General features: G+C 36.1%; 2 protein-coding genes and 1 long non-coding RNA gene across 3 annotated transcripts; all 3 read right to left on the bottom strand.

Moving 5' to 3' along the window:
• Positions 1 to 9,247: 9,247 nt before the first annotated feature.
• LOC135074290 (pickpocket protein 28-like) lies at positions 9,248 to 12,047 on the bottom strand. The gene is made up of 7 exons (XM_063968569.1): positions 12,025 to 12,047; positions 11,735 to 11,843; positions 10,352 to 10,444; positions 10,028 to 10,167; positions 9,742 to 9,872; positions 9,573 to 9,635; positions 9,248 to 9,480 (listed from the first exon to the last, which is right to left on the bottom strand). Exons 1-7 carry the CDS (start codon positions 12,045 to 12,047, stop codon positions 9,248 to 9,250), a joined length of 792 nt encoding a protein of 263 aa, XP_063824639.1.
• Positions 12,048 to 13,639: 1,592 nt separating this feature from the next.
• Positions 13,640 to 15,320, bottom strand: LOC135074289 (uncharacterized). The gene is made up of 3 exons (XR_010257800.1): positions 15,172 to 15,320; positions 14,650 to 14,779; positions 13,640 to 13,704 (listed from the first exon to the last, which is right to left on the bottom strand). It is a non-coding gene; the product is annotated as an uncharacterized LOC135074289 (long non-coding RNA).
• A 6,008-nt stretch (positions 15,321 to 21,328) lies between these two features.
• Positions 21,329 to 35,813, bottom strand: LOC135074292 (pickpocket protein 28-like). Its single transcript, XM_063968571.1, has 11 exons — positions 35,809 to 35,813; positions 34,805 to 34,934; positions 33,263 to 33,345; positions 32,610 to 32,730; positions 29,415 to 29,560; positions 28,841 to 28,949; positions 26,540 to 26,679; positions 26,299 to 26,402; positions 25,875 to 26,022; positions 25,576 to 25,752; positions 21,329 to 21,446 (listed from the first exon to the last, which is right to left on the bottom strand). Exons 1-11 carry the CDS (start codon positions 35,811 to 35,813, stop codon positions 21,329 to 21,331), a joined length of 1,281 nt encoding a protein of 426 aa, XP_063824641.1.
• Positions 35,814 to 72,089: the final 36,276 nt, after the last annotated feature.

The following is a 72,089-nucleotide window of genomic DNA, read 5'->3' on the forward strand; positions in this document are numbered from 1 at the left end:
GCCTAAAGGTCTCCGACCCTCAGATTGAACAAATTTTCATGTCTCGCATGCATTCGATTGAAAAAACAAGATCGGATTTTCTTGATACTATTGACGAACTTAATTTGTGTTATATGAAAAATGATGAGGAACTCAAACCTACATTTGCCGCACTCAACTCGTTTGATGATTTGTACTGTAACATCCTTTCGGTGCAAAGCTCCATCGCACAACTAAAGGCCAACACAGAGCGTCGCAAACAGGATTTCGTAAAAAAATTACCGCCTTTAGAACTAGTCTCTTTCGACGGAGCCCCTTCCAAGTGGCCCGTTTTCTACCAAAATTTTAAAACACTTATTCATGAGAACACTGGTTTGTCTCCAGGTGAAAAGGCTCAATACCTTATAGGAAAACTTTCCGGAAAAGCACTTACAATTTGCTCGGGTATTCCACCTACTGGTGAGAACTATTACATAATTTGGAACAACCTATTAGAAAAATACCAAGACATAAGAGTACAAGCCTCTATGTATTTGGAACAATTAATAAACTTCAAATCGCAATCTTTAGATGAATTTTTGGAACAGTATTGCTCAGCTGAAGCTGCCTTACGATGTTTACAGATTGAGGACCTTTCCGATTTCATTTTGACTCATATTGCTCTCAGTAAATTAGACAAAGACACTCTAAATTTATTTGAACAATCCATTAAGCACGTAAAAATGCCTACGTTTAATGATCTCAAGACTTTTATAAAAGTACAAAATAAAATCCATGCTTTACGCTTATGTTTTACGCAGAATAAGCCGTACGTTAATAATAAAACGAATTTCGCATCGCAGTCTAAAAACTCGAAACCGACACAGTCGTTTGTTTCTAATACAGCTTCTGGAGTAAAACCCAATCAACATTACTTCCAATCTCAACCGAATTCGCAAGGCTCATACACTCCATCCGCTGTACGCAAGAATTGTCAACTTTGTAAGACGGAACCTGAACATGCCCTGTTCAAATGCAGTTATTTTCGCTCGAAAAATGCGCCAACTCGCTACTCTCTAGTGAAAAAATGTAACTTTTGCCTCAATTGTTTAGGCTTTCATAATGTTAAATATTGCAAATCTCAAAATCGTTGCTCAGTTTGCCAACGTAAACATCACACTCTTATTCATATAGACAACTTTAACGTGAATAGACCTATGACGTCACAACAGCTGACTTGCAGCGCGACGCTTTCGCCGACCGACGCGTCCATGTCCGCGCCCGGTCCGGTCACGCCGCCGTTGCAATCGATGCCAACCAACAATGTATCTCTCTCTGCAGTCACGCCGTCGATCGCTGATGAATCTAGTACCACGGTCTTATTACCCACCGCGTCAGTGTATACTTATGACAATAATGACGTGTCAAAAATTACGCGTGTTTCTAGACACAGGTTCGATGAGCAACTTTATCACAAATAAATGTTGTGCGCGACTGAACTTAAAAGTCAATCCGCTACCTACCACTATTAAGGGCATAGGTCAGTCTGAAAGTGTGTCGCTAGGATATGTATCTTTCACAATTGCCTCACGCTTTGATCCCAGGTGTAAATACACAATTAACGCACGCGTCATTGATACAATAACCGATTATTTACCTAATGTAAAGGTTGACATAACCCAGTTATCGCATTTACAAGGTCTTCCTATGGCTGATGACAGCTTCGATATCCCTGCTGAAATCGATTGTTTGTTAGGCAATGAGATATTCCCGCTTCTTTTAGGTAGTAATAAAATAACTTCACCGCAATCCTCTGTCATCGCCATCGAAACCACGCTCGGATATCTCGCTATGGGACGCGCTCAGTGCTACTCAGCTCATTCACGCAATGATAATAAAGCATTCTTTTGCAATGTAGACTCGCACTCATTAGAATCACTCACGCAACGCTTTTGGGAGCTTGAAAGTGTACCTACTAAGAGACACATCAGCCCTGACGACGAAATATGTGAAAACATTTTCCAATCAACTCATTCTCGCGACGACTCTGGGACGTATACCGTTTCTTTGCCATTTAAACTCGACCCATCAGAACTCGGCGATTCTTACTTTACTGCTAGGCGTCGCTTCTATAACTTAGAGAAAAAGTTAGACTCAACTCCGGGCTTACGCACTAACTATAATGAAAATATTCAAGACTGTATCGATCGCGGTTTTCTGTCAAAAGTCGAAAACGCATCGAATTCAGAGGAAAATACTCCAAATTATTATATACCTCATCATGCAGTATACCGACCAGATAAACTCACTTCAAAAACTCGAGTCGTTTTAGATGCAAGTTGTAAAACAACCTCTGGAAAGTCGTTAAATGATGTTCTTTACACTGGCCCAAACTTACAAAGTAATATTTTTGATCTTTTAATTAACTTACGCATTTTCTCAGTCGCTTTATCTGCTGATATTGAAAAGATGTATTTCTGTGTGAAGCTTGATCAAAATCACCACCCCTTTCAACGCATATTATTTCGATTTGATCCTGAATCACCGATTGATACTTATCAATACAATAGGGTTTCTTTTGGCGTTTCTAGCTCGCCTTACCTCGCTATGCGTGTCGTTCGCCAACTCGCTGAGGACGAGCGCGCGAATTATCCTATCGCCGCGTCTGAAGCTCAATCCTGTATGTATATGGACGATTATGTCTCATCGATGGACGGGTTAGAAAAAGCTGAACAATCTTACCATCAAATGGTTAAGATGTTCATGGCCGGGGGGTTTAAAATGGTTAAGTGGATCTCGAACAACCCTGAGCTTATAAATAAGATTCCCGATTCGCATAAAAATCCACAGCTCGTCGATTTTGACACTGACTCAGAAATTACGACAAAAATCATAGGCATGCAGTGGCAACCTAATGATGACGTTTTTCTTTACAAAATTAACTCTACTAACTCTGACCAATGCACAAAACGCACGATTCTTTCCGCAACCGCTAGATTATTCGACCCTTTGGGTTTGCTAGGCCCTGTGACAGCGTTTCTCAAACTTTTAACTCAAGAATGCTGGCAGCGCGAACTTGAATGGGATCAGCCAGTTCCAGACTCAATAAAAAATAAATGGAATCGGTTTGATAGTGAGATTAACTATTTATCGCAATTAAAAATATCTCGTCATATAGGAATCACCGCGGGTTGTCACGTCACTATCATGGGCTTCGCGGACGCCAGCGAAGTATGCTACGGAGCTGTAGTTTATGTGCGCGTGAGCTCTGATGCAGATTCACCCGGTGAAGTCTTTCTTATCGCATCCAAATCGCGCGTCGCGCCTTTAAAGAAAATATCTCTTGCGCGGCTTGAACTGTGCGCAGCGCTGCTCTTAACAAATCTTTTATTATCGGTTCGCGATAGTATAGAGAATCGTTATCCTGTTAACTCAATTTACGCATTTTCAGACTCGACTGTCACTCTCACGTGGATACATTCTCCCGCGTACAAATTTCACACATTTGTTGCGAATAGAATTACTGAAATTAATTCGAAACTCAACGCAAAAATTTGGCATCATGTTAATGGAAATGAAAATCCTGCAGATGTAATATCGCGACCTGTAACTCCTAAAGCATTATTAAATCAATTAAATTGGTTTCACTCTCCTCAATGGACAGCTCAGCCAATCTCGCAATGGCCTATCGAGCCATTTCAAGTTTCATCTAACAGTGTTCGACTGGAAGAGAAAACTATCGCTCTTGTTTCAGAGACAAGCTCTCAATCGAACTCTCACCCTTTCGATCGATTAATTGATCGCATTTCCACGTACCCAAAATTATTACGCGCTACTGTGTACGTGTTACGCTTCGCAAAAATACTACGTTCAAACGGAGTGGTTACATCCTCTGATTTAGAACTCGCTGAACTCTATTTAGTACGCCATATACAGGCACTATTTTTTACTCAAGATATGCACGCAATTAAAAATAATAAACCCTTTAACAAATCGCTTCTCAAACTTAACCCTTTCATTGACTCTGATAATATACTTCGTGTCGGAGGTCGACTCACTCACTCTCAACTCAACTATGGACAAAGGCATCCAATCATTCTATCGCCTAAACATCGCTTCACTCAACTTTTAGTTGATTACTTTCATGTATGTAATTTACATACTGGTCCTTCACTTCTACTCAGTCTGCTTAGACAGAAATTTTGGATACTTTCCGCACGTAACTTAGTACGTCAAAGAGTGCATCAATGCAATATCTGTTTTCGTTTAAACCCTAAATCTACAAACCCTCTTATGGGCGACTTGCCATCATTTCGCGTTTCAGAAGCTAAAGCCTTTGTTTATACATCGGTCGATTATGCAGGTCCCTTCTTTATTACTCACATTCGCCGCAGAGGTGTTAAAAGCCAGAAGGCTTATATTTGTTTATTTTGCTGTCTTACAACTAAGGCTCTACACATAGAGTTAGTTTCAGACTTAAGCTCTGTTCTATTTCTCGCCGCTTTTCGTCGATTCATTTGTAGAAGAGGCCCCGTTTCCATGATATATAGCGACGGAGGTACTAACTTCATTGGCGCTAAACGCAAGCTTGACGAAATTTACGCTCTTTTAGAATCTGACTCTCACAAAAATTATTTAAGTTCACATTTGGCTGAACAACGCATTAAGTTTCTTCATAGTCCACCATATGGTCCGCACTTTAACGGCATCACAGAGATAAATGTTCGTTATGTAAAAACGCATCTTTATAAAGTTATTGGTCTTCAAGTGTTAACATACGAAGAGTTCAACACTGTACTTGTACAAATAGAAGGCTTATTGAATAGTAGACCATTGTGTGTTCTTAGCTCTGACCCATCTGATATATCCGCTCTCACTCCCAATCACTTTCTCAATATAACTCCACTGAAATTCTTACCAGTAGAGAATGTCTCTGATATTTCTGACAATCGGTTAACGCGTTATCAGTTAGTCAATAAATTAGTGCAAAGCTTTTGGCGTCGCTGGAGTCAGGAGTATTTAACTTCTCTACAACGCCGTGAAAAGTGGAATACGGTGACCAAACCGATAGATGTGGGCTCTGTTGTTGTTATAAAAGATGACAATGCACATCCTCTTTGTTGGCCATTGGGTGTGGTTGTGGAAGTATATCCCGGAAAGGACAAAATCATTCGCACCTTAAAGGTTCGCACTGCAACCGGCACTTATGTTCGGCCTGTAGTTAGAGTTTGTCCTCTTCCTTTACAGTAACTCAAATAATGCTCTTAACTTAATTTTTTTCTTTATTTTTAATTTAACTCAACTTTAACGCTTATTTAACTCAAATTTAACTCGTTTAGTTCTCTCTAACGCATGCTTTTTTGCGTTTTTAACTTTGTTTTTTTTACAAACGCTACTCAATCTAGAGGAAGACCTCTAGGCCGGGGGAGTTGTACGCGCCAGCATTAAAACCTCATGCAATTCAAACTCATGTCACACTATTCTATCACTCATTCTGACAGTCCTTTTTCCTATCCTCTCCCTCCCACCTTCAGTCTCGCTCTCGCATCGCAACGCGCCGCTTCGCCTACCTATCTGGGCGTTAATACTAAATAAGTATCCAAAATAAACCAATTCAAATAAACCCAAATCGCGCGCTAAACTCATCTCAATAAAAATTCAAGTGTTTGTGAAAGTGAAAGAAGAACCAAGCTTGGACCGTCCTGTGGAGTCTGCTCAATCGAAGGTATCCCATCCCGTTCCTATCCCAATCTCCTACAACGTGCATTAAATACAATATTATGCAAGACTTTAAATGCTAGGTTTGTATTGTCGGCCGTTTGGTGTAGTGGTTCGAAACGGACTACTATTCCGGAGGTAGCGGGTTCGATTCCCGAACAGTACAAACATTGGTGTGCATGAACATATTTGTTTGTATTGGACTGGGTGTTTTCTATGTATAATAAGTATGTATTTACAAAAAAAAAGTATTTAAGTATGTTTATATCCGTTGTCTAGTACCCATAGTACAAGCTTTGCTTAGTTTGGGACTAGAAGCGCAGTGTAAAATGTCTAAGGATATTTATTTATTATTTATTTTATTTATTAACTTTTATCTCAAGAATAAAATCACTTTGACATATTTCCATACCTACGAGAATTGGTGAAATATCAGCCCCAAAACAAACATCTTTTCTATGGCAGAATAAGAAACACCAAAATAATCCTTTATCAAAACAATGACACGTGTCGAAAGATGATTCAATGTTTAAAGTAGACACGCAGATATGAATTAATATGTAATAGAAAGAGAGGTCAATAAGTCAAAATGACTAGCATGCAACTACTCGCGTATAAATTGTAATCACGCACTTATTACAATACATACAAGATTAGTCCGTATGCGTACTGGCGATGTATATTTTGGAGTAAGATAATTGACCTAAGTCACTACAAAGTATACGCGAGCAGTACGCAGCATATGCGTACTGGTCGTGTATAGTTTGGAGGAGCTTAGTAAATAAAGTCATTTCCAAACTATACTCGATTAGTTTCACACCCTTGCGTTCTGGCTATGTATAGAACGGAAAGACGCATTTGTGACACAGCAACCCTATCTACAGTAATCTATACTAATATTATAAATGCGAAAGTAACTCTGTCTGTCTGTCTGTCTGCCTCTCTTTCACACCTAAACCACTGAACCGATTTTGATGAAATTTGGCATAGAGATAGTTTAAGTCCCGGGAAAAAGGTTGAAGGATAGTAAAATATTTTAATGAGTAAAAGTCCAGCTAGATTTGAAACACTTTATTTTTAAGATAATTATATTAATTGATGCCTATGTGTGTGAGGTTAAAGTTAAATATCGAATGGCAGATAAAGAGTGTAACGAAAAGACGTGTGTTATACAGGCTGGCCCGGCAGTTGACGTTCAAAGCTAAAATTTTGATTCCTTACATCAAGGTGTATCTAAATCACCCCCAAGTATGTTCTACGATTTTGCTTAGTTTAGGAGATTTATCCTTGACTATCACCTATGGTTGGTTTTTAATTATTTTCCCACTCTGGATGCTTCTCTAGCGCAAGTAAGTAAAAACAAACTACAAGTACTCGCCAGATATGAAATAATGAAAGTGTGACACACAATGTAAGTATGATCAAGTAGGTTCTTTCAAAATTCACAATTACAAATAAAACTAAATATTCTTACAAAATGTATTAAATTTCAACATTGGTCAAGAAAATTACTGCATCATCATTAACAGGCAGTTCACATAATTTACCAACCTATTGTTTTACAATTTCATTGCGATACTTAGCCCGGGGAGGATGTGGCGGGGTCAATTTGACCCCCACCCTTTTTATTTTTGTGTACAGTTATTTATCCCGCAGCCGTGTGCTGTTGAACGTCTCAGTAGCTGAAGTAATTGAACTCTACTCCCCTTTGCATGCTACTAGTGAGTCGGTCGTTGCCGGTAAAAGGAAATACTGTATGTATTTCCTTTTGCGTGCGCAAACGTAAAAAGGTGGAAATTTTGCCAAAAACACATTGTTCCAGTTAATTAACCTTTAGCTACTGAGGTGAATTTAATTTCACGTAAACACTGACGTGGGGGCCTGAGAGGCCCGTACATATGTGTGCTTATATTTAAAAATATATAATCTTTTTAGGGTTTTATGTTTAATAATTATTAATAGTGGTTATATTTAAATACAATAAAACGATTTTATGTAAATTATTTGTTAATAAGTACGTATTATTTCAATGTTTAGAAAACATGTAGCATTTTTGGCAAAAATCTCATGAAATCATGATTCACAATGTTATCATGAAAAATATTCATAAATTCAACAAATCAACTTAGAATCTTAATTTTCAATAGTCTTTTTAGCTAATGATAAATCAGTAATACTAATATGAAATAGGGGGAAAAAAATTACACACATCAAATAGTGCGAATTAAACACAGTCTGGATAAACTTGCTTTGCTCAGTGAAGGAAGCAATACATGTTTTTAAAATGTGGATTTCATTTGAATCTTCAAAATACATGTATGGCACTTGGTTTCATCGTTTAAATCTTGATAGACAGGTACAGGCTTATCGTTTCCTAGCTTACGTGTTAAAAACTACTGTTCTTCTATTTTTCGTTAAATGCTGGTTATTTTTACTTCCGAGATACCGCTTTCTCTCGGACGACGTACTGTGGGCTCCATATTATAGATTTTTTCAAATTATTTCAAGAAAAGACGACAACTAAATGAAAACTATAGACAAAAAAAGTTACGCCAATACTGAGGTGGGGGCCTGAGAGGCCCACAAGAAACTTTAAAATTAATTTACGCGTGCAATCACGTGCACCGTTGTTGACATCCTCGGCGCAATGAAACTCGAAGGTACTAAAAGATTCGGGTGTGTCGTGCACGTGGGAGAGGTGAAATTCAACAATTTGACTTTTGCAAGGCCTGAGAGGCCCCCACGTCAGTAGTTAAAGGTTAACAAGGAGCTGATAGTAATAATAGAAGATGATAATTACCCGAAAGTACTGATCAATATTATGATAATAATATGTAAATTGCTTATTTGTTACAAATTAACGCAAATTCCATTATTTTTTAGACTTTAAGAATAGCTCTAATAACTAAACTGATAAATAAATAAATGATAATGATTTCCAAATTGACCAGTTAGTAGCCACTTGCATCCAGCGCCTTCCTGCCACCAATAATGCCTAAAGTCTACCCTAAAGTCTTAAAATGCGAATATTTAACATTGCGATTTCATAACTTAATAAAAAACATTATTTTCATCGTTTATCAGAGCTCTATTTAAGTTTCAGTGGAAGTTCTGTGATCTCGTCATGTAACTTCTCGACGTGGAAAATGTCTGGTAGGTCTCCCGATTTCTCAGTCTTCAAATCCCGTCTTATGGTTTTGTAGACCCTTAAACGAAATAATAAGAGATTTAATATTATGGGTATAAAGCATACAGCAATGGCACCTACACGTACTTCAACTAATCTTGGCGGAGCTATGTATGCCTATACAGTTAATGTCAGTTAACATAATTTGAACCGGTTGTTACTTTACCTAAAAGTCAGAAAATAGAAGATCTCCACAATGCTTAAGAATGAGAATCCCAAGAATAAGCCCAAAAGGCCGCCACAGATGCCAAGAAAATCAGTTATTCCAAATAATTCTGACCGATGTATAGCCATAAACATTGGTTCCTTGAAAAATATCTGCACACTTGTACTTTTTTTATTCCTAAAAAAATATTAATATTAAGTAAGCTTGTATAGGTAATATTACCTTACTTTGCTTGCCTTAACAAAATTCAAAGTTATACCTACGTACCGTTTGATATCTCTCAAGCCAAGCAACGACATAAGCAACCTCTTTCTTTTGTCTATCCGTATAGACTGAAAATCATCCAACTTATAGTCTGTTTTATGTATGTCAGCGTCATATTGTATGTAGTTGCATGATGGTAGACATCTGCAGTTTCGCAGGTTTATACTGCCTCCCATTGAAAAAATATCTAAAAATAAATTAAACCAAAACAAAAATAACTTGTTATTTGCCTGTAATACTGGTATTTGCTGCATAGCTCAGATTTTTATTGAAACTAACCATTAACTCTCATAGAACAGGATATTTGTTTCCATGATGAACAGAGTTTCTCGTTAGTCTGAACTGAAAAAAAAACATAATTTTACCAAATATCGTAAGTAGTTTGAAAAATACAAAAACTTTTAATCAAGACAATTTTACAGTGATTTAAATATTAACTAATACAAACATGGCATATAAGTCATGACGCAACCACACCGTGCGTAGGTGAAGTTTGTCAAACATTCTTGCCTGCAATGGTTGTAGGAATATATTTTAAAATATTTCAGCGGCCTCTCTTCTGGAAAGTAGCATTGTCGCCTGGAACATGAAAAATAACATTACCATAACCCTAAAATTAATAAATTCAGAAACAAAGCGGTTAAAGTATATTATAATTGCCGATATTTTCTCCATACAAAACGGCAATGTCGTACTTTAACACCTTCAAGAACAATGGTATTCTTGACACGTACACGTTTAATGCAACTGCTTTCAAATCTTCGCTGGTAGAAACTGCAGAGAATTCAACAGCCATGGATGATACTTGCTCTGGTAGAGCTGCAAAGTAGTAGGACCGCGCCTGAGGCCAATCGGCTGGGTGATGCAAATAAATCTGTTCAAAAAAGTGAGCTTTTTAGTTCATTGGAAACTAAATGAGCTAATAATGACTGATATATTGAGTTAAATTCTGTAGTCATGTTAAGCTGTTGTTAGTTTCAAAATTGTCTAAGGGTCACATTATTTGTTATATGGTTTAAAAATTACATAATTTCTTGTATCTAAGTATTAATATTTACCTTATAACCAGTAAATATTACATTACAGTTTTTATCTTTTTTGGATTCCCAATCAACCAGTTGCAGGCTTAAGTAGGGAGTTTCACCACTTTCCTGAGGAAGAAAAATAGCATAGTCAATAGCACGTTACCTATCAGCATCACCTGGCATCATTGACGCTGGGTCATATTGACCCAAGGCATTTTTAAACGTAATTATTTTTGCGTCCATTTTTTGGTTCGAGCGTTCGTGTAGCTGAAGATAACATTACAGCCCCCCCTACCCGCCCCGTAGGCCCGCTTAATGTGACGCCACTTGCGCAGCGAGATACACTTGCGTCAAATTAAAACGGGTCATTATGACCCAGAGTCATCAGTGGCGCGGTGATTTTGTGGCTTACTTTTTTATTCGCTTATATATATAGTGTTTAATGTTAATATCATAATTTTCATATCATATTTGAAATTATTTTCACGTCATTGACCCTGGTTAAAATTGTACTTAGAAAAACTACATTCAAGATTTCACAGTACTACTTACGCTGTCGTCTCTATATTATGTGCTGTTTTGATAGACATATTATTATTACGATTTATGGTGTGGTGGCCACAAAGTTAGCCATTAATACACTCGGCATCAAATAAATCGCACCTCCCTCGACAAGCACTTATCAAACGTATGCATCCCCACTTCCCACCAACATTGGTACCATTTGGAAGCCTAGTTCTAAACTTCATTTCATTAAAGGAAAGTTTTTTGTCCCGAAAATGTGTCTTTAAAAGGATCCAGAGTCACTTCTTCAAAAAATAGGTACTTACGCTTGAGCCAACTTTTATGGCTATAAAACTGTTAAATTGGGATTAATTGCTATCCATCTGTTAAAAAGGACATGTAAGATCATTATTTGGTTTTATAACCACAAAAATTGGTTTACTTGGTCCCATAGGTGAGCCCCCAGTGCGGCCTTTTTTCAAGTCACATTTATGGTACCTGTTAATTGTTTATAAAACAATTAAATGTGTTTTTCTTTAAGTTTATTTATTAGGCTTTCAAATAACACCAATATTGTTGGGGCACCATGATTGTGTCAAAAGAAAATCTTTAAAGTTCGCGTCGCGGGAGGTGCGATTTATTTGATGTTGAGTGTACATAGTATGAGACTAGATGGCGCTCTCAATCATTCATTATTGTATTTTGTCAAAAGAAGATTGTGAAATATTTTTAATAGACCAAAAGGTTATGATTTGCAACTGCCTTACATAATATACGTAAATTGCGTTACACTGGCATTAACTCTCTAATAAATAAAAATCTTGTTGATAATTCTTGAATTTATCTGTCAGGTAAAGTTATCTGGGATTTTAGCAGAAAGGTTGAGATCTGATTTATACTAGTTTTTTTTACCTGGCCACGATGTGGGTAGGCGTTTACATCATCATTGGTGTAGCCTTCAGTTAATGTCCAATTCCTTGCCTCATGTTCATTAAATGAGTATTTGTATTCTTTTTGTATACTGAAAATTAAAAAGTTCATAATATTATTTTTTTTCAGTTTTCACTGGAAAGTCAAAAGACTCTTTTCACACATAAAGTTCAACGCCGAAATATTATTAATCTACATGGGTAAATAGTAGATTACCCACTATACAGACACTAGCTTTTGCTCAAGGCTTCACCCACGTGAAACATACAAACTTCCAACACCCGTTTTGCCCCATTAGGGGTGAAGTTTCGTAAAACCGTTCTTAACGGATATTTACAATCATATCAAATACTAAGGTACCTTAACTTACCCTTGTAATGTCTGTATCTGTATAAAACTATTGAAATCGATCGAACTATTTATTATAATAATATAATTCTATCATGAAAGGAGAAAGTAATAAAAAATAAAATAAAATAAACAACGTAGGATTACTTAAAAGTAAAAACATCAGATACTTACCTATCGTAATTCAAAATATCACTAGCTGCTAAACCATTTATGTTAAAACAAATTCCTTCCTCCGTCAACACTCTTGTTACTAGTGTCTTGCAATTACTTCCCCCGAGATTGCAGCCGTAGAAAATATCCTCTACATCCATCGACACCTAAAGTTTCACATTATTATCACAAAGGTACAGAGTATAAACATTATAAAAGAGGTAATTAATAAAACGAAATGATGTTCATTCTATTAATTTCTACTTTGCAGAACATAAAATTGTATAATACTTAAACTCAACAAGTGATCTCTCATTTATACTACTACATTTAAAAATTAATGAATAATTTATTTAGCAAGCAGTCAGTTATCATCATCATCATAATCATCATCATTTCAGCCATAGGACGTCCACTGCTAAACATAGGCCACCCCCAATGATTTTCACAATGGCCGGTTGGTGGCAGCCTGTATCCAGCGCCTTCTTGCTACCTTTATGAGGTCATCGGTCCACCTTGTCGGTGGACGTCCAACGCTGCGCTTTCCGGTACGTGGCCTCCACTCCAGAACCTTGCTGCCACATCGGCCATCAGTTATGCGTACTGCTCATTGCCACTTTAGCTTGCTATCCCGTTGGGCTATGTCAGCGACTTGTTTGTTTACGAATCTCCTCATTTCTGATTCGATCTCGTAAAGGAACGCGAACGCCCTCTCGTAATAGGTATACACTTTGCCGGCTTTCATACGTTTCATAATCTTGGCACCGACTCCAAAAATATCAAACATGATAATTATTACTAATTCGTCCTAATTATAAGAAAGTGAATTATTTTTCTACTTTTTAGTGGATGTTTTTGGAGTCGGTTTTATCTTTTTGTTAAAATTAATATAATAAAAAACTCACATTTAACAATCTATCCATCCAGTCATCAGGTAGTTCTTTAGTAAGCGCCCCGTTTGGCCTGTCACAAAACAAGTTCACGGCACGGGCTGTGGCCATGGTGTCGTTTTCAATGACTTTACGACTGAAAATTGATTCAATGATTCAAAGAATCTTCCACCTGAACGTAAAGTACTCTTAATACTGTAGATAGAAAATTTTACTCAAAGAAAACATTTCTTTATTTTTTAAAAGAAATAGAACTGCATTCAAAGATTTCCAAAAATTTTCGAAATTTTTTTCGAAATCTTTGAATGCAGTTCGTTTTCTTTTCAAAAATAAAGGAATGTTCTCTGTGAGTAACATTTTATATCTACAGTATTAAGGGTACTTTCCCTCCAAGTGGCATTACAAAATTCTACCCTGTACCTATAATTAGAAATTAATATAATATTTATATTTATAATTAGAGAAATATCTTACTTACTGTTCTATATCTATGAGTATCTCCGTGTAATTAAACTTCTTAAATTTTATTGCAGGACAAATTGTTATCGCTGGGAACGGTACCTGAAACGGAAATGTGTGTTCCAATACACAATCTCAATCAATTTCAATCTAAGTTTGATCTTTGTACACCTATACATTATTCAAAGATTGAACTTTGATATAGATCGTTTCATCCACGATGACACACCCCACAATTTCTTCCGCTAATGGTTGAGTGTTATCGGTACACGCATAATCATCCATAAGTGCACCCGCACACTACAATAATGACGCTCGGATTGCTCGGATCAAACTCCCCGCACCTCGCGCTTCCCTCGACCAAAAATTGGTGGGGCGCTTCTTCGTGGATGATACGAACTATACCTACCTTAATCTTAATCGTACCTAATCAGTGCTGGTAAGTAAAAAACATTTCTAAATTATTATAATACTAGCGGCTGCCCGCGACTTCGTACGCGTGGATCCCGTTTTACACCCTTAGGGGTGGATATTCGTTAAATCCGTTCTTAGTGAGCACCTACGTTCTAAAAGGAACCCCCATGCAAAAGGGACTCCTAGCACTTGTAGTTTCTGAGATTTCGTGATGAGTCAGTAAGTCAGTCAATCAGTCAGTGAGACCTTTCGCTTTTATAAATAAAAAGCTTTCCGCCCGCGGCTTCGCGCGCGTGGATGACTGAACCCTATGTTTTTCCAAAATAAAATTTAGCCTATGTTACTTGTGTATAATCTAGCTTTCGAATGGTGAAAGAATTTTTAAAAACGGTCCAGTAGTTTTTGAGCCTATTCATTACAACCAAACAAACAAACAAAGTTTTCCTCTTATAATATTAGTGTAGATTAGGTAGGTAATTATAATATTAGGTAGGTAAATCTCATAAGAAATGTATCATGTGATCAACAATCATCCCTAATTTATTGAAGTCACCATTTATGTTATTACAATATTATTTAGTTTATGTGCCGTGATAGATATTTATTATTAAAAGTGACTGCAAGTCTTTTTACCTTATCAACGAAGACATGTCTATCGGAAAAGCTGACAATAACGGGAGACGTATTCCACTTATTCCAGACCTTTGATATCAGGTAGAAGGACAGCGCAACACTCACAATGAACGTGACGAGCCAGAATATCCTGAGGATAAAAGATAATAATAATATACATAGGTATAACAAAAATAAAGACTAAATAAATAATGTATAAACTGTGAAATATCAAGTTTTGCCCTAAATGTTTGTAGCGAACATACCTACTGGTAACTAGAACTCGAAACGCGCACTTGTAAAGAATAACGCTATTCCAAAATCGGAGCCTTTTTCATCACAATTCAAATCAAACTTAGTTCATCATGAGTTGTTATATCTATCGCTTATTTTTATGAAAGATATTATTATTATTGATTCCTCCTACAAAGTCCCTTCTTCAAGTTTTGAATTTTACAAATTTAGCAAAGAACAACGTCTTAAGTATCAGAAGGGCGATACAAAACTCACTGTATAAGACTTATTTCTATAAATACTCCTTACTTTTCAATAATATGAAGGCCCTTTTCAGTAGTATATCTCAGTCCATGAAGGGTTGTGTTTTTGGAATAATCTTGAAGCAGTTCTTTTAGAAGTTTTTTCTGACGTTTCCTCCGTTTCCTTCTGAGACACACCTCCCCGACTACTGGTCGCTCGGCCCCTTCACTGGAATTATATTTGTGTTAAACCTTCGCCAAATGCCATTATTATAGATCGTTTCATTCACGAAGACGCGCCCCACCCATTTTTGGTCGAGAGATGCGCGGGGTGCGGGGAGTTTGATCCGAGCAATCCGAGCGTCATTATTGTAGTGTGCGTGTGCACGCATGGATGATTTAGCGTGTACCGATAACACTCAAACATTAGCGGAAGAATGGTGGGGCGCGTCTTCATGGATGAAACGGTCTATACACCGAATTATAAATGTTAGTTTTAGATCAGTTCATACAGAAAGTTCTATAACTATTTTTAAAATTTCTTCAACAGTTAAAAAGGAAGAATTAGGCACAAAAAATGTAGTTACACTTTACACATTTTTACACAAAATAAACTCAGTAATCGGGGATGAAATTATTACCTACGACATAAACTTACTTCATTCTGAAAACTGCGACTTCAGACTTACACTTTCACCACACGAATGGAATATTTTCACGACCATTGCCAATTACGATTAATTAGGTCAACTATCCATTTTGTTAATTGCACGTTTTTATTCCCGTTACAAACCTCCCCTGGGCTGCACAAGGATAATTAATTTGTAATTAATTAGAAATTAAACAGCTTATTTGTACTACGGGAGTACCTACTCATGTTTTTGCTGTAGAATGTTACAATTAATTGCAGGTTCCCACGAAAGACTTTTTAATAAGATGATGAAAAAATGCTGAATTCAAGCAGGCCATATCGCTGACACACCAAAAAGCTTGGGTAGCTAGAAGGGTACATACCTAACTCTTTTTGTGACACAGCAACCCTATCTACAGTGGTAGCTAGAAGGGTACATAGCTCTTTTTGTGACACAGCAAACCCTGTCTACCTACAGTAAATATTAAATAGAGAAAATATTTTTTGATGGTTTGTTTGTATTGAAATTTATTTTATTTATTGTATAGAAACCTAACATTCCATTAATTTTAATTAATTTCATCAAAGTAATTACAGGAAATAACTGATTTTGTGTCAGAATCACTTATTAACGTAATATACTGACATGACGTATTCATCATCATCAATTCATTCAGTCACTGCTGAACATAGGCCTCCCCCATTGATTTCCATGATGACGAAAGATGAAAATATTTTAATGAGTAAAAGTCCAGCTAGATTTAAAATACTTTATTTTTAAGATAATTAATATATTAATTGATGCTTGTGTGTGAGGTTAAAGTTAAATATAGAATGGCAGATACAGAGTGTAACGAAAAGACGTGTGTTATACAGGGTGGCCAGGCAGTTGACGTTCTAAGCTAAAATTTAGATTCCTTACATCCAGGTGTATTTAAATAACCTCCATGTATGTTTTACGATTTTTATTAGGTTAAAAAGCAATAAAGTCGACTTGCTAGCTACTCATTTAATGAATGATTTATGATGCATTTCTCTATTATTGTAAACATAACATGACGGCCACTAAAGTACGACCGGACTTTCATAAAGTGATTGTTACACGTGCAAGTTACATTTACTAAGTAAACAAAGGGCCTAGTGAGAGTACGGATTGTACAGCGCCCCTAGCGGAAACGTTCAAAAACTAAATTTTTCATACATTTTTCTAACGCGTTCACTAGTGAGGACGTTTGGTCTAAACTCACACTCAGCCCAGTAGTTATGTAAGTGTGACATACACAATGTAAGTATGATCAACTTAGGTTCTTTCAAAATTCACAATTACAAATAAAATTAAATAATCAACAAATTTCAACATTGGTCAAGAAAATTACTGCATCATCATTAACAACATAATTTACCAACCTATTGTTTTACAATTTCATGCGATACTTAACCCGGCGAGGATGTGGCGGGGTCAATTTGACCCCACCCTTCTTATTTTTGTGTACAGTTATTTATCCCGCAGCCGTGTGCTGTTAAGAATCTCAGTAGCTGGATTGATTGAATTTTACTCCCCTTTGCATGACATTAGCGAGTAAACCGTTGCCGGTGAGAGGAAAAAGACGTCGTGAGCAAACGTAAAAAGTCGAAATTTTGTCAAGAATACCATAGGTACAAGACTGATTAAGAATATTTATTTTAATTTGAAAGCATGCTTATGACAGCTTCTAATACTGCTACTTAAGTTTCTTGATAAATATATTTGAATTACCGCTTAGTAGGAAAACATCTACAAAATTACCCTCCATATCCCTGACTTATACTTTTTGTACCACATCCTCGCCGGGTTAAAACTCTGTTTTTTTACCATGACGAGGAAGCTCTTGGCCTATATCTAACGTTATGTAAAGTGTTTAGACTATTCTCATCCTAATGGCCATTTCATCATCATCATAATTTCGGCCATAGGACGTCCTTTGGTGAACATAGGCCTCCTCCAATGATTTCCATAAAGACTGGTTGGTGGCGGCCTGCACCCAGCGCCTTCCTGCTACCTTTATAAGATTGTCGGTACACCTTGTGGATGGACGTCCTACGCTGCACTTTCCGGTACGTAGCTTCCACTCCAGAACCTTGCTGCCCTATCGGCCATCAGTTCTACGTACTATGTACCCTTCCAATTACCACTTCAACTTGCTAACGGGCTATGCCACTTGCCACTTGCCACTTGCCGGGTGGTAATAGTACTTCAGTATCGCATTGCTTCTGCTACATGCCTCAATAATTTGGACTACAGTACTGTTCCACAAAGTTCCAACCTAGGTAACGAAACTGGCTAACAGGAACTCTTGTTCGAGTTGCAATCAGTTTAGTGATTATAGTGCCATCTAAGTTAATTATTCTGCAATAATTAACTGAGGCATCTCAAAATCCATGTATGTAGTTATATCCTCTCGGTTTCTTCTTTAAAACATCAGAACATTAGGTATGTGATTATCCTTAATATTTTCAAATGTTTAACCATTCTTCTTTCAATATCAGTGTGAAGGGGACAAGTGAATCAAACAGATTTTGAATTTCCACTAACATGTTTCGCCTTGTGATTTAGACGTCCACTAGCTTTCCGTCCGCGGCTCCGCTCGCATGGAATTTTGTCTGTCACAGAAAAACTTTATTGCCCGCGTCCCTGTTTCAAAAACCGGGATAAAAACTCGCACCCTTAATAATATAGGGGCACAACTCAAAATTTTTGGTTTTTTACTTTTTGTACTAGAGAGGCATATTTTCGTCAGTTCTACAAGATGGCTTTCACAGAAATCGAAAACAATGATCAGATTAAAGAGTTCTACATTTTGTGCCCCTTCCATACTTTCATCTATCTTCCCGCTAGAAGGGCTGAATCAGAGACATGCCGATATTTGTCGAATCCGGCCCCCGCGACTGTGGTCCAATTTGGAGTTGTGCCTTTGTGTGACAAACTTTTAAGTAAGTGTTAGTGAGCTAAGTCTAATTAATTCCATATATTTCTAATAATATGTTACATTTTCATTTTTATTACATTGATAAAGTCCCGTTAATCATAGAAAATTATAAAATATAACTTTAACTTTAGTTAGGCGGACCATGGATGGGTGTTTGTAGTTAAATTTATAACTCTCGTATAAAAGTAATTTGCTTCTTGGTATTAATTTTCATACCTATTGGTTGATTAGGAGCCTATAGAATGTTTTATCGCAATGCTAAGAAATAAAGCGGTGGTTATGAAATACTTCCCGACAAATAAACTAATGATTTATAAAATAAGAGACATACCTACGTGTTAAGGCTATTAACGTTCGCTCGGGGCTCGGGTTGGCTTTTTTCTTTGTTTATTTCATGAATAAACGCACTAGTCAGCCAAAAGGTGAATTACTTTAATATGTTAGTGTTATAATTTATAATTATATTCTTTAATTTATTACGGTCACATAAATTGATGCTAATTAATCACTCAGATTCTGAGGACTGAGGATACATCGAATTTATTTTAAAATTATCTTTTCACGTATTAAGTTACTACAATTTTACTGATCAGCTATTAGACCTTGAAATTTTCAGTTTGTCTAAATTTAAGTTCTTAAGTGCTTTTTGTCTTAAAAATGTTAGTTCGTAATGTAATCTTGTGTTAACACCAGTTTTTATTCGTATGTGGTAAATATTGTACACAAAAGCAAAGAAAAAAGATCACGGAGTTTGTGATAACAAACCAAGCATACTCTGGGATAAAAATTGTACAAAATAATAAATATTGGGTGACCAATATCGTCGTAAACCTTGTGTACCTAGACTCTTTGCAATACTGAAGTCAAGCAGGACGTAAAGGGCTTCTATTTGGAGGGCCAAAGATATGTATTGAGCTTTCTAATCACTAAAATGATCAAAAGCAAAATGATGATGAGTACGGAAAAATTAAAAGCAGCTATCTTCGATGGACTGCAAATCCGTGCTCTTATAAAAGACTGTATTTGTAAACCATAAAACACAAATTGAATCTGAAGCATGGCTAAGGTGCTTTAGTAGTAAAATATTTTTTGGGGAATGTTAGAACACCAGAATAGATATTCTTGTGTTCAAAATTGGTTGCTAAAATCCTTCAAAAATTACACACGCCAATTTGAGTATTAAATTGTATTTTTTACAATAGCCATTTGAACTGATTCCCACATAATGTGGGTGATTATAGTAAGGGACAAGAAGAACGGTTCCTTCCACCAGGACAGCAGGATAGTGGAAAAAAGATACCTAGGTAACTGGCTGTTGGACTTTAATAAGTGATTATCCTGAACAAATCCATAACAGAAAACCTTACAGAAAAGTTTTTGTAGGTTTTTTCTTTATTTGATAATTTTTATAGGGTAAGAGTCCCTATCTATCTAAGTAAAAATATTTTGAATGCATAAAATTAGTATTTTCATGTCGGTTTTCTCAGAGAAATAGCTAATAGTCTTTATTTTAATCTAATTAGACATATCTAATAATTTTCTAGTATTCAGCACCCTACTCTTATACTGAATTGGCTATAAGCTACTATACCGCACAATAACTGTCCCCAATGTTATTGGGCGTAAATCAATATAAAAATCGAATAATACACTTATTTTTAAATATTAGAGAGCAATATTAGGGAATATGCCATATAAAACAATTCAGCCTAAGGATTAAATGGGCACAAATACAAGTAATACCCAAAATCACAACAACAGAAATAGTAAAATAAAGGCCTAACTTTGAAAATTTTTTTTAAACAATTTTTTTACATACTCATAATCAATATTTTCAAAAATGTCTCATGTCAAATTATATAACAGATACCAGTGATGAAGTATGCTTAACTTGAAAGTTGTAGCTGATAAAATAAAGATTTTAGAGCCAATTATGTGAAAAACCGCGATCCGCCGATTGGTTTTTTGGCTTTTCCCAAAAAACGGAATTTTGGAGTTGTGCCCATTCATTATTAAGGGTGCGAACTGTCCTATGTCCTTTCCCGGGACTCAAAATATCTCTATGCTAAATTTCATCAAAATCGGTTTTGTGGTTTAGGCGTGAAAATAAGACAGACAAAATTACTTTCGCATTTATAATGTTAAGTACCTATAGATCGGTCAAAATCACTTTTAACTGCAAAAAACAGTCAGAAGTAGTTTAGGCCCTGATAATGATTTCCATATTGATCGGTTAGTAGCGGAATGCATCTGTCGCCTTCCTGCCACCTGACACACCAAATGGTAGTAAAAACCCTAAAATCTTAAATGCTATTTCACATTGCAATTTGATAACTTCATCAAAATGGCAATGCCAGATTTTGTATGGAAGGTGGCGTCTTTTTTTTTCGCGCGGCCATCGACCAAACTTTGTTTTTTGATTACAAAATAGTGTAATAAACCAAACTTACTATGGCATGCATACCTCTAAACTCAGTCTGAAATAAGTTACGAGCATTCGAAGTTTGATGATTTTACATACTAGATTTGCTTTTTGCGCGCAAGTTTTGCGCAAGGTTTGGTCGATGGCCGCGCGAAAAAAAAAGACGCCAATTTCCAGCATTGTCTATTCATCGTTTGCCAGAACTTTATTTAAGATTCAGCGGAGGTTCTGTGATCTCGTCATGTAACTTCTCGACGTCTCGAATGCCTGGCAGGTTCTCCGATATCTCAGTCTTCAAATCGCGTGTTATTGTTTTGTAGACCCTTAAACGAAATAATAAGTTTAATACTATAGGTTAAAGGCATACATCAATGGCACCGTTCTTCAAGAAACTATCGTTCGTTTCGAGAAGCTTTATGAATACTTATTGCGCATGTTAATCTCAATGCTCAATTCAAAACTATCTATACAGGGTGGAATTTTGTAATGCGACCTGGAGGGAAAGTGCTCTTAATATTGTTGTTGGGAACCCAACAACGCGCGGGAGGAGACGTGCGGGCGGCGTACGATGACTAACGTCACCTCGGGCCGACAGCGTCATCATCGGCTGCGCTCGGGTCACACACTCGCCTATGGACACCACCGTCGACGCACGATTACCGCGTATCCTAGATAATCAATTGTAAATTAGGCTGGCGAGAATACAGCACCTATTTTTATACAGTCCACTATTTTATTTCTTACTAATATTCGTTAGGACCCTAACAATTGTAGATAGAAAATGTTACTCAACGAAAACATTCCTTTATTTTTGAAAACAAAAGAAACTTCATTCAGAGATTTTTGAAATTTTTTCGAAAATTCACTACCATACCATAATTTTTTTCTGTAAATAATTAAAATAAATTAAGATTTCATGGTTTTCCATTCATTTAATTTATCAAGTTTGTTCTTAGAGAGATTTTATCCATAAACTGAACCCTAACGATCGATGCAATAAAAATACAAGGTGTAATTTTTAACAAATTTTAGTTGGTTCGATTTCCGGGTGTGGCATGCCAATTTTTGGAAATATTTGAATGCAGTTCTATTTCTTTTCAAAAATAAAGGAATGTTTTCTTGAGTAACATTTTCTATCTACAGTATTAAGAGCACTTTCCTTCCAGGTCGCATTACAAAATTCCACCCTGTATAGATAGTTTTGAATTGAGCATTGAGATTAACATGCGCAATAAGTGTTCATAAAGCTTCTCGAAACGAACGATAGCTTATAAATAAAAATATTGTCACAAACAAAACAAAGGTGACTTCACAAAATCAATATTTGCCTTCATCAACAAATACTACAAACTTCTATAGTCAACAATTAACTTTGTATGTGAAGGCAATTATGATATTTTTGGTGGATATGTGTCAAGGTGAATCAGATTTTTGCTGTTGTAAGTACAATGTATACTGCAATGTATAGCACTAATCATACTAGAACGTAATTCTATGGTTGGTGCAGACTATACAGTGTGTCCGGGCATATAGTGATCAAACTTTAAGGGCGTAATCTATGGACAATTTTATCGATGAAAATATACTTACGAGCAAAAGTATGGAATCACCACCTTGTGTTTTGATCCGAGCAATATTAAGAACTGAATGACTATGTATGTACTATGTATCTGTGGTATCAATTTAAAGATTATAATATTACCTTTAAAATGGTATCATTTTTATTTGTCTTCTACTAGTCATTTAGTTTTTGTGATTGCTCGAAACAAATGGAGTGATTCCATATGTTTGCTCGCGATTGTACTTCAAATTTTCGGCTTGACCCATTTCTCGCAAATATACGAGGATTTAAGTTTTTCATTTTTAGTTTTCACCTCCTCCATCAAAAACAAGTGAAAACGTGGGTAACTTAACATTAATATACAGGGTGTTTGGCGCATCGTGTGCCAAAATGATTTGGCGGATAGAATGAGTCATTTCCTATATTTTCAGCCCCCATAACACGTTCCATGCCAGGCGGCTACTTTTATATTAATTTTTAGTAATTTCACCAAAATACACAAATCGCATCATTTAATTTCAATTTAAAAAAATAACTACTAGGCGTAGCCTCAAAGTAAATATTTTGTTAAGTTTTTACCTGCTTTGAACTTATTGTAAAGTAAAAAAAAGGTTCAAACTTCAAAATTTGAATATCATTCCGAGTAGAGTCAATGCACTAATTTAAGGAATTTGTGAAGTTGTTGTTATTATTTAAACAATATTAGTATACCGTTTGACTGGGGATAGACTAGAAAAGTTTTGATAAAATCCGAAGATCGCTATCTCTTTTAATTTTTTTATTATAGCCATGTTAACTTAAATGTTCAGTCCATTTTTACTTTTCGGAAAACTTCAAAGCTGGATTTAAAAAAAACTAGATGATATTTGCCAGTAAATTTAAATTTGATGCAACTCTACATCAAAGCACGTCAAAACAAAATATTTACTTTGAGGCTACGCCTAGTAGTTTTTTTTAAATCGAAATTAAATGATGCGATTTGGGTATTTTGGTGAAATTACTAAAAAAATTCATATAAAAGTAGCCGCCTGGCATGGAACGTGTTATGGGGGCTGAAAATATAGGAAATGACCCATTCTATCCGCCAAATAATTTTGGCACACGATGCGCCAAACACCCTGTATATGTCGGCGCCGGACACAGATGCTGCAAATTATTATTGATGATTAATAGTACCAATCTTAATATTATGTTATCTGTAGAAATCTGTAGAGCAGAAGGTTTGTGATTCCTAAACGTAACACCCGACTGATGCGCAGAAAAAGATAACTGTCAATCAGTTGTGTCATGTCAAGTGTGAGCAGGCGGCTGCGAGGTTATCTTTGAAAGCGTGTTGAGTTTGGTGGAACGTTAAATTGTAGGAAAAGTGATTGTCAACCATCCAAGATATTATCTCCTTGCCCGTTAACCCACGCCAATGAAGATTCCACCCCTAGAGTTCCTTCTGATAGAGACCCAGTGCCTTTATCAGAAGTGGGATTCGAAGGGCACTATTCAAAGGAGATAAATCTTTCAGCATGCACACCTACGCTACGCAACTCATCAAGTTTTACATGGAGGATGCTGGCTCAGACATTGAGAGTTGGTGCAGGTTGACGGAAATTATTGTGATTGACGTAAACTGGAAGGGCCTTTGTGAGTGAGTGAGTTGAGGGGGCCGGGCCAAGGGCGCCCGGGCCACCCTGTTGCCGTGGTTGAAGGGGCTGTTTACGCCCGGGCCACGCTGATGTAATGTTGGTTTCCTGGTCGCATGGCTGCATGCCTGGATCAGCAGTAGTAGTGGTGCGGTTTGAGGTAAATGGTTGAAGGAGCCTTGGCTTAAGCCTTGCGCGTCGGGCCATGTTACCTAAACCCTGGTTTCCTGGTCGCATGGCTGCATGCCTGGATCAGCAGTAGTAGTGGTGCGGTTTGAGGTAAATGGTTGAAGGAGCCTTGGCTTAAGCCTTGCGCGTCGGGCCATGTTACCTAAACCCCGGTTTCCTGGTCGAAGGGGCCTCACGCCCGGGCCAGCTGTAATGTTTTGGTTTCCTGGTCGGGCTTCGCGCCCGGGCCAGCTGTAATGGTTTGGTTTCCTGATCCAGGGTCATCACGCCCTGATCAGCTGTATTTATTGTGATTCTACGATCTGATATTCGCACGCTCTGTAGTCAGGAATGGACGAGCTGTGATAATAAGAAATTGAATGTTTACAGATGGACAAACCCTGGACTAAGCGCACGAGGCCGTGCGATAGTCAGGCTGGCCGTGTCAGATGCTGCAAATTATTATTGATGATTAATAGTACCAATCTTAATATTATGTTATCTGTAGAAATCTGTAGAGCAGAAGGTTTGTGATTCCTAAACGTAACACCCGACTGATGCGCAGAAAAAGATAACTGTCAATCAGTTGTGTCATGTCAAGTGTGAGCAGGCGGCTGCGAGGTTATCTTTGAAAGCGTGTTGAGTTTGGTGGAACGTTAAATTGTAGGAAAAGTGATTGTCAACCATCCAAGATATTATCTCCTTGCCCGTTAACCCACGCCAATGGAGATTCCACCCCTAGAGTTCCTTCTGATAGAGACCCAGTGCCTTTATATAAATATTTTATATCATGCGATAGCCAATAACATTATCTATTAGTAGAAGTAGAAAACGGACCCAAGTTTCATACATTTTAAGGGAGTAAGAATGGATTTAATTAGAAAAAAAACTGGCATCTCAACAACAACAATCTGGCATTGCAATTTATGCACCAGTAAAAAATGTCTGAACTTAGCTATAAAATCGCAATATTAATTTCTGAACGTATCTTGTTTGACACCCTATTCCCTTCAAACAAACAATCAAATCTTTCCTCTTTATATTATTAGTAGGTATAGATTAAGAAGATACATCATTTGATTACCTTACCTAAAAGTGAGAAAATAGAAGATCTCCACAATGCTTAAGAATGAGAATCCCAAGAATAAGCCCAGAAGACCGCCACAGATGCCAAGAAAATCGGTTATCCCAAACAGTTCTGATCGATGTATAGCCATAAACATTGGTTCCTTGAAAAATATATGCACACTTGTACTTTTTTGAATCCTAAAAAAAAAAATATTAATATTATGTAAGCTTGTTTGTGCCTTACTTTGCTTGCCTTTACAAAATTCGAAGTTATACCTACGTACCATTTGTTATTTGTCAAGCCAAGCAACGACCTAAACAAACTCTTCCTTTTGTTTCTCAATATAAACTGAAAATCATCCAAATTATAATCTGTTTTATGTATTTCAGCGTCATATTGTATGTAGTTGCATGCTGGTAGACATTTACACTTTTGCAGGTGTTTACTGCCTCCAATTAAAAAAGCATCTAAAAATAAATTAAAACCAAAACGAAAATAATTTGTTATTTGGGTATATGTCGGTAATCCTGGTATTTGCTGCATAGCTCAGATAATTCTTGAAACTAACCATTAACTGTTATAGAACAGATTATTTGTTTCCATGATGAACAGAGTTTTTGGTTAGTATGAACTGAAAAAAAAAATACAAAAACTTTTGTAAAAAATTTAAGAATCTAGGCAATTTCATAGTAATTTAAAAATAAACTAATACAAACATGGCATATAAGTCATTACGCATCTACACCATGAGTAGGTGAAGTTTGTCAAACATTCTTGTTTGCAATGGTTGTAGGAATATATTTTAAAATATTTCAGCGGCCTCTCTTCTGGAAAGTAGCATTGTCGCCTGTAACATAAAAAATAATATTACCATAAACCTAAAATTAATAAATTCAGAAACAAAGCGGTTAAAGTATAAAATTGACGATATTTTCTTTATGAACTTTAACACCTACAATAATAATCGGTATTCTTGACACATACACGTTTAATGCAACTGCTTTCAAATCTTCGCTGGTAGAAACTGCAGAGAACTCAACAGCCATGGATGATACTTGCTCTGGTAGAGCTGCAAAATAGTAAGGCCGCGCCTGAGGCCAATCGGCTGGGTGGTGCAAATAAATCTGTTCAAAAAAGTGAGCTTTTTATAATCATTTCTAGTTCATTTGCCGCATGGTTTCGGCAGATTGGATTATGAACATTCTTATGGATCCTCGTAAAAGGCTAATAAAAAACAGATATGGACATCTCGTAAACTCGTCTGGCCTGGGTTGTGAGCTTAAGTGAAATTCCTCATGTGCCTCTGGTTATTTACACTTTCCCGGACAGTAACCACAATAGAAGTTTTATATTTACTGTCCAGGATTTTTTTAAGAGAGGATTGTGCTCCTGCAGTGGAAACTAAATGAGCTTATAATGACAGATATATTGAATTAAATTATGCTAAGCTGAAGTCATATTACGCTGCTGTTAGTTTCAATATTGTCCAATAGTCGCCTTATTTGTTCATCATCATCATCATTATCATCATCAACAGCCCTTTACAGTCCACTGCTGGACTATGAGCCTCCTCCACTATACTGGAGGGTTTTGCCATAATCTCTACGCTTGGCAGGCGGGTTGGAGATCGCAGTTTAAAAGATTTATGTTTTTCAGAGAGCGCTGCTGCCCGTTCTCTGTTTGATATGTAGTCCCTAAGTCGCCTCTTACGACGCCCGCGGGAAGAGTAGGGGTTGGTGACAAATGTATTCTACTCTGCCGTCACCACACGGCTAATTATTATATGGTTTAAAAAAAATTTTTTTTGTATCTAAATAATAATATTTTGAATATTTACCTTATAACCAGTAAATATTACATTACAGTTTTTATCTTTTTTGGATTCCCAATCAAGCAGCTGTAGGCTTAAATAGGGAATTTCACTTTCCTGGGGAAGAAATATAACACAGTCAAGAGCACGTTACCTATTAGCATCACCTGGCATCATTGACGCTGGGTCGTATTGAACCGAGGCATTTTCAAACGTCCATTAATATTGTTTCTGCGTAAATTTTTTGGTTCGAGCATTCGTGTAGCTAAAGATATAGTACACACCCCGTAGATCCGCTTATTGTAACGCCGATTGCACAGCGAGATAGACTTGCGTCAAATTAAAACGGGTCATTATGACCCAGCGTCATCGGTGGCGCGGTGATTTCGTGCTACATTCAAGATTTCACAGTACTACTTACGCTGTCGTCTCTACAATTTATATGTATGTGCTGTTTTGATATGACCATACACATTTATTATTACGATTTATGGTGTGGTTAGTGTTAAAAAAGACTAAAGCGGCTGAATTTGACTGACCGTCATTTACGGTCAAATTGATTTCAGTAATAATTTACAACTTTTTTAAGTTTTTTCTTAGATTTTGTGATTGATAAAAGTCTACAACAATAAAAAAGTGGTTGGTAATGATTTATTATAGTTAAACGTTTTACAGTGAGTCTACAACTTCTAATTTGAAACAATAAGTGTTTTGTAATGAATTATTGTGTTCTCTTTCTTTCCCTACGCAATTGCCCCGCACCCCGCTCATAAGCATTTATAGGTGAATAGCAATGTTGAAGCCCACACTCGGCCTCGTCGGCACGCGCACCGACGATCGCCAAACGGCTAGAGTACCTTCTGTACTCGCCACTCTGCCCGGTGAAGCTGGAAAAACTCATCAAGCTACCAGCGCGCGTCCCTTCAAAAAAAAGCATCGCTGCGCACGTCAACCTTGATGACGTCTTATTTTCTCATAATTTATTACAAACTAGCTTTCCGCCAGCGGCTTCGTTACAAATTAACGTTCCTTCATTTATAATTGCTTATAAATTGGGTACATAAATAAATAAATTATTCAGCGGTAGTACAGTCATGTCGAGTCAAATTGACTAAATTTGACCGTTTTTGACCGGTCATTTATGGTATTTGACCATCGTGACCGGTCAGATTCAGTCAATTTACGTTATCTAGGTGTGGTGGCCACATACACTTTTAATTAATGTAGTTAGAGACTAGATGGCGCTCTCAATCATTCGTTATTGTATTTTATCAAAAGAAGATTGTCAAATATTTTTTAATAGACCAAAAGGTTTTGATTTACAACTACCTTACGTAAATTGCGTTACACTGGCATTAACTCTCTAATAAATAAAAATCTTGTTTATTATTCTTGACTTCATTTGTCAGGTAAAGTTATTTGTGATTTTAGCAGCAAGGATGACATCTGATTTAATTTTATACTAGTTTTTTTACCTGGCCACGATGTGGGTAGGCGTTTACGTCATCATTGGTGTAGCCTTCAGTTAATGTCCAATTACTCGCCTCATGTTCATTAAATGAGTATTTGTATTCTTTTTGTATACTGAAAATAAAAAAGATTATAGGTACATTAATATTATTATCTTTTTCAGTTATCACTCGAAAGTCAAATAGCTTCTGAATTATTTCATATAATATTCACAAATACTTTTCATACATAAATTTCAACGCCGTTATGTTAATATACATAGGTAAATTACCCACTATACAGACATTAGCTTTTGCTCAAACTTTCACCCACGTGAAACATACAAAACTCCAACCCCCGTTTTACCCCATTAGGAGTAAAGTGTCGTAAAATCCGTTCTTAACGGATATTTACACCCTTATTTAAGGATCCTTAACTTACTTTTACCTTGTAATGTCTGTATCTGTATAAAACTATTGAAATCGATCGAACTTTTATTATATTTTATCATGAAACGAGAAAGTTATAAAAAATAAATTATGTACAAAAAGAAGATAAAACAACGTAGGTTTACTTAAAAACAAAATATCAGGTACTTACTTATCGTAGTTCAAAATATTATTAGCTGCTAAACCGTTTATGTTAAAACAAATTCCATCCGCCGTCAACACTCTTTTTACTAGATTCGTGCAATCATGTCCCCCGAGTTTGCAGTGGAAGAAAATATCATCTACATCCATCGACACCTAAAGTTTCACATTATTATCACAAAGGTAGAGAGTATACAAGTGGTATACCTAAGTATGTATTAAGAATTAATGTATTTACTCGAAAATATAGGTATATACGAGCATTATCCTATTCTTTTCTTTTTTAATATACTATCATTAAGCGTAAATCTTTCTATGTCAATGAAAGAGTGTCAGTAATCAACCATAACTTATTACAATATACTGCTGTAATTTTCTTACATACCAAAGTAAATGCTTACTTAGTGAACTAACACTCCTAGAATTAATTAGAGATATCCTAATGGGAAGTAGCGAGTTATTCCCAATACAAGTGTCTCTGACTACTTACCGGGAAGACTCGGTAATAACTCTGTATACAAGTATATTTGGAAATAAATGAATTTTTATTTATTTATTTATTTATTTAGCTAAGGCTACACTTATACACTTTGCCTAGGCTACAACACATTGCAATAATAACCTTCGTGGCGAGCTGTTGGTGAGTAGCGACACCACGGGGCCAGTTATTAATCCGAGTGCTCCCGAGAGTCTGTCAAGACCGTCGTCTTCGGCTTGCCGAAGTGGAATCCGAGAGGGTCTGCAGGACTTTCACCTCTGGCTTGCCTTAACCGGCCGGCCAGAGTGGAGTCGCTAGAGCTATAATAATATGCTTCGGGGGTGGGAGTGTTAAAGGGCATAACGCTGCGAGTAACTCTCAACTCATATCTCTCTACACCCCTGAGCTGGCAGACGCCAATGTTGCCCCTCAGTCCGGTCTATACGACCCATGACGCCAGGTGGGGCCCATTTAGTTGCTGGCTAGTCACCGCCTGCCATTTTTTCAGTCCGAGACTATGAGCCAGGCAGGTGACCCGTAGTCTCCATCCATAGCCCAGTAACCAGTCCATCCATCCTTCATCCATAACCCTAGTCCATTCTCCAATAACTGCAATAGCTCCTGTGCACAGACTGGGGATGGTATCTGGCTACATTCCATGATAAAGTCAGAGACCCTGACCACCGGTAGCTTGGGCCCTGCTCCGCTGCCAGCGGATTAACTATTATCTATTATTCAGTCTTTTTTTAAATGTATATATCGATAATTTACATTGTAAAAAATATTTAAAATAAAACGCCTGAACAAAAACAAAGGGTAATATTTCGATGTTAAACATAGATTTCTAATATAATAAATATATAATTTAACTAATTAAGACATGACAAAAAATCTGAGGTAGGTATGTCTCGTTTCTGTCGGACTTGGGTCACATCACAGGTGACTGTTCTTACGTTTCATTAACATAGCGCCGACTCCAAATTTATCAATCATGAAAATACTATACGAGTAATTCGTCCTAATTAATTATAATAGGTAAAAGTAATAAGTAATTATTTTTCTACTTTTTAGAGGATGTATATGGAGTCGGTTTTATGTTTTTGTTAAAATTAATACACTCAGCGGCACGGAATTTGGCCCAAGCCTAAACAACCAGATATGAGGCCAAATAGGTGTTGCATACCTAAGTTTCGTGTGACATGTTAACAGAACATTTGTTTTTGTTAATTTAAGAGGCTAGTTTAATAAAAAAATGCGTCTGTTTAACTTTTTTGACTCTAGAAACGCATTTCGTTGTTGGAGCGTAAAGAGTACGGGTAAGTTTAAATTCGATATTAAATGTTGTAAGGGTTTGGCGTTTTGTTTTTTGTTTTTAAATTAATCTTAGGGTTATTCTCGTTTCCATAATTTGATAATAATGCCCATTACTCCAGCTCAAGTTGCTCAAATAGTGTTGCTTAGAAGTCAAGGGCGTATGCAGCGGGAGATGGCTGAAACTTTCAATTTATGGCGTACAAACTTAAGATACACGTTAAAAAGGCATGACCAGACCGCTTTTTACACAAGAAGACCAAGAAGTGGGGAATTAAGGTGTATGTCAGCGCGCGATGACCCGATTATCGTGCTTGAAATATCAAGAAATCGGATTCTCACTACCTTTGAGATACGCCAGCGTTTACAAACAGCAAGCCCAGTAAATGTCAGTGAGCACACAATAAGAAGAAAGATGGAGGATCATAACCTGCATACTCGAAGACCAGCTCGAGGACCAGAACTTCTCCGATACCTTCGCGAAGTGCGACTTACATTTTCTAGAGAACATGCAAATTGGACGTTAGACTAATGGAGTAAACACTTTATGAAAACTGTCTGTTTGCGTAGTAACTCTTCTCCGCACCTTCTCTATACACTTCCACGGCCGTCTGGAGCTCTCAAGGTGACTCTGCAATCATCGATCCATAGAACTTTGCTACATTAGCCTTGCGTCCAATTTGCATGTTCTCTAGAATACGTAAGTCGCACTTCGTGAAGGTATCGGAGAAGTTCTGTTCCTCGAGCTGGTCTTCGAGTATGCAGGTTATGATCCTCCATCCTTCTTCTTGTTGTGTGCTCACTGACATTTACTGGGCTTTCTGTTTGTAAACGCTGGCGTATCTCAAAGGTAGTGAGAACCCGATTTCTTGATATTGCAAGCACGATAATCGGGTCATCGCGCGCTGACCTATATTTTAATTCCCCACTTCTTGGTCTTCTTGTGTAAAAAGCGGTCTGGTCATGCCTTTTTAACGTGTATCTTAAGTTTGTACGCCATAAATTGAAAGTTTCAGCCATCTCCCGCTGCGTACGCCCTTGACTTCTAAGCAACACTATTTGAGCAACTTGAGCTGGAGTAATGGGCATTATTCTCAAATTATGGAAACGAGAATAACCCTAAGATTAATTTAAAAACAAAAAACAAAACGCCAAACCCTTACAACATTTAATATCGAATTTAAACTTACCCGTACTCTTTACGCTCCAACAACGAAATGCGTTTCTGGAGTCAAAAAAGTTAAACAGACGCATTTTTTTATTAAACTAGCCTCTTAAATTAACAAAAACAAATGTTCTGTTAACATGTCACACGAAACTTAGGTATGCAACACCTATTTGGCCTCATATCTGGTTGTTTAGGCTTGGGCCAAATTCCGTGCCGCTGAGTGTATATGTATAGGTACATAAACTCACATTTAACAATATATCCATCCAGTCATCAGGCAGTCTTTGAGCAAGCGCCACGTTTGGCCTGTCACAAAATAAGTTCACGATACTAGCTGTGGCCATGGTGTCATTGTCAATGACTTTACGACTGAAAATTGAATCAAATAATATTATACGTATAATATGTATATAGGTTGGAATTTTGTAATACCACCTGGAGGAAAAGTACTCTTAATAATGTAAATAGAAAATTTTACTCAAAGACAACATTTCTTTGTTTTTAAAAAGAAAGAGGACTGCATTCACATATTTCCGAAAATTCTTCACCTTACCGTACTATGTTATTTATTAATAATTTGAGATTTAATGGCTTTCTTTTCATTTTATTTATCAAGTTTGTTAGCGAGATTTCATCCATATACTTAACCCTAACCAACGATGGAATAAAAATACAGAAAGTCATTTTTAACAGATTTTAGTTGGTCCGATTCCCGGATGTGGCAAGCAAATTTTTGGAAATCTTTGAATGCAGTTCTATTTCTTTTCCAAAATAAAGGAATATTTCTTTAAATTAAACTTTCTATTGACAGTATTAACAGTAAGTACTTTCCCTCCAGGTAGCATGACAAAATTCCACCCTGCATACGTATATTTTTTAATTGGAAATATATCTTACTTACTGTTCTACATCTATAAGTTTCGCCGTGTAATTGAAATTCTTAAATTTTACTGCGGGACAAATTGTTATTGCTGGGAATGGTACCTGAAACGAAAACGTGTGTCCCACCAATAAACAATCTCAATAAAATTCTATCAAAGTTCGATCTTTGTACACCTGTATGTACGCTGTATTACATTATTCAAAGATTGAACTTTGATATATATGCATAGATCGTTTTATCCACGATGACACGCCCCACAATTTCTTCCGCTAATGTTTGAGTGTTATTGGTACACGCTTATCACTGAAAAAAATGTTTGGTTACTACTTACACAACAAAAGTGACCACTGAACTAAGTGTTAACTACATATAACCAAACTAAGTCTAGCTCACTACAGAATTATTTGAATAACACTTTCCCGGACAGTAACCCAGACACAATAGAAGTTTAATTGTTATGACGGCTATTAGCAGTTCACTGTCCAGGAAAGTGTTAATTTACACAACATTTTGTTCCTCATAACCAAAGTGTTTGGTGGTCACTGTTGTTGTGTAAGCAGTAACCAAACTTTTTTTTTTCAGTGTAATCATCCATGAGTGCACACGCAGACTACAATAATGACGCTCGGATTGCTCGGATCAAACTCCCCGCACCCCGTGCTTCCCTCGACCAAATATTGGTCGGGCGCGTCTTCGTGGATGTTACGAACTTATACCTTAATCTTAATCGTAAATTAAAAAAAAAACATTTCTAAATTACTAACCTCTCAGCCCCCAGGCGGTAGCCGATTACGGCGTAACAATTGATTTTATAAAAGGTCACCTCCCAAAGACAGAGGAGATTTAAGGGACAAATAAAACATCTTTAATTAATTGGTTTTAGATAATACAACCATATTTTTAGAATGCTAGTTTTCGAGTATTTTTGATGTTATGTCCAGTGAACCCGAAGTGCTCCGTGCGGTCCGGAGGCATGGCATCGATCGTGCCAGACAGTGCATCCGTGTACAAGGACGTCACGTTCAGCAGCTTATGTAAATAATGTGAAAATGACAGAGAGGGCCGATAAACCAAATTAAGAACAGGATGGTCTTAAAAAAAAAATAGAATTTAGTTTGAAGAAAAGTAAAAACAGAAACTAGCCTATTTTTTTTTAGTTTTAATGCTAGGGTCCAATTTTTCTAATATAATTAAATGCCCTATTAAAATTTCGTCTGTCTTTTGGAGGTGACCTTATACAGAGTGTTAGGTAAATGGGTATATGAGCCGACACTAGCCCATGTTAACATGGCCATATAAATGGTATGGTGAAGTCAGAAAATTGATATCTTCATTTTAATTATTTAAATTTTCATACAAATCGGATTTTATAACATTTATTTTGTATGACAATTAAAAAAAATTAAATGACGATATCAAATTTCTGACTTCACCATACCATTTATATGCCCATGTTAACATGGGCTAGTGTCGGCTCATATACCCATTTACCTAACACCCTGTATATTGTGTATAGATTCGCGAAGCTTGAAGGATTAAAGTGACTGCAAGTCTTTTTACCTTATCAACGAAGACATGTCTATCGGCAAAGCTGACAATAACGGGAGACGTATTCCACTTATTCCAGACCTTTGATATCAGGTAGAAGGACAGCGCAACACTCACAATGAACGTGACGAGCCAGAATATCCTGAGGAAAAAAGATAATAATAAATTATAATTAGGTAACATATAACAAAAATAAAAATTAAAAAACTTATTCGTATAATTATTTCATATTAATAAAAAATAATGTTTAAATCGTGAAAAATCAAGTTTTGCCATAAATGTTTGTAGCGAACATACTAGTAACTATGTAGAACTTGAAACGCGCTTCTAAAGAATAACGCTTTTCCAAAATCGGAGATTTTTTCATCACAATTTAAATCAAACTTAGTTTAGGTATAATGAGTTGTTACATCGCTTATTTATGAAAGCAAAAACATACACACTAAATTGTACGTTTTGAATTTACAAATTTAGCAAAGAACAACGTCTTAAGTATCAGAAGGGCGATCCAAAACTCACTGTATAAGACTTATTTCTATAAATACTCCTTACTTTTCAATAATGTGAAGGCCTTTTTCAGTAGTGTATCTCAGTCCGTGAAGGGTTGTGTTTTTGGAATAATCTTGAAGCAGTTCTTTTAAAAGTTTTTTCTGACGTTTCCTTCTGAGACATACTTCCCCAACGACTTGTCTCTCGGTCCCACTCGATTCACTGAAATTATGTATTATTTGTGTGAAACCTTCGCCTCATGCCATAAATAAAGCATCGACAAAAGTGAAAATGGTTGTTTGTTTGCATTTGCGAGGTCAATCGAAATCTTAATTACACCGAACTATAAAATTAAATGTTAGTTTTAGATCAGTTCAAACAGAAAGTTCTATAACAATTCTAAACATTTCTTCAACAATTAATAAAGGAAGAATCACGTACGAAGAATGTAGGTACACTTTATACATTCTTACACAAAATAAACGCAGTAATCGAGGACGAAATTATAATCTACAACATAAACTTACCTCATGCTGAAAATTGCGACTTCAGAGTTACACTTTCACAACACAAATGAAATGTTTTCACGATTTTTTCCAATTAGGTAAAATATCCATTTTGTAAATTGCACGTTTCTATTCCCACTAAAACTACCCTTGGGCTTTACTTGGAATAATTAATTAGACATTTAAATATCTAACTACAAGCTTACTAATATTGTGGTTGTAGTCATTTCTAGTAAAAGTCACAAATTAATTGCAGGTATCTACGTAAGGTTATTTTTAATAAGAGGATAAAAAATGCAGGCCATAATATCGCTTATACATGATAACGCTAGCGTAACACTGGATGGATCAGGCTGAAATTTGGCACGCAGGTAGATGTTACAACGTAGGCATCTGCTAAGAAAGGATTTTACGAATCTCCACCCCTAAGGGGGTAAATCGGGATCTATGCGTACGAAGTCGCGGGCGGCCTCTAGTTATTGATAAAGACAAATAAATTGGTGGGTGAGGTAGCTATGCACACATGCGCGGTGTAAAATGTAATTTTGTGTGAAAACTGAGGGCACTCAGGTTCAATTAAAACGTTACGACTTATGATTAATTAGTCATTATTACGGGGGAATAACCTCTTTTGTCTGTTTCTGATAAGTGTTTTTCAGACAGACATTTTAGCACTTCGTGTCATTAAACTCATTTAATTTTATATAGTAGTATAACCCAGTATAACCCTACCACTGCTTCGGAACAATAAATGGGCCAGTGCTGAGAAGAAGCAGCGCAAGAAATTCAGTCACTCACGTCTTTACACTGGATTATAAGCCCACAACTATCTATAAGATGTCCCTGTCAGTGATTGTAGCAATGCAATTGTTACAACTTTCATACAGGAACAATATCCAAATTCTCAAAAAAAAAGACATCCTAATACTATAAATTGGGTGATTACTGATGACAATTTGTATGAAAAGAAAAAAAATTGAAGATTTGAACTTCTTTCTCTTGGGGAAAGTTGTTAAATAGCATTTAGTCGCAGAATCAATTCTTTTTTATTTTATTTTATCCATACTTACAAGGACACCCTGTATTAAAATGTTTATTCAACTTGATTTTAATTACTCTGAATCAATTAAACAAGCACAAAATATTTAATTATTTTAATTTGTAATTAAAACATTTGTTTCAATAAGCGTTTTGCAATAGTCATGACGTTATCAGAACTAAATTAATCAGAATCCGTTTCATAATCTAATCAAGCACATAATCTTGCTATCTACCGATCTACAACGGTCCAAATAAGTGCTACTTTTATTAACGCCGATATACTATCAGCTATCTGGCGTATTGTTAGTTGCGCCGGCGCAACTCCACATTATCTCTTTTGAAATATCTTGTGCTGTCAAAAGCATATCATTTAGTCAGTCGCAACTGGACTGCGATCATTTTGATATACATGTAGCGTCAGCAGAAAAAACTTAAAATAAATATTATTTTTGTTTTTAACTGCTCTCGCAGTCAAACGACACGTTTGCTTTCAACTATACAGGATTTATTATAAACTAAGAATTAATAAACCTGTATGTAGCCAAATAAAGCCTTTTAGATGCAGGCCGCCACCAACCGGCCATTGTGGAAATCATTAGGGGAGGCCTATGTTCAGCAGTGGACGTCCTATGGCTGAAAATATGATGATGATGATGATGATGATGATTTAGCCAAAAAATTAGCCAGTTACAGTTTAGAGCTACAGTTACAGCCTAAGGCTACTTGAAGACCATTACGAAATACAGAAAATGAATGGTCTAATATCAACTAAATAGTGTTGATTTACCAATAGGTGCCGTAGAATGTATTATAAGTCAATTAAAAGATGATATTGAATTAAGGAAGACACAACATTTTTTTGGTAAATTCTTGACCACTTGCTTGGTTTGGCATCGATAAGCGCACGCGCCAGTAGAGAGGATAAATAATTAATTCGGGTTCATAAAGTCAGGCAGTAGTATGAAAAATCAAATCAAAATTAAAATATTTATTCAGTTTTGACCAATATTTTGGTACTTATTAACGTCAGAAATCAATGAAACTGAAAAGGTAGCCCCTAAATTAGTATTAGTTTATATGCCAACGGTACAAAATGACGACGTTCCTCAACCGGCTACCGGATAAAAGCGAACGAATCGACCCGCCATTACTGTACAATCGGCCAAATAAATCGTGTCCAAGCTTGTTCTTATTTCAATGCATTTAGATCGAAAATAAAAAACAACACCACACTTTCGTAACTGTATTTGTAACGAACGCGATAAATCTACAATTTTATTGCGCTACTGTTACAAAGATGCATTTTAAATTCAGTTTTAATTTGTAATTTTATCGCGCCTGATAAATTATTACGTGCCGTAATGATGGAGTTGCATTAATATACTTTTAGTGATCTAATCGTCCACGAACGTGGTAATTGTGAAACGATGATGGATTGATTGCACGGTGAATACATTAATAAGTTTTATGAAGTTAAATCTAGAATAATAAAGCATTGGAACTAATTATCAAGTTCTAATAATACTTAAATGAATCATTATCACATGATATAACATATTTTGTATTTCATAAAGATTTAATAATGATAAGAGCATCATGAATGAATACATAAATCCTGTCGATTGTGTGGAATCTAAAATAATAACATTCCAAAAACTGTATCCAACCAAACAAAGTGTATTCATGTTCCGACTCCAACCCTATCCAGTAGCAGATGAGTTCACAAAGCTTTCATTATCTCGATCAACCGTCCATCAATCTGTACACCCGTCATTGCTTGTCGACAATTCTTCGTTTGTATCTCCTAAACTTTGTTCTGCTTCGAAAATAGCCTCTATTTCTTTCCGAGTAAATTCCACTGCCTTATTTTTATCACTAGCATCAACAGTATGTGTTGCAGTGAAGTCAGTTTCAAGACTCTCTTCGTCTTCAATTATAGTTCCTATTTCTTAAGCAGTTAGGTCTTCGGGTTGATTATCATCAGTCGTATCAGTCTCGTTTGTATCGACAAAGTCACTGTCGAGACAAACCTAGTCTGATTGACGGGTAGAAGAAATCAATGCACCATTCTTCGAGATCGATTATTGGAGCTTCTAATTGGATAGGCTCCGATAATGCAGAAGATAATCCTGCTGATTGACGTAAAATGATTCAACCTGATCTATCTTGATCAGGACTACGAAAAAGCTGAAACATCGGTTGGTATTTTCCTACAATTTCTTAAGTTAAATTTTCTTCACTATTATCATTGTTATGTAATTAAAAAAGTAGACCCAATTAATTTAGAAAACTTGAGTAAAACTATATACATATTCTAATGTCTCTGTCTGTCTGTTTGTACCATCTACAAAAATTTATGCTGAAAGTTAAAATCATCAATGTAACTGTAATTCATGATTCATCTTCTCGTCGGTCGGAGTTGTTTCAATATTACCGTTACCAAATCGAATTACAGCCTAAAAATGTATTATTAATCCCTTCCCAGATCAAACAGTTGACAGGCACATAAAGTTAGCAACTGCCATCAATAAGTCCTTAAAAGTGACAAGATTTATTTCTTATTCAATTTAAAATTCGCGTCAAGCCAGACAAAGCCAGGCTGACGGCTGGTATAAATAGCCTGTCGGGGCTGAGGTATGTAAGGAGAAAATAGTCAGACCGTAAATTGCATCTGTATCTGAGTTCTATTATTGAAACGCTCAGGAATTCAGAAGTGAAAGCTAAGTGAGTGCATCAAAGCCATGTGAATCGAGTAATGATCAAACGCATCCGTTTTAAAGTTAAGATAATATTCCCTACTAATACTCGTAGTATTTGAGGATTGAGCTAAGCAAGAACGAAAAGTGATGAAGCAATTTCTATTGTCCTTCAGATTTTTTGTCAGAACTTTAAAATTATGCTACGAAAAAAAAAAATAAGAATACAATAATAAAATAATAAATAAATCAGTATGGGCAATGGGCATGTGTGAAAGTGCGCACACTACACCGATTTGGTATCGGTCGATTCTTCACACAAATTAAAATCGGGTCCAACTATCAACCAACTAAGGCTGAGCTGCACCATCTTACTTTAACTTTGACAAACGTCAAAAATCTGCCAAATTCCATACAAAAAGCACCAGTGTACCTACCATGAGCTTACGTTAGGTGTGCTCGCTAGCGAGTACGTCAAAAATCTCTATGAAGATTTTGTTTCTTGAAAGTAGCCACTAGGGGCGCTGCACAATATGTCATACAATTAATGTCAATTTTTATACGCAGTCGCTAGCGAGCACACCTAACGTAAACTCATGGTAAGCACACTGTTATCGTTATAGTTACCGTTAAAGTTAGGTAATGCAATTCTCAGCCTAAAAGTCTGTGGTCTTCGCCTAAACTTAACTTTGAAGTTAATTGATAACACTAATATTTAGCTTGTCACTAGCACACCTATTTCTTTTCATTTCGAATAATCTTACTGCTTTCATCGCCACACGTGTCGTTTCTTTGACACGCTCCATTTGGCTGATTCATCTCGCTCGCCGTCAGCCCACTAATGTATCCCTTTGTACTCAATGTTTGTGAGTTAAGACAGATTGTCACAATTAAAACGCACTATCTGGGCGGTCTCACCTAATTACACTACACATCGGCCCGAAATATGCATACAAACAAACGAATTAGCATTTCAATCGATCGCCCCAACGATAGCGGACGTCAGATGCGACATAAATCTCTCATTCTTGACAACGAATGATTAACATCCAAAGAAACCGGCTGAGTATTTCCCGCTCCGGATTTCATCTCGATTTTTAATTCCGCAGAATCGATCTCGCAAAGCGCCGACCGAATAAATAATAGGGCAAAACACGCCGAAAATGTTTGTGGATGTCGCCGACAGAGGGCGTCTCGAAACGTCAGCTTTGTCCGCATCGAAGTGTTCACGGGTGTGGGCCGCAAAAAGTGGAATGTCTCGAGGTTTCCCCCTAATTCTGGATGCTGAGCGCGACTATCCTGGAGCCTCTATTATTATTTCAATCAGAGATAATTGGATACTTGTCACCATAAAAAGCGTTGGAACTGATTGGTTACCGCGAGGCCGCGGCGTTTTTGATTTCAGTGAGGGGAACGTGGGGTACTCTGGATCTGGTCAGGGACTCAGTGATAGAGTCGTACTTTGAAATAAAGAAAACATTGCTTTGAGTGACTTACGCCCATATTCACAAACGATTCTTTCTTAGGTGAAGCAGCAAATCGGACTCACAGCGTTGAATAGAGCTCTGTGATTGGTTCATGTGTCACCCTGTGCGTCCACGCGCACTGTGAGACCTTATAGTAATGTTTGTGAATACGGGCGTTAAAAGGGTTTCCCAGTACTTGCTCATATAACAGTGGTCTTACTTGACAATGTTTCGATCTTTTTATAACAATACGAAGTAGTAGCAGGCCTGTTCATCTCCGCGAGTTCACATCGAAAACAAAACACGCACGATAGCCCACCTACAGGAGGCGATTCGACAAGGCGTCACATACGAGATACGAGCGAGCATTGACACACGCACGCGTACTCTTGTATTATGGAAAAAAATAAAAAAATACTGTGTAAAAAATACTGTGCAGTATTTTACTGCCTAAATAATAATAAAAACACACAATGTACTTTTTTTAAGTTGCCTGAAGACACTGAGAGGTAAATAAGTGGTTATTGTTATTCATGATAATTCATGAAAATTCATGTATTTCTTCCGACATTTTCCGCGATTTGGCACTTCACGTCACACATTAGTTTGCCGAAGTTCGCCGAGCCAGCTATTGTCAATTATTATAGGTGTCAAACAGGATAGGGTCTTTGCGCTGGTTTTCGTCCAACTATCGGAGTTGCCAACTTTGTGATCTTAAAATACCCTTACATAAATGTATCATATTATTTTATGTTGTTCGAGTGCTCATAAAGGCAGTCAACTAAAGTTCATACTGCAACGCACACACAATCCGCACCGTAACGTAAACGCCTTGCCTCGCCGATGACAGTGCGCGAAGGGCAATGACAGCTCGCAAAACACTGACGTACTTATATCAATGTCTCATGGACTTGGCGTAACTTTAAAATAAACGTTTTCGGTACATTACGCACACATTTACACGCATTATAAATACATACACGATTTAAGAAAACAACATGGCCGCAATATAGGCAATCAGCTGACAGGTATTTGTGTGTGTGTGTGTGCGTGTAGTTGTCAGCTGATTGCCTATAAATATGTTGTTTTCTTAAATCTTGTATGTAGGTACCTACTCGGCACAAGTCAGGTAGTTAGTGACGTCACATGAAAATGTTGCCAGAATGAGTACTGACCAAACATTATCTATTTCTTTTTTTTATACGTCACCAGGGGTAAGTTAGAAAGAGATAAACAGCTGTTTGTCATTAATTTGTCGAATTTTTGTATAGATCTATATTTCCTCTCCACTATTACCTCCATGCCACAAAAGGCGATACGTTGTTGATCCCTTTCCGAGTTGATTTGCCTGCTATATGACCTGAGCTATGCTTTAAAAAAATGACCCTTAGTCATCTAAGATTTAATTTTGTATGAAGAAGTTTAATAAACACTTAAAATTGTGTTTATAATGCTATCAATTAGACATACGTGCCAAAAACTTTTCCTGTCAGCACGTTTTTTTTCTAGCGCGATGATTTCTGCAATGTACCGGTGACCGGTGTAAGGCCGCGCATTTACGTAATTTTTTGGAACTCACTACTTTTTAAATTACATTTTCATTTAGGTAGAACTGTTGCTTAGGCATTATAGATTGCAACAAAACTAACGCGGGATGGCTACTGCCTTCTGTGAATACAATACTTTGTATTCAAATTTTACGCATGTGTTTATGGCAGCTCAGTGAAATGGACGAAAACCGAAGTTAGATAGAAAACCAGCACAATGACCCTACTTTCAAAAATTAATATTGCGATTTTATAAATCACCTAAACAACTTTATATTAATTTGCGGTACGAAGTACGCCGGGACAGCTCGTAAAACAAATTCATTATTTACATAATATTACTAATTTATCAACTTTGTTCATTGTTAGTTCATTAGTTGTTCGTGTTTCGTTTGGGTTAGACCAAGAGCCGAATGCAAAAAATAAATGTTACTTAATTATATTAATCCTACAAAAAACGGACGGACGTGTGCAAGTCTAATAGCCATATACTTGGTTAACTCATTTTAAAAAGTGCACAAAAACGTTCTATGTTCAGACAGACTATATGACGAATCTATAAGGGTTCCGTTTTTGCCATTTGGCTACGGAACCCTAAATACCGTATCAAAATCTGTTGCATTTAAACGTAGTTTTAAAGATCTAAGCATACATAGGGACAGACAGACAGGAAAGCGACTTTTTTTTATAATTATTACGTAGTGATGATGGGCATATAGACCAAATAAAGACATTTTGATTTAAGGGGGGGACATCGTAAGAGCCATTCACATTTTTATCAGAAAGTTAATAAATTAATATATTTAGGTTTTTGAAATCTAAAACTGCCAGGAAATCAAAGAGGCAAACATGATACCTTTGTGATTTTATAGGAATTTTATTGTAAAACACGGTCATATTAAACTTTTATAAAAAAATCCAGAGGTAAATGTTTTTTTTCGAGAAAAATTTTTTCTAATCGTGTTTTCGAAAATATCATCCCATCACACATACGTTCTGTAATACATAATCCCATCAAAAACAATACTTGTCAAAAAAACCAAGTCTCGCAACTCAGTTGTTCTACGGTAAAAAGTTGTGAGATCCATGTAATACCAAGTCCAGGCCAGGAAATCTTTAACGTTTTACATAAATTATTGACTTGGCCATCGCACTAAATAATTTAATTTACACGTGTTTTCATGCGATGGCCAAGTCAATATATTATGTAAAACGTTAAAGATTTCCTGGCCTCGACTTGGTATTACATGGATCTCACAACTTTTTACCGTAGAACAACTGAGTTGCGAGACTTGGTTTTTTTGACAAGTATTGTTTTTGATGGGATCTCATTTCTTTTTGTATTTTGTAGACAGCAGTTATGTATCTAGAAAACTGGACCGAAATTGAAAAATTTTACTCGACTTGGCGGTTGCACTACCGTGCCCCCAAATCTCATTTCTTTTTGTATTTTGTAGACAGCAGTTATGTATCTAGAAAACTGGACCGAAATTGAAAAATTTTACTCGACTTGGCGGTTGCACTACCGTGCCCCCAAATATTTTAGTTTTTCCTTGATTCATACACCAAACACTACTTATATTCCAAATTTGAAGCTTCTAGGTGTGCTAGAAGTGCCTTAGAATTTTGATGATCGGTGAGTCAGTGAGTCAGTGAGTCAGTCAGTGAGTGACAAAATTAAGTAACTTTGACCCGTTATAATTCTTAAACTACTGGTTCAAATTGAATGAAATTTTAAATATACCGTGTCTTTACAATGCCTGCATAGCTAATAAAAATTCAGCCTTCTAGTTTTATCCACAACGAAGTTACAGGCGGTCGAAAATGGCCTGAATTGCTTCGAGAAAAGGATGGTACGGCCGTGCCGCTTTTTTGCTCGACTTGGTGGGGGCACTGCCGTGCCCCCAGATATTGAAAACAGTGCGAAATATCGTCAATTGCAGTGTTCACATACTAAGGGCCCATAATGAAATTAGTATAATGTTTGTTTATGTAATAAAATTTGGTTTGAAATACCTACTGAATTGAATTTTTATTTCTTACTAGCTTTTTGGCTTCGCCCACGTGAAATAAATTGTCACAGTTATGTGTGTTATAAAATATTTAGGTGCTAGCTCTTACACTATATAACTGGCGGCCGCATGTAGCTGCGCGTTGCCGCGAAGAGCAGTGAATGCAAGTGTGGTGCGCTAGATGGCGACACAGTAGCTTCTTGTAGCAGTCAGCCCTATGGCATCAAGACAGTACCGATCACTGACGTATGTCAACAAAACGGTGCTCGACTCTTAAGACAAGCTAAATTACACCATATTGTTGATGACATTGAGCATACATTTTTTTGAATACCTTCGCGAAGAAAAACTTCTGTACGTAGTACTTATTATTATTCTGTGGTAGTAGGTACAACTTCTGTTTTTGATAAGGCGCTGAAATCGAACCATTAAAAACGAATTTATCGTCGCTTGCCTCTCTAACTGACGTATCTGACATGTGGTAAAAATTAAGTAAAGGTGAAAAACATGTTACGTAACAAACAAAACAAAAACAATCAGTGTGATATTACCCCAGCGTCCCCTACATTGAAATTCAAATAGTTATACGTGCAGACGTATTGGCATCTGACTGGCTGAATAGAATCCGCGTAGCACGGGTGCGTTTGAAGCTTCAATAGAAGACGGTTGACAAAGACCCTTGTTCCCATTGAGTGCTAATTAAAGATTATTGTTTGTGCTATGGCAATCCGAATCGGCTTATCTATGTGCTTTGTAAAGAAACGATTTAGAGCCAATATGAAAACATGTTTTAATTCACTACAAAATCTGTCAATAATACTTAGGTTGTGTTGCACCATCTAACTTTAACTTTGAAAAATGTCAAATATCTGTGAAACTTCATACAAAAAACACATGTTATCGTTATAGTTACTTTCGAAGTCAAGTGGTGCAACTCAGCCTTAATGTATTATTATACTAACAGTTGTTTTTAGTTTTAGTAATGGATGAAACGCAATAGTGTTAAATATTTAAAACTGGGACAACTATTAATTTTTTGACACTTGCTTGCCTTTTTCTCAAGTTTGGTGTTGAACATGATGTTACTTCCGGTACATCAACGTAATCTTAAGTCTAAAAAATCATAAAAAATAAACAAAAGGTGTAAACGACACGTAAACTTGGAAAAAGATTTAAGTCTATTCATTGTTGTGCCAACTTCGTCAGGTTCATCTTCTTCGTCGGGGTCACCAATTTGTGCCATGTTGGGAGACCGTATGAATGAGACACGGGTTGTAGTTAGTCTCTGATATTAAACTGTTTATTAATGTGAACTGCGCGACTATTTATACGATATAGATCAAAGGTAAATGACGTCACAGCATCAGCACTATACGTGATAAATGTGCTGACACTGTGAACGTGATCAAGATAAGATATGAAGAGATTAAGTATTGTGCATACCGGCACAATTGTCATATTTTTTATTCTCTCGGGTTATTAACTCAACGATCTAAAAAAACCGACAAAGACTTTTCATTCATAATTTTGGCCCACCCGGGGCGTTTGTCGAAAAAAACACTGGGGCGTCAGTAACACTTTTGGCGCTTACGCCAAAGGCAGGTAGGACAATTAGTTATTGGCGCCATATCCTATGGGCCGACAGAAGTTTGGCGCCGGAATATGGGTTGCATCGGTCGTTTGACACGATTGCAGTAGGTTCATTGTAAATACAGGGTGATTGGAACGACCATTTCTACATGGAAATTTTCTAAAGCGGGTCTAGTTCCAGTCATCCTGTATAATAATATGATTCTCAAGCCACTAATAATACAAATATTGTATTCTGCTTATGGCGTGTTGGTAAGAATTCTATTGTTGAAATGTAGAGCTAAGAAAAAAATTGTTTCAACGTAATTTCTTCTTTGTAGTTCACCATTCGCCAAAAACTTCCTAGTTTGGGTATTTTATTTATTTATTCCAAACACATTACGAGCTAACAGTGCATTACAATTTCCAAAGCGCTATACTGATAAATCATGAAAGTATGCCAATATAACAAGGGGTAACAAAAACTATAATTAATAGGAACTTCGACGCTTTAAATAATCAACTCGAACCGCAAAATCTTAACCACCGGTCAACCGTCACGCGAATTTTAACCATTCCGTAAAATCATAACTCATACCGTCTATAATTTCATGTGCCGATTGGAGAGCTGCGGTTTGGCCAAATTACATATCATTTGCCGAAGCCGAGGCCGAAACAAAAGCCGAAAGACGAACGTTGGCGCCTCGTTGGACAACCGTCATTAGGTTATTGAGGGGTATGTCGAATCATGTCTTCGCAGGGGCGGAGTCAGGGGAAAAAATGATTTTAAGTTATGCGGTTTTAAAAATGTACTTTTAATGACAGAAAAGCTTATTATGAATTAATGGTCTATTAGAGAGTTCAAATAGAAAGCAATGGTAGAGAAAAAAAACATCTCCGTTTCATTTAGTCATTTGAATGTAAAAACCAATAAAAATAAAAAATGTGAAAATAGACATTTAAAAATGACCAAAAAGAATGCAATTTTCATTTAATCCCTTGCAAGTATAACAAATCATTAACAGGCACTAATGGAATTTCAACGATGATAGCGCTTTTTATTGCTTTCATGTAGAAAAATTAAAATAATAAAAAAATGTAAGATAACTATTCAATGCGGATGATAAGATGGACATAATTAGGTATACTTTATGGCCTCATACAACAATTTTGTTTTGGTCTTATGTTGCTTTGTATTGTTTTATTTCTGGTACAAACAATTTTTTTTCTTTGTTTCAACGATGATTTAAAAGAATAAGTCAGACATGACCTCCCCTTGATCCGGCCCCGTATTCAATCAGATACACTATAATAACAAGAATTACGTTCCGATTAAGGACTTCGGGCGGTTGAGTATTTTTACTTAAGACTTCAGCGGACTTAACCTTTAGCTACTGAGGTGGATTTAATTTCACGTAAATACTGACGTGGGGGCCTAAGAGGCCCGTACACATGTGTGCTTATATTTTAAAATATATTATCTTTTTAGGGTTTTATGTTTAATAATTATTAATAGTGGTTATATTTAAATACAGTAAAACGATTTTTATGTAAATTATTTGTTTATAAGTAGGTATTATTTGAATATTTAGAAAACATGTAGCATTTTTTGGCAAAAATCTCATGAAATCATGATTCACAAAGTTATCATGAAAAATATTCATAAATTCAACAAATCAACTTAGAATCTTAATTTTCAATAGTCTTTTTAGCTAGTGATATATCAGTAATCCTAATATGAAAAAGGGGGAAAAAAATTACACACATCAAATAGTGCGAATTAAACACAGTCTGGATAAACTTGCTTTGCTCAATGAAGGAAGCCATACATGTTTTTAAAATGTAGATTTCATTTGAATCTTCAAAAGACATGTATGGCACTTGGTTTCATCGTTTAAATCTTGATAGACAGGTACAGGTTTATCATTTCCTAACATACGTGCCAAAAACTACTGTGCTTCTATTTTTCGTTAAATGCTGGTTATTTTTACTTCCGAGATAACGATTTCTCTCGGACGACGTACTGTTGGCTCCATATTATAGATTTTTTCAAATTATTTCAAGAAAAGACGACAAATAAATGAAAACTATAGACAAAAAAAGTTACGCCAATACTGAGGTGGGGGCCTGAGAGGCCCACGAGAAACTTTAAAATTAATTTACCTACTGAAATTGCGCGTGGAATCATGTGCACAGTTGTTGGCAGCCTCGGCGCAATGAAACTCGAAGGTACTAAAAGATTCACGTGTGTCGTGCACGTGGGAGAGGAGAAATTCAATAATTTGACTTTTTGAAGGCCTGAGAGGCCCCCACGTCAGTAGTTAAAGGTTAATAATAACTTAGCCCGAAATTGCGCTTAAGTATACCCCGGGTAAGTATAACTTGGAGCCGGTTCCCTATTAAGTACGAGAATTAGTTCACGACTTGTGTCAATCATTGGAATAGTGTTGGGGCTACTCATATTTTTATAACCATCGATCATGCAACAATTTACGGATTGACCCCTATAAACCACAACAAATCATAACAATATCCCAACCAATCGTCACATTCATAGCCCTCATCAACTTTAATAGTCCATGAACTCAAAGGGATCAACAAAACATAGCTTGTAAGCTACGTATTGTTGGATCTCTCTCTTTTCACGTTTAGTAGCAGACTGTATCCAGTAGCAGACTGCAACCAAACGCCCTTTGAGCTCAGAACTTTCGAAGTTCAATAAAAATAAGGTACTTTAACCAAAATCGCAAAAGTGCCGAAGACAAAAAAAACTATCGATGAATAGTAGGAAAAGTAGACTATCGGAACTATTCTCACCTCTCGTTCCCACCGCTGCAACTCCTGTGTAGCCAGGATCTACAGCTTGACCGCCAATAAAAACCCAACCAGTGAAGGTCAATATTTGTCCCGGGGGAAAGTTAAACTGTCATTGGAAAAGTAGACTAGTAGAACAAAGCCTTGGGGGAGGCCTTTGTTCAGTAGTGGACGTCTTTAGCTGATGCGAACTAGTAAATTACTAGTAGACCACGGGCCATAAGACGTAGCCATGTCGTGGATAGGCTACCCATTAAGTGGACCGACTATCTGGTGAAGGTCGCGGGAAGAACCTGGATGAGGACAGCGCATAACCGGTCGTTATGGAAATCCTTGTGCGAGACCTTTCTCTAGCAGTGGACGTCATTTGGCTGAAACGAACGAACGAAATCAATTACATCTCTATTCCCAAAACACTCCATACAACATAATATTACCGTAGTTACATGTACGAATATCTTATTGTAAGTATTTTATCGATACTTTGACGGGACAACACTAGCATTAAAAACCCGAATTAGTCTCGACTATTGGATAGTTATTTTGTTATTTGCAGTAATGATAATGACGTGTGGTTAGCGGTCGTTTTGGGTAAAGTCCCATGATTTATCGATGGGCTACAATCAATCTGTCATATTTATTTCGGTCGGTAATTTATTTTACTTTCGGTTAAAGTAGAGGAATACAAAAAACGGGCAGCTAAATTTAGATTTATCGTAAGATTACTTATTATCTTATACCCGTTATATTTTTGTTTTTTATAATCTTATAACAATTAGGTACCTATTACACTTACAAATCGCACAAGTCAGTGTCTGTAGTTAAGCTGATTATAATTTTTCATACTTTTCAAGTTAATTTTTCCTATTATTTTTTTAACAATACTCGTAGTGGGTAACAATTTTTGTTAGTTCTAAAATTTTTCCACAGACTTAAATAAAAATATTAGCTTACACTACTTTCACACAAAATATAATTATTACGTACACTCGTACGTAATAATTTTACTATTTATTGCAAAACTTATAGTAAGCAGTTCATGAAGTTTAGTGATTATTGAAAGTAGAATTCGGTAAGTAATAAAAATAATTTAATTTTTTGCGTAAATGTATAAATAGCAACTGTGGACACTGTGGCTAATAATGAATTAATCCAAAGCTAACTTTGGATTAATTTTGTAAGTAAACTCTTACAAAAACCCAATTTCAACCAGTGCCTCTGCAAGTCGTCTGTCATCTGTAAGCTCATTCACGAGTCCAGTCAAAAGCCAACTCAGCTGTTCAGTCCAAAGATTCTGAGCGCTGAACAATCGCGTATCAACAACACTAATGAATGCAACCAGTTGCACTGTGCAGCGGCCATGTTGCGCCGTGACGTCAGTGGGCGGAGCCACCGACGCCCCGCCCACACGCCCGCCCGCCGAGCCAACTTTTTGTCGGCGACTTTTAAGCTCGATTTGATACGTTTAGTGCTTGCAATTAAGCTAGTCTTGATGAAGTAATCTTTATTTGTCTGGATGATGCATTTTTATCCTTCTGTTTACATTTTTTTACTCAGATTTTAGTTACAGACTTGGTAATGGTGAACTTTTTTTCTAAAAACTATTTGTTTCTTTGAGATATCGAAAACTTTATTAAAATATGCAATAATTTAAAATTTTCTGATTGCTACGTCGTATAGCGTTTATAGTGTAAAAAGTATTTTTAGAAGTTTTTCAAATGGCTGGACGAAAGTTTAGGGAAAGTCAAAAGAGCCACAGACATACCTATAGCCTTTTTTAGCCACAACGAGGAAGTTCTTGGCCTTCATCTCACCTGATGGAAAGTGATGATCAGGCCGAAGGTGAAAGCGAGCTTCATCCAGAATCCTCAACCACGGAGGAACTGGCTATCTTACCTCCTACTGCCGAAACGAAAATGCTGTTAGCATTGTAAAATGGCTTACTCAAACATTATAAATTATCTACCTCAAAACTCTACTTATTTTTTTAACTTTTCAACACATTTAAAGTCAGTAACTAATTTACTTCTATTGCAGTAATACAAATCATCTTACTAGAATTTTAGTCTTCTAATAATGTTACCCCACAAAACTCCCAAGTCACTCGCCTTCCATTAATCCTTACCCTCCTATTTTTTGCCGCGTAACCCAGCAGTCTCGAGGCGGGAGATCAAAGCGTGCGCGCGCGCAGAACGGCTCGTTTCTCGGTTTGCTTAGTGTAAACAGGATCAAACGAGCCGCCGTTTGTCGGCTTTCGACGCGGTTTTGACTAGACGAATGTTTTCAGATGATTTGACGCGGGCCTGAATTAGTGAACACGCAAAAAGTTGACGTTTTTTCTGCGTGGATGGATGGATGGATGGTAAAATAATAATTAAACAATGTTTGGTAGTTAAATTAAAATATATTTATTTGAAACCTGCTGATTTATTAGAAAGAAATTGAATAAATTTCTCATTAGTAACAAAGCAAGAGCTTGTTCCACTGAAAAACAATAATTTCTAAACTTTTACAACTTACACAAAGAAGTGACTAATGAAAACAATATGTATGTGTAGGTATTTAATGTATTTTTATCATTATTTTAAGGTCATAATAAGAATAGCTCAATAAGAAATAATTTATATTATATTTTAAGTTATTTTAAATTTTTTAACTATTAATATTGCCAGAATTATCTGTACACCCGTTCCTTTACAGTTTTAAATTACTAAAAAGAATCTCCGATGTAGGTGTTCTTATTCACCGTCTAGCCCGATCCCAAAACCGCCTACCCTATTAAGTACAAATTTCGCCATATCACCGGCGCCTGCGTCGGCACACTCAAAGATCTTCCGTTAATTTGTCAATAATACAATATTTATACAGCCCCAGGCCGTAATGGCTTTAATGAGCGCCGAACTATCAATTAAATGGCGCCTGGTGCCCGACGGATCTTTTATGTGGTGATGGATGGCGTATTTGATGTGGACTGAATGACCGCCTTAGGTGTAGGGTGCCCATAAACAAATTCAAATTAAAATATTTATTTGTATCACCATGATGTTACATAGGGTAAGGCTTAAAGCTAAACAGATCGTCATGAAATCTATCAGGCACTGCAATTAGAAGGAAGGAGGAAGGAGCATCTAAAAAATCACAAACTATTAAAAAGCAAGTCCTATTATTGGTCTAGCTAGTCCATAAAAAAGATATAAAACAAAAAAAAATATTGTCAGACACTGAAACTGTATCAGTGATCTGTCTTTAGAGATAAAAAATATTCCATTTCCGATTGCAGAATAAAAATATTTATGTAGTCAGTACCAGTTCAGTTTGATCAAAAGCTTCACTACTTGAAAATGTATGTAAAGTAATTTATGTTGACATTTTCCACTGATAAATCAAAAGCAAAATTATCTTTATTTGTGTACTTAAGGAGCCTTTACACGTCTCTTTGATTTTTGCCTTACCAGCGCTTTGAGAGAAACATTTGGCAAGTGTTGAGAAGAAGCGCCGCAACAAACTTAATAGTCACCAATGTCTGCTTAATTAAATACAATAATAATTGAGAACGTGTTAGTATAATAACTTATGAATGTGTGCTACTCTAACATTTATTTATGTCTCCCAAGTCTATTATTATGGGCATCCTACTTTTCCGATTAGTCTCAGATCAAATGTAGTTTGTAATTTTACGATAATTTTCATAGATTCGAGCGGTCAAATCGTTTCCGGCCTTTTTACGAGCGATTTGCGTCTGAAATTGTTACTTTTGATGATCGATTGATGTCTTAAATGATTTAACGAACGGTTAACGAATAGTTCCTCTTTGATTTGATCTTGAACCACCGCGAAGTAATTTGGATTCATAAATCAACTATAATTATGGCCGTTTAAGGTTTGCACTAATTTTGCGGTAACATCAATCGGTTTAGTTTTTTACGAAATTATAATTTGTAAACATTTGTAGGATGTTGAGGATGTTATTGTCCAACACTGAACCGATCCAGTTACGACATTGATAGGAGGGCGCCACTATCAATATTGGGTTATTATGTAGTTCCGATTTTTGCCACGTTGGAAAACACTAAAATGTCATTTACAGGAGGGCGCTAACGCTACTATCAATACTCGGTTATTAGTTCTGATTTTTACCACATGTCGTTTTAGAGTCGTTCACTATAGTAAAGAAATTGTATTTTTAAATCACTATAAACATTCATCAAAATTAGTAACTGATCAAAAAAATATTTCGTATTTTTTACTTTCAGTAGCTTTAGTCCCGAGACAAAGAAGTTTAAAAATACATTTTAGTGGCAACTAAATCGTCATTAGCCGCGTGCGCATGCGATCCGATTATTATTAACCCTTTCGTGCCGCGGCTGTCAACGATAACGATGATTAACGACGACACGGACAACGATAACCGTTATTAGTCCGTTTCGGCAATGACTGTTTATTTAACGGTACGAAAACAACGTTATAAGCTTGTGCTGTGTGCAGACGGACAGTGTTATAATAAAATAAAAACTATTGGAATTTTATAAGTACAAGGAAAAATCATCACTATATTTAACTCAAATAATCAAAGGAAAAGAATTTACTAACGAGTATGTTAGCATTGCAAACTGTAATAAACAATTAAGTACACAATCTCAATCAAAAATATTATGCAATGTAAAAACGTCCATTTAAAATCTTCACGTCAAACAACTTATCAACCCTTTAAATGTACCAACAAAAGAATTATAATTGGAACCTAAAAAGCGTTAACACCATACGCGACGGCTCAACCTTAACGCGGTTCGTCGTGACATGCCATTACAACCGTCTGCCGACCATCAGGCTTCGGCCTTCGAACGCAAATAAAAACAGAACCATCCAAATTTCACCTTTGAAATCGCAACCGTATACCTTTCAGAGTACAACACTAAATAAAAAACTGATTTTTAAGTTACGGCGTTTCAGTTTTGTGGTAGGAGCTCACTCACGGATCAAAGATGCGCAATTAGGGCGCTGACACACGATCCGACTTCAAAGCGGGCGGCTGATAATTTCTTTTCGGTGCGTCGGATTTGTTTAGTGACGCGATGCGTTTGCGCCACCCGCAGTTTAGGGTTGACGGTGTTTGGATTAGTGCGTTATACCGTGCCCTCACAGAGAAGAAATACAACTGGTGACAAACAGACAAAAAACACAAGCACATAGGGCTTCATTACAAAAAATTAAACGTTGAACAGTTGTTTAAATTGTAATTTAGTTTGGAAATGTCATTTTAACCAGTGGTCTTTTATTGACATTTTGTGAATAAAAGTACCTAATACTTTCTAGATTACAAATAACTTACGAACTGAAATTTTGTTTGAAATAAACATAACTCTGTAAGAAGCATTTTAATCTGAAATAGACTGCCTATAAAATTATTTAATTAATTGGCTTTTCGATATGCACTAAATAACGTTCACGTTACACAAAAATATAATAAAGGAGATTTTCATATCAGTGATAAAAATAGTGAACGGTGGAAAATGCACAAACCTCATCTGGCTGCAAGCGACGCGACACAGCACACAATGTGACATGACGCTAAGAATTTTAATTACTAGCAACCCTTTATATTATCACACATCTACTTAGTGTGGTGACTTATTTTGAAATCACTCGAAAAAACTTGGAGGTATCTAGCTTGCTAATATTGTACATCGTCAACTTCTAAACATTGTTACTAAAAATTGTACATCGTAAACTTGGAGGTATCTAGCTTGCTAATATTGTACTTGTCTGTAGTGTTTACTGACTACTTTGAGTTACTAAATACCCATAATAATATGCTAGTCCACCCACCCATGCTAGATTAGGATAGATTTATACATAGTACCTAGGTAGTTGAGTAGTTTTAAAAATAAAAATTGTTGAAATAATTTTTATTTTTTCAGTATTCATGAGTATAATTTATAACCAGTTACGATGTTATTTTGCTTGAACGTCTCGATCGTTCGTATACTAAAATTATAATTTCAATATATTCTGTCATCTGTATCGTTAATTTTCAATCTATCGATCATATAATATCCCCACACTCACATGTCACTCGACGCCTAAGGCTCGTAGCTTTTTAGCCCCGCTTCTATAAACCGACGATTATGTTGTCGTGCGACAAAAAATGTCAGACAACATGATTTTTAATGTCCCCAGCGACAGACAGCTGCTTCTACAGTGTGAGTCACGATAAAGTGCACAAACGATCATTGCAAACGTTGTGATAGGGATAGAGACATGCGATTTTTGGTTTTACAAAGGTAATACGATAAAAAATAACACAAAGTAATAAAAACTACCTGTTATGGGGGTATTATTTGAATAAATTTATCAAATAACCAAAAAAACACGAATTTTAATGCAGATTTTTCTCAAAATGTATCATTTTTTTATTATTTGTTGCCATTTTCTGAGTATTTTATGTATATTTTTAGTATCGCCTGTTATTTAGCATTATGACTGTTTTTATATTATCAGGATATACTTCTTACAATAAGTAATTAGAAGAAAAAAAAATCTTAAAATTCTACAATTTTTTTTCAAAAATCTCTGAAATTTTTCGACCTCTTTTTTGTCGATAAAAATAGGTCTAGTTTCACTTATTTCCTATGTGCACTTTATCAAGACTCACACTGTATAATGCGAATGAGTTTTATACCCGCGACATTAACCACAGTTATGATATTGTAAGTGCATGTTTTTATCTGGTTACGTATAATGGTCAGAGTGGGTTTGCGTTGCAAGTGTTATTATGATAGAGGCGATAAAGTTGCCAATTTATTGCTATTGATAACTATTTTATGCTGTGGATGCAATCTTTGACTTTTACGTCTCATTTTAAAGTTAATAGTTTTTGTATTTAAGCCTGAAATGCTTTAGCAGTGTATTATAATACAATTTCATGAATATTTTCATAGTTTTCTACCAAACTTGTTTGAAAATAATGACTATTAATTTATGTGATAAAATTATTACTGTTATTCAATATTTATGTTTCTGCCTCCTGCTAACAAATAACGCAAACTTTATGGAATCGGAAAATTTTGCGTAAATATTTCAAAACTCTGGAAAATTTTAATCACAGATAATTAAGTAAAATTACCAACATTCTACGTATTTATTAGGTACAAATACCAAAAATCCAGTTTGAGCGATAGAATTACCGGAATCTTCCGCGTGCGACCGACATCGGCCCTTGAAGGGTTAAAATATGTCAGACGTCCCATAAAAATACCTCAAGTGAACATTTTTGAAGAGACAACCAACCAGTTTCAATATAAATAATTAAATTGCCTTTTAAAAATGAAAAATTATAAAATAGTTACAAGGTTTCTAAAATTTGTTAAATCGTTATGGAAATCAGTAGTGGACGTCATTTGGCTGATACGAACGATGTAACTATGCAGCAGTAGTAATCTTGTCTTGTACTTAAGTTCATCAGACTCTTTGCTCATTAAATTCAAATGTCCTAAGTACAATTCACAGACAAGAAACATAAATTAAAAAATCATTAGGTTATTCTTGATTAAACCTGAGTATCAGAAAATAAACATGATTTTGTTGCGCACTTTTCGCCATGGGTGACTAATTATGTATTTTATACGCGCATCCAATTGAATAAAATCATTCAAATTCAATTATCCACCTTATTTCCATACAACAAAGACGGTTATAGCAAAACGAGGTAAAACTGTACAGAAGTAACTTAGTAGCAGTCAAAAAGTAATTGGCGGGCCATGGCGGATAATTGACATCTTTCAGATAACTTTCGTGCGAGTTGCGGGACAAGGATGCCAATGAAAAGGCAGAACAAAACAGCCAGTATGTTATACGTACGAAAATTGTGATTAATAAATACCATTATAACAAACTCATAAAACTCATTTATTTTTGCAAGTAGGCTTTGAAAAGCACTTTTACACGTTCCAGTATTAACCCTACCACTGCTTCGGGACAGTAACTGGACCAGTATTGAGAAGAAGCATCGCAAGAAACTTAGTCACTATTATTGTCCGCCTCTTTTTCAAGGGTTTACAGTTTTTACAGTAGGCACTTTTACACGTCCCAATATTTATTTTTCAGTATCCCTACTACTGCTTCAGAACAATAGTGCTGATCGCTGAGAAGTGCCTAATAAGAATATTAAAAAAAAAAGTATAAAATGTACTGTCTGCATTCATTAAACTGTTTCATATTAACTACGTTTATGCCGACAAAAAAAATAATTTTGCAAAACTCCATGCATCGCTCCATGTATTGGACTTTAATTATTAATTTATATGGCGTGGCCATTTGCAATTGAAAGATGTGTTTTTTCATTCAATTTCGTAGTCATTACTTTGAGCGTGAACATTGAATTATTTGTTCTTTATTTGGTTGGGCTATGTGGTAATGCTGGTCATTATAGGACGATTACTGCCCGCTGCCATACTTGTGGGTAGATATTTATTTTATAACTACCGTGTTTGTGTAATAAAGGTACAAAAATATTCAGTAGTCCCATTTTTTTAAGAAGGTCATATTTTTGTGTTTAGTAGAGATGATTTCTGTAACCTTTTTGTGTTTTTTTTCCATTAAATATTATTCGATGTTGCTAGAAATAGTAGCAAGAAATACCAAGTAAAACTGCACAATAGCATAAGTGGACTTATATCAAGAAATGAAGCGTTCTCTTCCTGAAAATCGGAAGGAGGTGATTTTTTAAAATACAATATAATAAAACAATAAGACATAAAATAGTACATGCTTTACTTTGTCATTTTAAGATAAGACTGAACCCACTGTGTTCTACCTTCTTTGTGAAAAAACGTACTTTCAACTGTTTTTTTATTTATAATTTTCCGGTATCTCAGTTATTCGATAATGTTATTGTTATTGCGGATAAGTAATTACTATTGGATATCTTCACGCATTTATCATTTTAAAGGTTAAGAAAGTTTAATCGCTCTTGTAAAGGAGAAAGTTAAATGCCAAGATAATTAGTTAATTGTTATTTCTTTTATTGGGAAATCGTTAAATTAAGAAAATTATGGTGATAGTTCTGATAGTGTTTATTGACATTAAAAAAATCTTTATGTCATATTTGGTTTCATACAATACTTTTTGGTTGATTTCGTCGTTCGTTTTGGTACAAGGGTACAAGTAACTGGTAATCTTGTGAATAGAATTGCAACTAAAAAAAGAATCACTCAAATCAGACAAGAAACCTTTAAGTAATCGGTGAACGACGACGTAATTGTCACAAACAATATTTTACATGAGCAAGCTAAAAACTAAAAATGCTCATAAAATAAAAACTACTAAACCAAATAAAATCAAATTATTATGGGACCAAATGGCAACTATTCCGCATCGATGAAAATAAGAATCACATAAATCGGCTCAGAAATATCGGAGTAATCGGTGTACATACATAGAAAAAAAAAATAGGTACCAACCGAATCGAGAACTTCCTCCTTTTGTTGATGTTGGTAAAAAAATATAACGTTTCTATGTACAAAACTGTAATTTTTACAGGCTCTTCAAGCCAATCACTGAAATAATCAAATCTAATCAGCTTCATTATCTTATTCTAGATGTAATGAATGCAATTTTTAATTTATTATCTTTACTTCGATGTGCTGTCGTCTGTAGATAGGTTAAGTACAACTTTGCGTTACGAATCTATAACGAATTTCGTATTGTGTAGTCCAGGCCAATAACAGCTGTAGCACTGTGTGGTCGCTACCTTACTTAATTACTCATCATTTCTCGTAGGTAATATCAATTATTCTGTCATTATTATAATTTTCCTGATGAATTTCAAACAGCAAAAAGACATCTATATCAACTGTCATGGCGATCGCCATTACCATCGGAATAATAGACCATAATTGCTATGTACAGTTGACAACATAATGTGAGGCTTTCAGGAATGAGATGGCCTTATAATAACCGCAATGTAGAATAATTGAATATAAGCATTTGTCAAGAGGACAATAAGGCTGAGTTGTACCACCTAACTTGGACCGTAACTATGACGATAACCGGTGGTTTTTGCATGGAGTTTGACAGATTTTTGACGTTTGTCAAAGTTAAAGTAAGATGGTGCAACCCAGTCTTAATATGGTAACGTAGCGATAACTAATACAAGAGACTGTTTTATTGAGGTTTTTTTTTATAATTATAACGGCATAGTAAAGGTAGCAGGGAAGCGCTGGACGCAGGCCGCTACCAATCGATCAACGGAGAGCATTGGGGGAGGCCTATGTTCAGCAGTGGACGTCCTGTGGCTGAAATGATGATGATGATTATGAACGGCATAGTGGCATGGCGAATTAAATAGATAGGTACTCAGTGAGTTCCAGGTTCGTTTCGCTATTAAGGGAACCCTCATTACGCTGACATTGCTAGCATGAGTGAATTTTTGCATCTTGCTAAGCAAATGGTTTATTTTCTTACAAATAAGTCAAACACAGGGTTGGCAATTAATGCTAGTATATCTAAATATTATATAACTCAAAGGTGACTGACTGACGGACTGGACGCAGTGATCTATGACCGCACAGCCCAAACCACTGGACGGATCGGGCTGAAATTTGGCATGCAGGTAGATGTTATGACGTAGGCATCCGGTAAGAAAGGATTTTACGAAACTCCACCCCTAAGGGGGTAAAATGGGATACACGCGTACAAACTCGAGGGCGGCCACTAGTGCTAGTATATTACTATTAATGCCCGTTTTCACCATCAATTCCAACTTCTTAAGTGACCTCTATAGAAACACATAACAGGAATTTTGTTTTCATAGGGGTCACTTAAAAATTAGGAATTGATGGTGAAAACGGGCAAAATTGTACCTACTGTAACACAAAATCCATTAGTCAGTAGGTAACCTAGAAGTTTAAAACTTTCCACAATGCTCTATTTAATTCATACTCATTACATTGATGAATGCGTCAAGTGCTCTTAGTTTATTATGATAGCCACCATGTACGAACTAATGGCATAAGTAATAAATTCGTAACATAACTCCTGATAAAAAGTAATATGATAATTACATAAATTGCTCAGCTTTTACAGCCCTACTAAATTATGATACAAATGTCCGCCTTTTACATAAATTATCTGTCCACCCTAGTGGGAGCAATTAAAACTGTGTTATAAGGTAAAACTAGCATTTTGCGCTGAGTATGGCAGGACTTGTATGCAGTATTTGACACAACATAGTGGATGCTAGCAGTGCCATCTTTATATTGGGGCAGGGTTTCATGGTAGAGTTGTTTCAATTTACCCCAGACACCGTCCCAATACCCTAGACTTGGGGCATACTGGAAGACCGAAGAACCGAAGATGTTTAAATACTATTTTTTGGACTTAAGAAAACATGATCTACTTCGTCGTTCTATAGTCTAAGAAAAGTTGTATAAAAAATTAAGCACTACTTTTTTTAAACAGACCTGCATAAAATAGTAACTGTCCGTATAATATGGGTTTCATTGGAGACCAAGCTTTAGATCCTGGCTATACATGAGTTGCAGTAGAAAAAGTGGTAGGATTAATCCTGTAAGTGTCTCTATATCTGAATGAAAATTCTTCCTTCAATCGACTGTCTTGTCTTACCTTATATAATAATCCACCCTCAAGGTGGACCGCCGACCTCATATAGGTAGCAGGAAGGCGCTGGATGCAGGCCACTACCAACCAGTGGAGGCCAGTGGACGTCATATGACTGAAATTATGAATCGATTGGCTAAAAGAAGAAGGCATACCACATTTACCTCTACTGTGGTCATTCAGACGGCTTTCTATTTTAATTAGATCGAGAACCGATTTGCAATGCAAAACCAACGATGACATGTTAAGATAAGCTAAAAAGCACACCTTTTTTGAGGTTATAACATTGCTGAATACAAATTTGTTAGAGCCTTGTATTTTACGCGAAAGCAATTAGTAGGAAGTCCTTTTATTCTAATACTGAGTAGTGTCAATGTTAAGGATGTGGTAAACCACAACAAACCGTAAGAAGTTGTTCAGATTTTTTTGTATCCAATTATGATATTTTAAGTTGAAGTAATGAATTATTTTTTATTATACGCAGCTCTGTCAACTTACAAGTATACTAACGCCCGTATTCACAAACATTACTATGAGGTCTCACAGTGCGCGTGGACACACAGGGTGACACACGAACCAATCACAGAGCTCTATTCAACGCTGTGCGTTCGATTTGCTGCTTCACTTAAGCAAGTATCGTTTGTAAATACGGGCGTATTTTGATGTAGACCACTTATTAAACATCTTTACGTAGTATGTATAATAAAGTCGCTACCGCTGTTTGTTCGCTTAGACCTATTTTCAGCAATAGGTAGAGTGGTTCTAGAGGAAGGTTTATTGTGTGTAATAAGTAACACTCGTGCGGAATCGGGTCGGGTCGCTAGTCTAGATATAGTTAAATGATAAATGTATGTTAACGTACCTAATAGTTTCCCAATTTACTTTTACCAAATTGACCTCATGTCATATCATTTTGAGATTTATTGCCAATCCCGCATTCTTATTCCTCCCAGACATCCTTTATTAATATTTAAAAACTTATGACAGTTTTTCAATCAATTAAAGAACAACGTTGATGATCCTGGAGTGTAGACAGGAAACGTCGCGGCACGAATATTATCCACCGGTATGTTTGAATGGGCCATTAGCAAGCTTGAGGACAAGCTGGGCGCAAACGTAGATGCATGCAGCGTGATGTGAAGGGAAAAATGTATGGAGATTGAAGAATCCAGACATAAAATTATCAAAAAATAATGTACATTCAAAGATCTGATCCCTGGCACTCAAAATGCATAGGGTCAAAAATGTCAATTCCGTAATACGTACTATTAAAATGTCAAATCCTCACAGTTAATACAAGAGAACTCTTATGGAATCTTGAGAAATGTCAACAAAATAGATTGATAAATAAGTAGATGATACCGTATTTGCTGACAATCACAAAAAAATTAAAAGTTATGGGAATCGCACAATATTTACATGGTTTATGACGAAAAAATGAAACCTTATAGCCTAAAAAGTAAAAACTTAACAACCTACGTTTTGAGTGTAGTTTTGTTTCAAATCTATTGAAATGCAAACTCAAGTTTTCGTCCAATTTTGAAGTCAAAATCATAGCTGTTAATTATAAAATTCTGCCATCAGGACGCATCAAATCATAATCATGGAATAAAGGGTTTTTTTGCTATGATTATTGCGTTCATGTGTAGACTGCCTAAGACAGGTGGCATTACCTTACCCCGCTGGGCGTTAATGAATTTATTCGCATAGTTATGGCCGACGTGACGACACGTCACTTTTTAGAAGCCACTGCAGAGAATGTAACGCATTTTGTAAAACTGCACAGTATGTGCTAATGACCATGCGTTTTCTATGACGTTTCGCTGGTGGTGTTAATGTTATATGCATGTACTAAACTTTCTAAAAGCCATCTATAAGCTACTGGAAACTGCATAATCGTCTTTTGTCTATGAAATATTGTTAGTTGTGAGCTTTGTCACTGCAATAGATAGCAATTAACATGGTCATTTACACCAGTGAGATACACTGATGTTAAGACACACATTGGACCAAACGAACTGAAATTCTTGTAATTCCTTTTATGTGTAAAAAGCAATAAACGTTTTTTTTTATTTATTTAAAAAATATGGCTATATACATACACAGCAAGATGCAAACTGCAACTAGTCTCTCTGCATGACTATACTAGAGGAATAATTAATATTAAATCTTTTTTGGTTTTGTTTTTCTTTTAAATAGTTCACAGTTGATAAAATAACTATGGATCTTAGTCACAAATAGGTACCATTGAAGTAGATACCACGATGACAAGATATTGTAGTTAGTTAATTACTTATTCTCTTTAAATTGTATCATTAGTGCACATGTCATAGTAAGTTTAATACATAAGCAGATGTAACTATTCTTACATAAAACCAGCGCAACTCGTTGAAATTAAGAGGATTCAATCTTCAACCCGTTGAATACTACAAAGTCTTAACTAATAGACAGTACGAACGCTCTGTCGTGTCGTTATTTATGACGTCACGAGCCCCGTTTATTAGGTAACACTGTCAGATTAGCTTACAATGTGTTTGTTCCGTCTGCGATAAATCCTGGACTTCACACCATAAATATTGCAATAATCGTGCAAAAACTCATGTTGTGGCGCGTACACACGGCTGTGTTGAACAGATAGCTATTATAAATTTACAAAGAACAGCTGAGCTGCAACAGTAGGTATACAGTACTTGCAGTATATTCATTGCTCTGAGTACAGTAGGTATTTATATACTTTCTTTGGAAAAAGTCGAAGAAAGGCAAATTTCAAAATACCTACCGCAAGGACACTAGCACACTAGACAAATTCGATTCACTTTGCTTCGTCGTTTTTGTAATATTTATTTTAATTTTTTACTTATTCAGGCACGAATGTTAGATTTGTATAAGAGTAGATCTAGTTAAATGTTGTAGAGTAACTGAAATCAAAACGTGCGAAATACATTAAGTTGCTGTAAGTATTATCCCACCAAAAACATTCTGTAAAAAACTAGCCAAGTCTCGATGGAGCTGCTTGTTTATCTCTAAAAAGTAATGAAATCTAGACAAAGTCGTGCCAAGTCTATGGTTCCTTACTGCGATTTCTTTATTATTATAGATAATGTTGTGTGACTTGGCCGTTGAAGGGTGACAAAACCAGGTGCTCCATGACACCATTGCACCAATCTGTCGCCAGAACCGCTACCCATTGACGATGGAAAATTGCCACTTGGAAAAGTTGATTCAACAATAACCAGTCAATTGTAGGTTCAGTAAAGCTGCGTATTTATAATACTTATGTATGATTATCTTAATAAAGATTGTTCAACGGCCAAGTCACACAACATTATCTATAATAATAAAGAAATCGCAGTAAGGAACCATAGACTTGGCACGACTTTGTCTAGATTTCATTACTTTTTACCCGACTACGGCAAAGCAAAAGGAGGGTTATGATTTTGACAGGCTATGTATGTATGTATGTATGTATGTATGTATGTATGTTCATGTGTACCCTCGTAACTTCTAAACTACTTATCAGAATTCGACAAATGACATATCATTAGAAGCGTCTTAATTGTCCGCTGGTTATAGGCTACATGGGCTTTCACAAAATCTAATGTGGCGCCCTCTAGCGGACAAAACATAGAGAGTAAAAAAATAAAGTTAAGATAAATATGCCGTGTTTGGTATCATTTGAAAGCGCTTTACTTGCACATTTTGAATATATATATATTACTAGCATTTGCTTGTGACTTTACCTGTATTCATGGGCTGATTGCATATAATTCACATCTATTCGTTCATAGCTTCTTTACTACTTATTAGTTCATCAATTTAACTTTTGGTAATATTATGCGCCACAAATACACTTTATCACCAAAATAGTACAAATAATAAAAAGTAAAAAAACTAAAACCCAACTACGACAAAAAACGACGCTGAAAAAGTATAAAACAAGATTTTCAGAATACTGAACTGAACAAAGTTGCTAATATAGTTGCATAGTAATTTTCATGTTTGGAAAGGCGTAGTCACACGTTACATATACGAGTACCTACCTACCGCAGCACTTTGACAACGTGTGACTGCGGTTTTCCAAACATGAAAATTACTATGCAACTATATTAGCAACTTTGTTCAGTTCAGTATTCTGAAAATCTTGTTTTATACTTTTTCAGCGTCGTTTTTTGTCGTAGTTGGGTTTTATTAGAGATAAACAAGCAGCTCCATCGAGACTTGGCTAGTTTTTTACAGAATGTTTTTGGTGGGATTTCATTTCTTTTTGTAGAACGTGGCAAAATTATTTAACGTCGTCGTTTTATCGACATTTTTTTACGATATTAAACACAAATAAACTCAACGACCTTTAAAATGGATAACGAATCAGAATTGTTTTAATAACATAACCTTAGCGAACCTTACAATATAATAAACGAAATCAACGAAATGCAAATTACACAACATTCAACTTAATCGACGGGGGGCTCTGGAAAAATCTGGACACCGCTTGTTAGTGCTAGCGCCATCTAGCGGTGAGCGATACAGGCGAACACCACGGTACCGGAGTAGTATTGATTATGAATGTGGTGTTACTCCAGATCTTCGATTTTCCTAGTTTTTATAGTTTTCCCTTTATGTGGCCATTAAACCCTAACTCTGTACCAAATTTCAGCTCTCTGAGTTTATGGGAAGTACTAGTTCTATTTTGATGATCATCAGTGAGTGAGTGAGTGAGTGTCGTAAATGCGAAACTTTGCTTTCGCTTAACTTCGGAACTAAATGACCTACAGACTTGAAATTTTGGATTTTAAGTATGTGAATATAGCTTACTAGATGACGAAAATTTCTGCGTTCTGGTCTTATCTAGAGGTTCTCAAATAGGGGCCTGAAAATGCGGCGAAATGGTTCCAGTAAAGGATGGTACAGCAGTGTTTGCTTCGCGCTCGACTTGGCGGGGGCACTGCCGTGCCCCCAGATAATATTTTAATAGTTGGCGTAAACAACTGTTTATAAAAACTGTCAAATCAAATGACAGTGTTAAAAATCAACTTTAAATTTATGCAGATGAAAAAGTTATTTTCAAGCCGTTCAAAATCCAAAATGCTGTCAATCCTTTCTATCCATGTGTATAATAGGAGCAAAATATCAAGCACAGCTTAAGGCTCGACACCCGATCGCGTAATTTATCGACTCGATAAAATTATAATCGATATTTACAACTTCGATCGTGTACTTGCATTATTCATCGCAGATTTACTGCGCATTGTGGGACAGAGATGACGACTCGACGATGCAATTGCACAATCTAATTTGTTGGCTGTGATTATGAAAGAGATGGATAGATTAGTCTTTATTGCAGAACACGTAAGGACTTTACTCTCTGATCTGATCTCTTTTAATCAACTCTCAGATAGTAAAGCTGAGTTGCACCATCTTAGTTTAACTTTGATAAACGTCAAACTCCATACAAAAAACACCGGTTATTGTTAAATTTTCAGTCAAAGTTAGGTGGTGCGACTAAGCCTAAGATATTATCATTTAAGCAACCTACTCCAGATTACAAGATAGGTTTCTCTTTAATGTATATCACACAACGCTAGCAAGTCCAGACGTCCTTCAATCCCAAGGTAAGGATACATTTGAAGTATTGCTCTCAGTTTTGAAACTTACATTTTTGCTTAGATACTACTATTTAAGTATAAGTAAAGGCTTTTGATTGTTCCATTTAGTTAAAAGTTTAATTGTTGTGGTGATAGTTGATAAACACGATTTCAGCTATAATACACGTACCTACATGTAAATGGTGAGAGGATGTTTTTGATGGTTTAAAACCTACCAAAACTTGATTTTGTCATACTTAAAACAATTACATTTGAATCGGTCTCGTCTGAAGGCAGACATTAAAGTTGACACACATATTTTTGTGATAACGAAAAATAAAAACATTCAACCTATAAAACGAATGTTCTACTCAATCTACTGATAAATCCACGTCCAAACTCTGTATTTATAAATCTCCCAAACTAATTGTTTTGACCTGAAATCCAGTGCAAATGAAAACACAGTGAAGCCTTAAACAAGGCGCTGGGCAATCTGGGCGAGTGAAGACATCGCGCGATAGCGAACACGACAAGCCCAATTTACATTCTTAGCGATAACGCGGCGAGCGCGTTTACACCTCACGATGCGACTTGGGTAATTAGCCGTAGAAGTCAGACACCAGAGCCCCGATTACGGTAATTTTTAACGTCAACAATCCAGACACGCTTCTCGATTCTGCGATACGATTGGTCGTTCAACAGCGTACGTCAGCTGTTTTGACCAATCGTATCGCAGAATCAGAAACGCGTCTGGATTGTAGACGTTAAAAGTTACCGTAATCGGGGCTCAGGGTTGAGACTTTAGTTGTTATAGCTGACACAGACAGAAGTCAAGTAAGTCAAAGATACATCATCACGAAATACCGTTCTGCAATGGAGTTGGCAGAGAAATAGTGTCGCTAGAAGATTATGATACTATTCAAAAATAAATGCGAAAATATTGGTTCCTATCCCATCTGCTTATTTTAACTCCTATCACGTACCTACTTTAATATTTATTTACGTTTATTGTCGCGGGATTAAATATAAAGTTGGGTGAAATGGTTCCAAGGTGAAATGAGGACACTGAAAATTCCACTTTCTTCACCGAGGTGATATTACCCAGATGAATAAAGTGGACGGGGCACATAGTTCGCAGAGCTGATGTCCACGTAGTGTGGGCAGGCCTCCCACTACGTGGACCGACGATCAGGTGAAGGTCGCTGGGGAGGTGCCTGGATGCGAGCGGCGCAGGACCGGAACTAAATTATAAAAATACGAGTAGAGTTTAGTAGAGCTTGAAATTTCACAATCATAAGTTTAAGGCTGGGTTGCACTATCTTACTTTAACTTTGACAAACGTCAAAAATCTGTCAAACTCCATACAAAAAATACCGATTATCGTTAAAGTTACGGTCAAAATGAGGTGGTGCAACTCAGCCTTAGTGTCATATTATCTTATCATCTATTCCCTCTCTCTTTCTTTTTCTATTACAAAACTCTTTTTCTTTTTCTATTACAAAACTCTTTTTCTTTACAATCCTGTGATAAGTTCACCAAATCGTGCTGTATAAACCGACCCCGCGCGCCCGTGTATCCGTCAAAGGAGACATCTTAATTGCCGCCCGGTAATGTATGCGTCTGCAATGTGTTGCAGTCAGCTGGCAGCGTGCATTTAGTTTTACACGTTATTGTTATTACGCTTTAGTTGTATCTGTGTGGGGTTGAACGTCTGATGGGTATAGATACGAGCTTTTACCGATGAGCTGTTACGGGAAGCGAAAGGACGTGGATTCGTTTCCTACCTTAGACAGTGTGTTCAGCAGTAGAGGTCCTGTGGCTGAAAAGATGATGATGCCGAAGACTTGAGCTCGCTTGTGAGAATACCAAAGTAATTATTAGATATTTTACATTGGTATCTTACGATAATAACATCTAAATCATTTTCTGTTACCCTCAAGTTCTTCTCAGCACTTGTCTTTTTTATGTTATTGTCCTGAATCAGTGCTACTACTTTACTGCTTATCTTATACTGAGCTTAGGCAAAAATATACTTATATTTTGAGACGTCTGAAAGCTGTTTTTATCACATTAATAGGTACTTTGATTAGTTACTTTGTAAAGTTTTCATAACACTCCAGTACACTTTCAAACTTCCAGCCCAGCAATCCATTAAAAACTTTCAAAAAACTTTTGCATAATCAGTTTGGAGCCAAAGAGAACAACGAGACAAAAGCGTTGCTAATTGTTCGGCTAATTACCGAACACCTTTCGGCCATCCATCAAACGGCAGGCGAAGTGTAAAAAATTGGCCAAAAGAAATGACGGCCGAATGCGCCGGTCGTTAAGCCGAAAGTGGGGAGAAAACGCCGGGTTTATGAGGTACAATGCTTACTTGGAATATTCAATTATAATACTTTGGAAGTAATTAAAATAACAAGAAAAGAAAGTGACACTTAAAGATTTTTAAAGCCTTTCGATTCACTAATCACATCAGACGCCTTATTGTTTGCCTTGATTAGGAAATTATGCAAAGTTTTGTCCAACTGACATTAAAATATTTTTTATTTATTTCTCGATAAAAATACTGTATCCCACGTATACAGGGGTACTGTATACTATAAGTTCTGGGTAGGTAAGTACTGTTCTAAAATTATTTCATCTAATTCTAGGTCATATCCATTAATTTAGAAATATTTACCTATTTCGAAAATGCTTCTTACACTTAGCGTGATAAAAATACACTTGAAAAGTTGTTGCATATAAATAGTACCTATAAAATAAGCATCAACTTAAAAAAAATACTAATATTAATCACTAAAGCATTTTAAAAACTATTTAAGGCAACAATGGCCAATATTTTCGTCATCACGACCCATGTGATTTCGCGGTATTGCATAACTAATTTCTTCGCAGCCGTGTCCATTTGTCACGGTGACAGCTGGTCCATCCATCACTGCATACCGGCCACTTGACTTGTCAAATTGAACTCTCACTAAAATAGGGGATTTCGCAAGTATCTTGAGTACATCACACCTTATTATGCAAAACAGAACTGGCATCGAATCTAATATCTTTATTAAAAAAATAAATACGCTATTAATAAAATGTAGTAGGTAGGTTTTACTGTGTTTCGTGAAAAGTAAATAATGCCTGATAACGGAAAATATGTATCTGAAACTCAATCAAATAAAAACTTAGGTATTTCGGCAAGAACATGAAATGCTGAAGGAAAATCTTATTGCAACTTTAAATAAATCGAAATCACAAATAAGTATGTACATAATTCATGAAATTCAAATCAAACGGTTGATTTAAATTTTATACGCTTCAATCAATTTTTCCAAAAAAACGTTGTTATCCTTAAATGCAGCTTTGACCCAGACTGGGTCATGTTATTCAAATACAATTCATGTGCAATCAATTTGAATTAGGTACTCGTATATTTTGATTTTCAAGAGGTAAGTAGACAGAAAAAATATATATAACATTATATGCATACATTTTTACCAACTTTCGCATTATGATGCGAATGCGATACGATGCGTAGTTATTATTTTGGCGTTGATCTGGCTGTAGATAGCTATCGGCAAAATATTATTTTGCCGGATTTTATCATGATTTTATGGATGAATATTTTTTACTCCTTATTATTTCTTAGGATATCAAATTTTCCATTTTACGTTAGACTAGTTTACAAGACATAGCTCAAAATCTACATAAACGAAACCGCGGTCATCCATAAGCTATGTAAAACTGAAAGAAAGAAATATACATTTATTACAAAAACTGTGACTTACTAAATAAATACTGAAATTGCTATTAGATATTAAGCCATCATAGGCGCTTGACAAGTTACAATTTAAACAGGTATGTGAAAAAGAAATATTTATTGCGTCATTCTTTCTTCAACATCACACTGACTGACAGCATGTCCTTTCCCATGTAGTATCGATTTCAATTCCCATTACAGCCACGTCAGCAAAACCTACATCATCCATTCACAGCTGGCAGTTTCCCAGGACTTTCCAAAGCATCGTTACTTCACCAGTCTTCCAGCAAGGTCATAAAAATTTATTCCATGTACGCATTACTATGCAGCAATGACCTGGACGTCCAAATGTTTAAATTATACGTGACTTAGTCGCAAACTGCATATGATCCGGCGAGACGATATATCAAGCGTCTGTCACCGGGACATCGATTTTGGTGTCGTTCATAAATATACATCAGCTTTTTAGTTAGAGCATAGGGGAAAGAGAAACGCCACTCTTGGACTCATTTTGGATTTAATTTTGAAACACTTTAGACATGCCCTACTCAGAAACCGTCGATTTAATTTTGAAACACTTTAGACAGGCCCTACGAATGTTACAAGTAGATGTACCTATACTCGTATACTCCCAATTCGTAATTTGCATTGTCCTGAAAATTAAATGTACTTAAAGAAAAACAGAAAAAAATACCCATGAGTTGTCAACTTTATTTTGACTTTCGTTATTGTAAACCCTGAGAGAGAGAGAGACTAAACTACCAGAATATGATCTGTTTAAAAAATATTATTGATTATTTTTTTTTTAACTAAATAAATCCCTTTTCAGGCCATTTCAGTACATTTATGAACGTCCTAATAATATACATAGCTGGCCCTACTATCAATTCGGGACAACACAACAGCAGTAACTGAAAAGAATAAACTCTGCCACCTTTTTTTTTTAATTTTTTTTTTATGTGACAGAAAGCAAACGAGCAGACGGATCACCTGATGGTAAGTGATTACCGACGCGCATAGACACCCGCATTCTACTGTTTTATTGTTATTCGTCTCAATTGAGTTTACCTTTCAATTCGAGCTAGAGTCCGATACTTCAACAACGCTCATGGTATAATATTTCCATCAATAAGACGGTCTGTACGGCCCATTGTACGCACCACGGCATTTGAATTTATTCCTGCATATTTGTACGCTGTCAGTTTTTGTGGGCACACTGTAGGCGCAATTCCGATTTTTTGCGAATTATACACTTGGTGTTGAATTCAAATTACACATTTGATTTGATTTAGGCAAGAATAATAAAATAATCAACTTTTTTCAGTCCCATTTCGGTTATCAGCTATTGTAAATTTATTAAGTTATTCTTTAACAAACGTGAAATTTTCAGTCAGTACAAATGAAGTCTTTCCTTTACTGACACAGTTTATTGGCTCGTTATTTCTACCAGTAGCCGTTTTACATTTAATATTCCATTTTTATATAATAAAAATTCAATTACGAAAAAACTACCCATTTTATAACATTATTCCCCTTGTTAATATGCCCAAAAATCGTCGGCCGCTGCATTGTATTCAGCTGTTGAATGTTTCATGAACCTCGGGTCACTATAAATCTGTTAAAATGCCCGCTTTTTCGTCTACTTTTTGAACTTGTAATAAAATAGTCATCGGTTTTATTGAGTTGCAGATTTCATAAGTGCGTCTGGTTTGGTACATTATGCTTGACACTGGCTGTAAAGGTAGGTGTCCAATGATGCAACAAATTATTTATTTAACCTATGTATGTAAATAGGTCGCCTAGTTAGCCTAACCTAATTATCAGGTAGCCTAGGTACAGGTTGGATAAAAATCTTAAAAAAAACATACGGGTCGAATTGAGAACCTCCTCCTTTTTTGAAGTCGGTTGAAAAGAAAATTGAAGCACGCTTTTCATTAAGCATACCTTCGGGAAACGTTACCTAAAATTGTGCATCTTCAATGACCTCAATTTAAGGTAACGGCGTTTATACATACATAAATGGCACAGTAACTTTAATTTGACCATTTTATCATTATTTATAGTCAAGGACCACCATGAAGCACGATCTGATTTTTCATCTAGCTATCTTCTTGACGTCTTTAGTTCACCGAGGGTTCCATTTTTTCCTAAATTAATATACTCTGTAACCTATTTAAGGCAAATAAATGATGATTATTATTATTACTC

This window comes from Ostrinia nubilalis, chromosome 8 (genome assembly GCF_963855985.1).
Source record: "Ostrinia nubilalis chromosome 8, ilOstNubi1.1, whole genome shotgun sequence".
NCBI classification, from domain to species: domain Eukaryota; kingdom Metazoa; phylum Arthropoda; class Insecta; order Lepidoptera; family Crambidae; genus Ostrinia; species Ostrinia nubilalis.

Excerpts from the sequence above, each read along its gene's own strand:
- LOC135074290 (XM_063968569.1), bottom strand. The coding sequence starts at position 12,047 with ATGGGGCAAAACGGGTGTTGGAA. Across the intron at positions 10,445-11,734 it reads CCTACCCACATCGTGGCCAG|GAAAGTGGTGAAACTCCCTA; the intron begins GTAAAAAAAACT and ends TTTCTTCCTCAG. Across the intron at positions 9,873-10,027 it reads AAAGCAGTTGCATTAAACGT|GCGACAATGCTACTTTCCAG; the intron begins GTACGTGTCAAG and ends TTCATGTTCCAG.
- LOC135074292 (XM_063968571.1), bottom strand. Across the intron at positions 32,731-33,262 it reads AAACTTATAGATGTAGAACA|TCGTAAAGTCATTGACAATG; the intron begins GTAAGTAAGATA and ends TTCAATTTTCAG. Across the intron at positions 26,680-28,840 it reads CCTACCCACATCGTGGCCAG|ATTTATTTGCACCACCCAGC; the intron begins GTAAAAAAACTA and ends TTTTTTGAACAG.